At 46.7% G+C, this 55,000-nt stretch overlaps 4 protein-coding genes across 9 annotated transcripts in view; 2 read left to right on the top strand and 2 right to left on the bottom strand.

Annotated features, from left to right (window-relative positions):
- The window catches only part of LOC135530357 (Na(+)/H(+) exchange regulatory cofactor NHE-RF2-like), a 6,226-nt gene extending 1,512 nt beyond the window's left edge, over nucleotides 1-4,714 (top strand). The window contains exons 2-4 of the mRNA XM_064958685.1: nucleotides 752-905; nucleotides 1,082-1,290; nucleotides 1,933-4,714. Coding sequence (XP_064814757.1) covers nucleotides 752-905; nucleotides 1,082-1,290; nucleotides 1,933-2,094 — 525 coding nt within the window. The 3' untranslated portion in view covers nucleotides 2,095-4,714. The remainder of the gene's footprint in view (nucleotides 1-751; nucleotides 906-1,081; nucleotides 1,291-1,932) is intronic.
- Nucleotides 4,715-15,554: 10,840 nt separating this feature from the next.
- Nucleotides 15,555-39,810, bottom strand: LOC135530362 (transportin-2-like). Its single transcript, XM_064958694.1, is given in 25 exon segments — nucleotides 15,555-17,761; nucleotides 18,187-18,319; nucleotides 18,610-18,684; nucleotides 23,336-23,435; nucleotides 23,540-23,615; nucleotides 23,898-23,993; nucleotides 24,204-24,302; nucleotides 24,423-24,510; nucleotides 25,234-25,292; nucleotides 25,295-25,391; nucleotides 26,633-26,827; nucleotides 28,136-28,307; nucleotides 28,617-28,842; nucleotides 29,134-29,286; nucleotides 30,374-30,545; nucleotides 30,657-30,717; nucleotides 30,897-31,015; nucleotides 31,542-31,664; nucleotides 35,842-35,923; nucleotides 36,154-36,287; nucleotides 36,370-36,476; nucleotides 37,900-38,049; nucleotides 38,180-38,255; nucleotides 38,443-38,542; nucleotides 39,500-39,810. Coding segments are annotated over 23 exon segments (2,667 nt in total). The 5' UTR covers nucleotide 38,542; nucleotides 39,500-39,810; the 3' UTR covers nucleotides 15,555-17,761; nucleotides 18,187-18,211.
- A 573-nt stretch (nucleotides 39,811-40,383) lies between these two features.
- rln3b (relaxin 3b) lies at nucleotides 40,384-42,224 on the bottom strand. The gene is made up of 2 exons (XM_064958684.1): nucleotides 41,926-42,224; nucleotides 40,384-41,418 (listed from the first exon to the last, which is right to left on the bottom strand). Exons 1-2 carry the CDS (start codon nucleotides 42,110-42,112, stop codon nucleotides 41,123-41,125), a joined length of 483 nt encoding a protein of 160 aa, XP_064814756.1. The 5' UTR covers nucleotides 42,113-42,224; the 3' UTR covers nucleotides 40,384-41,122.
- A 4,797-nt stretch (nucleotides 42,225-47,021) lies between these two features.
- The window catches only part of LOC135530360 (MHC class II regulatory factor RFX1-like), a 35,802-nt gene continuing 27,823 nt past the window's right edge, over nucleotides 47,022-55,000 (top strand). For all 6 annotated transcript variants that reach the window (XM_064958691.1, XM_064958689.1, XM_064958690.1 and 3 more), the window contains exons 1-3: nucleotides 47,022-47,179; nucleotides 48,529-48,868; nucleotides 54,931-55,000. The exon at nucleotides 54,931-55,000 is cut by the window's right edge. In XM_064958691.1, the coding sequence (XP_064814763.1) occupies nucleotides 48,562-48,868; nucleotides 54,931-55,000 (377 nt within the window). In that variant the 5' untranslated portion in view covers nucleotides 47,022-47,179; nucleotides 48,529-48,561. The remainder of the gene's footprint in view (nucleotides 47,180-48,528; nucleotides 48,869-54,930) is intronic.

Here is a 55,000-nt window from a genome sequence, read left to right as displayed (position 1 = left end):
ACAGGTTGTGTAACTGCAGCTTTGTGTAACTTGTTAAAAACCAACTTGGTAGTGATCATATACATCCATTTTTTTGTCACAATTGACATGCACACAACATACACACAGACATACATACATTTAGCAATAAAGCTAGTTTAAAATCAGTCCTAGATGCATAAATCAGAGATTAGGGATACAGAGATTCATGCAGGTCAGTTAAGAACAAATAGTTATTGGCGATGTCTGCCTGTAAAACTCCTCCTCTCCTTCCCCCAGGTAAATGGAGGCAAATGGTTCAGGCTCTATAAACATTTGACATGTGGCTAATAACATCATCCATTCACTCATGAATTCATCCTCCTCTCCTCCCCCCAGGTGAATGGAGGCAAATGGTTCAGGCTCTATAAACATTTGACATGTGGCTAATAACATCATCCATTCACTCATGAATTCATCCTCCTCTCCTCCCCCCAGGTGAATGGAGGCAAATGGTTCAGGCTCTATAAACATTTGACATGTGGCTAATAACATCATCCATTCACTCATGAATTCATCCTCCTCTCATCCCCAGGTGAATGGAGGCAAATGGTTCAGGCTCTATAAACATTTGACATGTGGCTAATAACATCATCCATTCACTCATGAATTCATCCTCCTCTCCTCCCCCAGGTGAATGGAGGCAAATGGTTCAGGCTCTATAAACATTTGACATGTGGCTAATAACATCATCCATTCACTCATGAATTCATCCTCCTCTCCTCCCCCCCAGGTGAATGGAGTGAACATCGAGGCGTTGAGACACTCAGAGGTGGTGGCGTTTATACGTGGCGGGGGGGACGAGACACGCCTCCTGGTGGTCGACGCGGAAACAGACGAGCTGTTCAAGAGGCTCGGGGTCACGCCCACCAGCACACATGTCAGAGGTCAAAGGATGTCTTTCTCTCTCTCTCTCTCCTCTCTCTCTCTCTCGGACAGAAATCCACACACACGACTCATATTTTTATCTAAACCATTAATGACCACAAACATATTTCAGTTTGAAGGATTCATCTCTAAGGATTTTGTCAAGTTGCTCATGTGGTTTGTTCCTGCGTTCCAGAGGTCTATGTGGACGAGCCAATGACAGACAGCGCCCCACCCACCCCCTATTCAACCACTGACCTCCCTCCAATGGATCCACCAATCATCAACGTCACCCTGACGGGCTCACCAATCACAAGCGGCTCGCCCAATTCACAGACCAATTCCCAGTACTCACGTGGCTCGACTACCCAATCAGAATTCAGCAGCTCAGATATGAGCATTCAGGTGATTGAGTGTGTGTGTGTGTGTGTGTGTGTGTATGTGTGTGTGTGTGTGTGTGTGTCCTGTAGCAAGTTTATGGTTTGTTGTATGTAAATATGTAACATGTATGTAACACGTATGTAATATGTGTAATATGTCATATGTGCAGAACTGGGTTCAAATACTATTTCAAATATCTCAGTTACTTTCACATACATTCAAAGTAAGTATTCAAATATATTTTATTTGAAAAGACAAGTAGTTTAATATTTTTGGAAAATACTCAAATACACTGACTCAAATACACTCCCATACATTTAACTCAGGTATTTGAAATAAGTATTTGAAAATACTCTCAAATACAATTTGGTAGACTATTTGGTTTTTACAAATAACCATTAAAATACTCAAATAAAATTACTTGTTTTGGGCTGTGTATTTTTCTTTCACTAAAAAGTTTAAACATCAAATACTGTGTGTGTGTGTGTGTGTGTGTGTGTGTGTGTGTGTGTGTGTGTGTGTGTGTGTGTGTGTGTGTGTGTGTGTGTGTGCGTGTGTGCGCGTGTGTGTGTGTGTGTGTGTGTGTGTGTGTGTGTGTGTGTGTGTGTGTGGTTGTGCGTGTGCGTGTGTGTGTGTGTGTGTATGTATATATCTGTATCTCTCTAGGTCCCTGAGGATTATGAGCGCCGTGTTTCAGACCCGTTCCTGGACAGCGGACTGCATCTGAGCCCCACGGCAGCCGAGGCCAAGGAGAGGGCCCAACACGGCAAGAAGAGAGCGCCCCCTATGGACTGGAGCAAGAAACAGGAGATCTTCAGCAACTTCTGAGAACCACACAGAACCTTCACAACAATGTTCTTAAGTCCTTCAAGGTTGGTAAAGGTCTGGCACAGGGACACACCATAACCACTGTTGGCCGTGCGCAGTAGATCATCAGCCCGGAGACAATTTCATTGTGGGAAATTAATAGAAAAAGGCAGCCAATGTTCTGTGGTGAAGAGGCGATAGGAGGACCTCCCGCTGTGCACGACTGACGTTCGTTATGGTGTGTCATGTGACAGAGCTTCACCAGCCAATGTTCTGTGGTGAAGAGGCGATAGGAGGACCTCCCGCTGTGCACGACTGACGTTCGTTATGGTGTGTCATGTGACAGAGCTTCACCAGCCAATCAAGATAAAAGGCTGCAGTGGCCCCGAAACAACTCTGAGAAAAACACAGAAAGCCTCTGTCCCCGGCAGGATTTGAACCCTGGTCTCCCACGGGACAAACCAACATCTTAACCATGAGACAAAGAGGAAATTCCCTACAGTCTGAGGGCCAACACTTATTGTGAAGTCACAAGCGGGGCTCCCTCATCACGTGACCATGAGCAGCCATGACCGTCTCATGTCTGCTACACCTCCATATGCCACTACTATGGATTATTACAGAACCTTAGGATGAGGATAAATCATGTTGATGTATTTAGCCAGGATAATTGACTCAGTTCCACTTGTTTCCATGGCTCTTGTTTCCATGGCTCCTAAACGTTTCTCAGAGCTGTGACTTTACTGAAAGTTTTTTTTCCTTCTACAGCAACTAGTAAGAAACATTCACTGGCCCAACCGCCACACACCGAACCCCACCCCACCTCTTCACCCTCCACAGAAAAACAGGGTGGATTGTTTCCCAAAAGACTGAGATGTGGGCCTGTATCCACAAAATGTCTCAAAGTAGGAGTACTGATCTAAGATCAGTTTTGAGTTTTTCTGTCATAATGAATACAATAAATTGTATCGGGAAGGATCTGATCCTAGTTTTATTAGATCTCACTGACTGAGGTAAGAACGTCAGGACACCACAACATCCGGGCCGGCTTACAGATGTGACCCCTGTGGCCGAGTCTTGCTCTCACGGATTGGACTTCACGGTCACAGCAGATGCTGCGCTAAGATCTAACTCCAAGGCACAATACATCTACGGTTTCACGAGACTGAGATGCCGACCACTATTGTCCAGAGTTCCAGACTGAACTCTTTTCAGGTCATATTGAACCCTTTTTGGTTCCACATAGAACCTCTTGATCCAAATAGAACTCTTGAAAGGCTGCTGTTTGGAACCTAATGGGGTTATCGTCTGACCTGACCTGGTTCCACCTGGAACCTTTCCCAGAGGGTTCAACAGGGACAAATGGTTCTACAATGCCCTTTTAAGAGCATAGAAGCGAGCTTCTCAGATGTATAAATGAGGTACGTAGGAACCACATCACGTCATAGACACGGACGTCTGAATGATGGACAGACTGAGGGGATGAATCAAAGTCATCTGACCGTGAGATGAAGATGAAGTCTGACTCTGAGAAACAGAGACAAACGCTCAAATGAGTGTAATGGGCGTCACAGAGCTAGAGAAAGAAGGTCCAGGATCTCAATGGATTTTCAGATGAAGAGATACGAGTTACTAAAGTCCTTTGTAATGAGTGAAGAGGAGACACAAAGGGAATTGGGTGCATTGCATTGGGTTGACTGAACTCTACTGCATAAATGTTGCCTAAACTGCAGAGAGAGACTTGTGTCAATGTGTAGGCCAACAAATGCCTGAACGGTTAGCCATTAAGATAAAAACAATATTTATGTGATTATGACTGAGTTATATTATTCTATGATATTATTAGCAATTTGTTTACAAACTGTGTTCTTCTAGTATTTAAATATTTGGTTTTTATTCTGTTACAATTTTCGGTTCGACAGTAAGACACACCCAGCTAGATTTGTCTGTCTCTGCTGTCCAGAACAGAACTCAGAGTTGAAGGAAGAAATGTGAGGAGCCAAGTTAAGCTCTAGATTTGTTTATATTTGTTTAATCATATTAGTGTTTGTGGTTGTATCCCACTTTCATTGTCCTCAAACATTCATCTCTTTTTAGAGGAATTAATAAATGGATCCATTTTAGTTCGTTTGACGAGTTGGATACGAAGCTAAGCTAGTTTCAGTGCAGACCGATGTCTCAGTGCCGGGATTCAATCAGATCAGCACAAGATCTGCATTGTAGCACAGATGACATTTAAAGGTAATTAACAATTGAGCCAACATGTGCAGAATTTGCCGTGAATGCGGTCTTCTGCGATCGCGGGAACTTTCCCTTTAAAGGTGAATAGCTGACAAAGAGTGATCGGCTTGAATCCCGGCCTTACTTTTAATTTGATCATCTCTCCAGTTGTAGATTTGTATCTAATGTAACTAAGTTACTTTTAATTTGATCATCTCTCCAGTTGTAGATTTGTATATAATGTAACTAAGTTACTTTTAATTTGATCATCTCTCCAGTTGTAGATTTATATCTAATGTAACTAAGTTACTTTTCATTTGATCATCTCTCCAGTTGTAAATATGAATCTACTGTAACCAAGGCTATTATATGAACACAAAGTGGACTGGACATTAATATGAAATAAAATGACAAAATAAATGTATAACACTGTCGTTATGTATTGTTGTAGATGAGCAGTGGTATGGTTTCTCTTTTGTTGCACCATCTCTTCACAATCAATATGATCTAGAATAATTCTTAAATGTGTTTTTAGGGGACATTTTCTCACATATTTTAAAGTGATATATGGTAGATAGATCCCACTTGTCAAAGGCAGTGATGCCAAACATGTAGACATGTGAAAAGTGAAAGCAGGAACAAGTGTATGGTCTCACTCGCTCAGAGATGTGCAGTTACATGCTGTGGCCACCAGATGGAGACAACTCCCCAGCCAATGAATTACAGGTATCAGCCTTTATTATTATTATGTTAAGCACATTGAACCGCATGTGTTGTAAATAATGTGCTGTATAAATAACATTTGATTCATTGATTAAACAGAGACATGCTAAACAGTGGTCTTCTTAGGAGGATGTAACCGACAGAACATTCAGATAGAAATGTATCATGTAGAACAGAAATGATTGCCTGTCCAATAGAACAGAGAATGGTGTGAACTATTTTCAATCTATTTCTATCTGTAACGTTCATAGTGTTTCACGTCCCTGAATACACCCCAGAAGTAGGATGAAGTTGCCCATAGACACTGATGTAAGGCCAGTTGTGTATTAGACTCCCCTAATGATTAATGATTGAGTTGTGAGTGGTGTAACCTGATCTGAGACCTGTGTCTAAGGGGGGCCATGCTGCAGGAAGTGATAGAGGAGCCTTAACAACAGAGTTGTGAGCAATGTTCCCTCTAATTTTCTTTCCGGGGCTGAGTACAAATTTCAGGTCCAGCACACATTTACTGTGAACACTGAGGCTGTACCAGCTTTAAGTTACAGTTTTACTGTGAACACTGAGGCTGTACCAGCTTTAAGTTACAGATTTACTGTGAACACTGAGGCTGTACCAGCTTTAAGTTACAGTTTTACTGTGAACACTGAGGCTGTACCAGCTTTAAGTTACAGTTTTACTGTGAACACTGAGGCTGTACCAGCTTTAAGGTACAGTTTTACTGTGAACACTGAGGCTGTACCAGCTTTAAGCTTTACCAGCTTTAAGTACAGTTTTACTGTGAACACTGAGGCTGTACCAGCTTTAAGAGACTGTAACAGCTTTAAGTTACAGTTTTAACAGTGGTCAGTTTTACTGTAGGCTGTACCACTGTGGCTATTTGATCATAATGTAGGTCTACCAGAGGAGCCGACCATCAAAACAATGGAGAAAATGCATCCCATAATATTTTAACATGGAAATAGCTGTTCTATCATTCAGCCTACAGTAGCAGCCAATGTGTGGTGTTCAATGTAGGCTACATTCCATGAGACTTTTGGAAAAAACACATTCAGGACTTGACATGAACCTGTTTATCCACTTGTCCTTCAGACAAGGAGGCGACTGAAAATGTTGTTGAGTCGTTTGATGCAAGAAACCACTTTATGAAATAAAATGCATTATTATTCTCATGCCATTATTACAGAGAATCAGACAAATGCTACTCTCTGCCTATTGGCTACTTAGCTTATTCAAGCCTGTCTCAAAATACAACACTGCCCCTTTAAGACAAAAAAGCTCTTTACCGGAGTCACTTTTCAAATGATGTTTTGAAATGCACACGTGTTGTGTCTTGTAGGAAACAAACACTCCCCCATTGCTGACTCAAACGTATTAATAACTGGGCTAATAACTCACCAACGAGCAAAGGATATGAACAAATGTGCACACGTGGCTACATGCAGCTCTCACTTTGATCTCAAAACAGCTCATCTCACGACCGCTGATTCTGTAAAGACAGGCACGTTCAACGTGAATGGCACATGTTTGGCAGTGGTTTATTTGCATATAGGCCTACTGCAGCTCTGATTGGTTATGGCGCACCGGTCTGTTCAGACTAGAGTATGTGCATGTCAATGCAATATAATCCTACCCTGTTGAGTTCTGTCTACAACAAAGTCTCTTGAATCGTTGGTTTTGTTTCGGTATGGTGCAATGAAAGTAGCTAATAATGCGTTGATTCGATCCCAATTCCCACAGTAAAGGGAAACATTGACAGTGTTAACAGGGAAAACCAGAAAGGTGAGGAAGGTTCAATCTCGTGCTTCTCTGCACGGGCTGATTTTTCTTCTGCGCAGCAGCCCTCCCTGGGGATCTGCGCACATTGGTTGTGAGTGGTGGAACCTGATCCCAGACCTGTGTCTCAGAGGGCCGTGTTGCAGGAAGTGATAGAGCAGCCTGAACAACAGCAGCTTAATGACACACAGTATCTGCTAGAAGGGGCAACAACAGCTGCTTAAGGACACACACAGGCACAGACACACAGTATCTGCTAGAAGGGGCAACAACAGCATTGAACGAGGACAAACACTGTACAGACAAACAGGAAGTCTAACACATGTGCACACATGAAAAGGCACACACATAAAACAAGTTCACGTGTAAACACACAGACACTCTTTCTCTCTCCAACAACAGTTGAACGTGTGCACTGGTGTGTGACAAACAGGAAGTCTGTGTGTGAAAAGGCTGGTGTGTTTACTCACAGTTTTGTGTGTGTGTGTGCGCTGGTGTGTGTTTACGGGTGTGGTGTGTGTTTACGCGGGTGTGTGTGTGCTGGTGTGTTTACTCGGGTTTGTGTGTGTGTGTGTGCGACGGTGTGTTTACTGTGTGTGTGTGTGTGTGTGTGCGACGGTGTGTTTACTGTGTGTGTGTGTAGCGTTCAGCCTCATTTCCCCCATGACTTTCGTGACTTTTTATTTAGCTTGATTTTACAAAGCAGCTCTTCACACACACACCACACACACACACACACACACACACACACACACACACACACACACACACACACACACACACACACACACACACACACACACTCCCACTCCATTCTCAACACCATCACGTATTTACCATATATCTGTAGCCTCTAGACTAGAGGGATCATGTGAACACACGGCGATGTATATAGACTGGCAGACAGTCTTTCAACAGCATAGTGTGTGTTGTCTTTTATCAGTGAGTGTTTATGAGCAGTAATATAAACTGTACAAGTCAGACAGGAACACGTGGAGACCACCTGTCTCTCTTTACCTCTCCTTCATTGTCTCAGTCTCTCTCTCTTTACCTCTCCTTCATTGTCTCAGTCTCTCTCTCTTTACCTCTCCTTCATTGTCTCAGTCTCTCTTTACCTCTCCTTCATTGTCTCAGTCTCTCTCTCTTTTTACCTCTCCTTCATTGTCTCAGTCTCTCTCTCTTTACCTCTCCTTCATTGTCTCAGTCTCTCTCTCTCTTTACTTCTCCTTCATTGTCTCAGTCTCTCTCTCTCTTTCACCTCTCCTTCATTGTCTCAGTCTCTCTCTCTTTTACCTCTCCTTCATTGTCTCAGTCTCTCTCTCTTTACTTCTCCTTCATTGTCTCAGTCTCTCTCTCTCCTTCATTGTCTTTACCTCTCCTTCATTGTCTCAGTCTCTCTTTCTTTACCTCTCCTTCATTGTCTCAGTCTCTCTTTACCTCTCCTTCATTGTCTCAGTCTCTCTCTCTTTACCTCTCCTTCATTGTCTCAGTCTCTCTCTCTTTACCTCTCCTTCATTGTCTCAGTCTCTCTCTCTTTACCTCTCCTTCATTGTCTCAGTCTCTCTCTCTCTTTACCTCTCCTTCATTGTCTCAGTCTCTCTCTCTCTTTACTTCTCCTTCATTGTCTCAGTCTCTCTCTCTCTTTACCTCTCCTTCATTGTCTCAGTCTCTCTTTACCTCTCCTTCATTGTCTCTCTCTCTCTTTACCTCTCCTTCATTGTCTCAGTCTCTCTTTACCTCTCCTTCATTGTCTCAGTCTCTCTCTCTTTACCTCTCCTTCATTGTCTCAGTCTCTCTCTCTTTACCTCTCCTTCATTGTCTCAGTCTCTCTCTCTTTACCTCTCCTTCATTGTCTCAGTCTCTCTCTCTCTTTACCTCTCCTTCATTGTCTCAGTCTCTCTCTCTTTACTTCTCCTTCATCATCTGTCTCTCTTTACCTCTCCTTCATTGTCTCAGTCTCTCTCTCTTTACCTCTCCTTCATTGTCTCAGTCTCTCTCTCTCTTTACCTCTCCTTCATTGTCTCAGTCTGTCTCTCTCTTTACTTCCTTCCTTCATCTCCTTCATTGTCTCAGTCTCTCTTTACCTCTCCTTCATTGTCTCAGTCTCTCTTTTGTCTCTCTTCTCCTTCATTGTCTCAGTCTCTCTCTCTCTTTACTTCTCCTTCATTGTCTGTCTCTCTCTCTCTTTACCTCTCCTTCATTGTCTCAGTCTGTCTCTCTCTTTACCTCTCCTTCATTGTCTCAGTCTCTCTCTCTTTACCTCTCCTTCATTGTCTCAGTCTGTCTCTCTCTTTACCTCTCCTTCATTGTCTCAGTCTGTCTCTCTCTCTTTCATTGTCTCTCTCACCTTCATTGTCTCAGTCTCTCTTTACCTCTCACCTTCATTGTCTCAGTCTCTCTTTACCTCTCTCCTTCATTGTCTCAGTCTGTCTCTCTCTTTACCTCTTTACCTCTCACCTTCATTGTCTGTCTCTCTTTTACCTCTCCTTCATTGTCTCAGTCTCTCTCTCTCTTTACCTCTCCTTCATTGTCTGTCTGTCTCTCTCTCTCTTTACCTCTCCTTCATTGTCTGTCTGTCTCTCTCTCTTTTGTCCTCTCTTTTTACCTCTCCTTCATTGTCTGTCTGTCTCTCTCTCTCTTTACCTCTCCTTCATTGTCTCAGTCTCTCTTTTACCTCTCACCATTGTCATTGTCTCAGTCTCTCTTTACCTCTCACCTTCATTGTCTCAGTCTCTCTTTACCTCTCTCCTTCATTGTCTCAGTCTGTCTCTCTCTCTCTTTACCTCTCACCTTCATTGTCTCAGTCTCTCTTTATCTCTCCTTCATTGTCTCTGTCTCTCTCTCTCTTTACCTCTCCTTCATTGTCTGTCTGTCTCTCTCTCTCTTTACCTCTCCTTCATTATCTGTCTGTCTCTCTCTCTCTTTTTACCTCTCACCTTCATTGTCTCAGTCTCTCTTTTTATCTCTCCTTCATTGTCTCTGTCTGTCTCTCTCTTTACCTCTCCTTCATTGTCTGTCTGTCTCTCTCTCTCTTTTATCTCTCCTTCATTGTCTCAGTCTCTCTCTCTCTCTTTACCTCTCCTTCATTGTCTCTCTCTCTCTTTCTCCTTCACTTCTCCTTCATTGTTCTTGTCTGTCTGTCTCTCTCTCTTTTACTCTCCTTCATTGTCTGTCTGTCTCTCTCTCTCTTTACCTCTCCTTCATTGTCTGTCTGTCTCTCTCTCTCTTTACCTCTCCTTCATTGTCTGTCTGTCTCTCTCTCTTTTTACCTCTCTCCTTCATTGTGTCAGTCTGAGACTGACATTATCTATCTATTTTTTTTAACTTTTGTGAGTGTAATGTTTACTGTTCATTTTTATTGTTTATTTCTCTTCTGTTTATTATCTATTTCACTTGCTTTGGCAATGTTAACCTGTGTTTCCCCATACCAATAAAGACCCTTGAAGTGTAAAGTTGTACAGTGACTTCAGCCTCATTGTGGTGTGGCCTTGACTTGTCTCTTATAGTGTAAGGCCGTGCAAACACACACACACACTTACTCTTTCTCTCGCGCGCTCTCTCTCTCCGGAGAAAGGAGGACCTACGCCTCTGACGTCAATCAAAATGAATTCCCTTTCCTGTCAGAGCGCGCTGATCGTTGCCTTTGTTCGCACACACATTAGCAGCTTCGGGTTAACCGAGAACCTTTCTCAGAGCCACCGAAGTGTGCGAGAAGAACAGAGTGAAAACAAGGTCCCAAAAAAAAATGAAAATTGTAAATAAGTGTTCAGGATTTTTTTCCATTTACAAAACACTTGGATGTGAAGGATATTGTTCAAAGTAGTAGCAATTTACTCCCCAGTTACTTTATCCCCTTCTTCTCAGTGCTGGAATGCCAAGCGGGCCACGTGCCATTACCGGTGAATGGAACATGACGCATAGGGCACAGCGCCCTCAGAATTGCTTCGTATTGTGACGAATAGACCGAAACATTCTTCATATGCAGGAGTACATTCAGTTGAAGGAGGGAGGGAGAAAGGCCATATTTTGGCACGTCCAGGCTGCGCTTAGACGATAGGGTTACTGCGGGGCGCCTGGTGCTGCGCTGCAGCGACAGTCTGTGGTTAGGCGATTGACACATTGACACACACACACACACACACACACAAACACACACACACGTGGAGGCTGGTGGGAGGAGCTATAGGAACGTAAATGGAACGGAGTCAATCATGTGGTTTCTATATGTTTGACGTGTCGTATATCGCTCCATTTACTCCATTCCAGCCATAACAATGAGCCCGTCCTCCAATAGCTCCTCCTACCAGCCTCATCTGACACACACAGTGAGCCCGTCCTCCAATAGCTCCTCCTACCAGCCTCATCTGACACACACCCGTCCTCCAATAGCTCCTCCTACCAGCCTCATCTGACACACGTCCTCCAATAGCTCCTCCTACCAGCCTCATCTGACACACACAGTGAGCCCGTCCTCCAATAGCTCCTCCTACCAGCCTCATCTGACACACACAGTTAGCCAGTCCTCCAATAGCTCCTCCTACCAGCCTCATCTGACACACACAGTTAGCCAGTCCTCCAATAGCTCCTCCTACCAGCCTCTTCTGACACACACATTAGCCAGTCCTCCAATAGATCCTCCTACCAGCCTCATCTGACACACACCTGAGCCTGATCCAATAGCTCCTCCTACCAGCCTCATCTGACACACACAGTGAGCCCGTCCTCCAATAGCTCCTCCTACCAGCCTCATCTGACACACACAGTGAGCCCGTCCTCAATAGTCTCCTACCAGCCTCATCTGACACACACAGTGAGCCAGTCCTCCAATAGCTCCTCCTACCAGCCTCTTCTGACACACACAGTTAGCCTGTCCTCAATAGCTCCTCCTACCAGCCTCTTCTGACACACACAGTGAGACTGTTCCCAGTAGCCAGGGGGTTCCTGGTGAAGTGATTCTGGGACATTCTGAACTCAATCACATTGCCAGGGATTTACAATGGCTGGGGGGGGGACTCTTCACAGAACCTGGAAACCTGATACAGTAGGAATATCTGGCAACTCATTCATTCATACCCATTCAGCTACAGACCTGGAAACCTGATACAGTAGGAATATCTGGCAACTCATTCATTCATACCCATTCAGCTACCCAGACCTGGAAACCTGATACAGTATCACACAGTCTGTCAGGGATTTTAAGGGCTCTGGGGGAAGAATACCTACAATCATATTAGCCTGGGGACAGGCTACCTGAACCTGGCAACACCTGATACAGTATAGCATACAATCTGGGGGGACACTACCTGGACCTGGCAACCTCATATTAACCTATACCTGGCAACCTCATATTAACCTACACATGGACACCTCATATTAGCCTATACCTGGCAACCTCATATTAACCTATACCTGGTAACCTCACATTAACCTATACCTGGACCTGGTAACCTCACATTAACCTATACCTGGACCTGGTAACCTCACATTAACCTATACCTGGACCTGGTAACCTCACATTAACCTATACCTGGTAACCTCACATTAACCTATACCTGGACCTGGTAACCTCACATTAACCTATACCTGGACCTGGTAACCTCACATTAACCTATACCTGGAAACACCTGATGCTGTATCATAATCGACCACTACGTGTTCTCTCCCCTCTCTGTGCTGCTGGTGTAGTGTTGAGGTGTAACCCTGTCCTCTGGAGCAATGGGACTTAGCCCACATGTGAAGTGTGGGTGTGTCTCATGTTCACGGTGGCTGAATGACATTGCCCGGGGGGGGGGGGGGGGGGTTCTATGTGCTGGAGGTCCATTAGTGTCCCCCTATTATAATAGTTGCCATTCAGCAGATTCTTTTGTCCAAAGCCACTCACAGTCATGCAAACATTGTATGTATCGATACCACTATCCTTCCCTTGAAAGCGCCATGCTCTAACTGAGCGACAGAGTATCTCTCTCACACACACACGCACACACACACACACACACACACACACGCGGGTGTGTCGTAGATCTCTGTGTACAGGAAACTGCTGTCTGTGTTCCCAGACAGGATATGACATCATTACCAAATGAATGAGGTGTGGAACACGACCAAAGTGTCTTTCTCCGTCTCTGACACACTCATTTCCCCCTCTCTCCTTTCCTGTAAAACAGACACACAACAGACAGATCTGTCATGGCTCACGTTCACCTGGCGTGGAAACATACGCAGGGTGGCGTCCTAAATCACACCCGATTCCCTGTTTACTGCACTACTTTCAGAGCACTATGGACCCTGGTCAACAGTAGGGCACTGTATAGGGAATAGGGTGCAGACTGGGACACACTACAGGTTCTATGCAGCCGCAGTTCAAAGGTTAACATAACAAGGAGGCAACAGTTGGAAAGATTGGAAGAAGAAACTTTTATTTATTTCCACAAAGAAATGAGTTGAATGTTTGTAGAGATTGACATAGGCAGCAGTCCTGGAGCACATCAAAGTCATTCTGCAAAACTTGAACAAGTAAGAGCATGCTTGTTTCTACAGCCTTCCCTTCCTCTCTCAGTCTTCCCTCCCTTCACCATGTTCCTCCCCCTCCTTCCCACCCCTTCCCCATGTTCCTCCCCAGTCTTCCCTCCCTCCCCTCTGTTCCTCCCCCTCAGTCTTCCGTCTCCCTCCCTCCCCCTCCCCCCCCTCAGTCTCTGTTCCTCCCCCTCAGTCTTCCCTCCCTCCCCCTATCTCCCCCTCAGTTCCTCCCCCCCCTCAGTCTTCCCCATGTTCCTCCCCCTCAGTCTTCCCCATGTTCCTCCCCCTCAGTCTTCCCCATGTTCCTCCCCCTCAGTCTTCCCCATGTTCCTCCCCCTCAGTCTTCCCCATGTCCCTCCCCTCTGTTCCTCCCCCAGTCTTCCCTAGTCTCCCCCTCACTATGTTCCTCCCTCAGTCTTCCCCATGTTCCTCCCCCAGTCTTCCCTAGTCTTCCCCCTGTTCCTCCCCCTCAGTCTTTCCTCCCTCAGTCTTCCCACCCTCCCCTCTGTTCCTCCCCCTCAGTCTTCCCTATGTTCCTCCCCCTCTTCCCTCCCTCCCCTCTGTTCCTCCCCCTCCCCCTCCCTCCCCTCTGTTCCTCCCCCTCAGTCCCCTCTGTTCCTCCCCCTCAGTCTTCCCTCCCTCCCCTCTGTTCCTCCCTCTGTTCCTCAATAAGCATTAAGTTCTATAAGTTCCTCAATAAGTTAGTTCTATAAGCCTCATTTACTAAAGACACTTGATTGCATTTATTAATGAACCAATTAAGTCATCACAATATCATAACGAGTCCATAACGATCTACTACAGAACATTGAAACCTGACAAAAAAAAACAGCTTTAAATAAATTTAAATGGTTACAAAAAGCTAAAATCTAAACTGATAAAATGATAGAAATAGAGTTAGCAGAATGGGGGAGATGTAGATTGTCTTTGTTGAATGGTACATTGATTAGTTTATCGCTTCTATGATCACAGTCCTGGTCAGTCAGTCATCTATACATCTGTGCAAAATGTGTCCAAATTCACTGAAGCTGATATAATATGGATATTAAAGGGGAAGTTCAGGATTTTACAACTTAATATTAGATTGTTCCTCACCCTGAAAGTATTCAATGGTTCAGGAGAAACTGAAGTTCGCTGGTTCGATTTCTTTTAAAAACAGCCACTAAAAACTTCAGCTAACTTTAAAAGCCAAAGTCCAAAATACTGAACATCCCCTTTAATGACACTAAGGCTGGGATTCAAATCCTCATTAGATCTGCCTCATGACATTTAAAGGTAATTTCCAATTGAGCTGACATAAGCAGACCGTGAATGCGGTCTCCACGAACGTGGGAACATTGTCTTTAAAAAGGTGCTTAGCCGATCGGATTGAATCCTGGCATCAAACTGCTGACAACCTCACAGCTGTCTATACTGTACATAAAGTTGGCTAGAGGGCACATGTTCAATAACCGTTTCTGTTCATGTGCATTCTCTATCCAACTCTATGAGTGTCTGTGCCTTCGTACAAAACGGCAACATTCCCTTTAAAATATGCTACTTTTGACCAGAGCCATATGAGGAATACATATAGGGAATAGAGTGGCATTTGGGACGGAGGATGTTGCCGTCTGTCTGTAGGAGTCCTCGCTCCGCTGTCCTGTTGGAGGGACATTGTGCTCTTATCTTGGAACAAAGTGAAGACAAGTTAAAAGGATAACAACAGTATTCTCACACACACACAGTAGGCTAGTTCCAGCTACAACCTCTTCTCCCTAGAAAATACAGAACGGACAGTCAGTCGCTGTAGAAGTGCGGACTCGCAGTTTTCCGAACTTTTTATTTGCCATTTTCATTCCTCCTTCTGTTTTCCCAGTAAGAGACAATAGAGCTTTTGTTTTCCCAGTCAAAGAGACAATAGAGCTTTTTTTCCCAGTTTTTCCCAGTCAGTAAGAGACAATAGAGCTTCTGTTTTCCCAGTAAGAGACAATAGAGCTTCTGTTTTCCCAGTAAGTAAGAGACAATAGAGCTTTTGTTTTCCCAGTAAGTAAGAGACAATAGAACACGTTCAGATGTCCTTTATGAGGGAAGTTTAAAAAAATCCTTAATACAAAAATAAAAAAATTAAAAGTGCAAAACCACAAAACTAAAAGTAAACAAATGTTTTGTGTGTGTTCATTTAAGCTCACCATGGAAACTAAAAAAACAGTAGCAGCAAATTAAAAATAAAATAAACAAAAAGCAACAAAATATGGACCTCTTGTAACACGTTATCAGGATAAACAATTCTGGGTTTAATCTCTTTCCTCAAGATATCACTATGGCAACACAAACACACAGTTGGTCACAGTTGACAGGTGGAGGACAATAGGGTGGGAGGAGTCAAGTGTTACATCGTTACCTTATTAAAACAATCAACAGTGTCACGTACGGTAAACAATAGGCAAACAAACTCAGACACGACACACAAACAGGTACAACTGGAGACGAGATCTTGAGGCTGTGATCTGTAGTTTCCTAACTTTACGTAAAGAATAACAGGTATTATTTAAGCCCTATTTCTCTCCCTCTTATAACGATGACTCGTATGAACCAAGAGGTTAGTTATCCCCCGTCTATCTAGAGGAGAACATGAGAATGATCTCATGATAGTTATATGAAGAAAGCTTTCCTTAGGGAAAAGGACAGAAACCAGACATGCTTGGTGGAGGAGAGATCAGCAGTGAACCAGTGATGTAGTAATAACAGGTGGAATATTCATATAGCTCCCAGAAATAAACAGAGGCCAGACACCTGCCTGTCTGTCCCTCACTGACTGTTAATCCCTTACTGGTAGTGTCGGAGTCTGGCTAGTGTAACAGCGCCATCTACACAAAGCTCTAGGTATTGCAAGTGTGTGTGTGTCTTACTGTGGGAGTGCCTGTCAGTCTCTCTGTCTATAGCTCTCTGTGTGGTGGATTTTTTCTACAGTCTGATTTAAATCTGTTAAGTCTCTTTCCCTCTTCTGTAGTCTAGCTGGCCTCTACCTACCTCTCTTCTGTAGTCTAGCTGGCCCCTACCTCTACTGTAGTCTAGCTGGCCCCTACCTACCTCTACTGTAGTCTAGCTGCCCCCTACCTACCTCTACTGTAGTCTAGCTGCCCCCTACCTACCCCTCTTCTGTAGTCTAGCTGGCCCCTACCTACCCCTCTACTGCAGTCTAGCTGGCCTCTACCTACCCCTCTACTGCAGTCTAGCTGGCCCCTACCTACCCCTCTACTGCAGTCTAGCTGGCCCCTACCTTCCCCTCTCTACTGCAGTCTAGCTGGCCCCTACCTTCCTCTCTCTACTATAGTCTAGCTGGCCCCTACCTACCTCTCTCTACTGTAGTCTAGCTGGCCCCTACCTACCCCTCTCTACTGTAGTCTAGCTGGTCTCTCCACTGTAGTCTAGCTGGCCTCTCTACCTACCCCTCTCTACTGCAGTCTAGCTGGCCCCTACCTACCCCTCTCTACTGCAGTCTAGCTGGCCCCTACCTACCCCTCTCTACTGTAGTCTAGCTGGCCCCTACCTACCCCTCTACTGCAGTCTAGCTGGCCCCTACCTACCCTCTCTCTACTGTAGTCTAGCTGGCCCCTACCTACCCCTCTCTACTGTAGTCTAGCTGGCCCCTACCTACCCCTCTCTACTGTAGTCTAGCTGGCCCCTACCTACCCCTCTCTACTGTAGTCTAGCTGGCCCCTACCTACCCCTCTCTACTGTAGTCTAGCTGGCCCCTACCTACCCCTCTCTACTGCAGTCTAGCTGGCCCCTACCTACCTCTCTCTACTATAGTCTAGCTGGCCTCTACTGTAGTCTAGCTGGCCTCTCTACCTACCCCTCTCTACTGCAGTTGAGCTGGCCCCTACCTACCCCTCTCTACTGTAGTCTAGCTGGCCCCTAACTACCCATCTCTACTGTAGTCTAGCTGGCCCCTACCTACCCCTCTCTACTGTAGTCTAGCTGGCCCCTACCTACCCCTCTCTACTGTAGTCTAGCTGGCCCCTACCTACCCCTCTCTACTGTAGTCTAGCTGGCCCCTACCTACCCCTCTCTACTGTAGTCTAGCTGGCCCCTACCTACCCCTCTCTACTGTAGTCTAGCTGGCCCCTACCTATCTCTCTTTCCCTCACTCTTCATTCTCTATCTGTCCCTACCTGTTTCTGCGTTGGAACCTATTCCTTCTGAATGTAGGTACCCCCTCTCTGTCCCGACCTTAGTTGGTTTCTCTGTGTTGGTTGGATCCCCTTAATCTTTAATCTAGAGGTGTCCCCCTGTCCCTCCCCAAGTCCCGCCCACCCTCCCGCTATGGAGAAATACATAGGGCGTGGGGGCCGTCTGTCAGGGGGAGCGGCCAATGGCGTGATGGGTCCCTCTCCCCCTCCCCCCAGATCAGTTCAGGGCATTAACACAGATGGATGAGATTCCTTTTCACCTTCCTCCTCTACTACTGGCTCACCTGGAGAGGGAGGGAGAGAGAGGGAAGGAGGTAGAGAGAGATGGAAGGAAGGAGGTGGAGAGAGAGGGAAGGAGGGAAAGAGAGAGGGAAAGGAGGGGGAAAGGAAGGAGGAAGGAGGGAAGGAGAGGAAAGGAAGGAGGTAGGAGAGAGGAAGGAAGGAGGTGGAGAGAGAGGGAAGGAGGGAGAGGGAAGGAGGGAAAGAGAGAGGGAAGGAAGGAAAGAGAGAGGGGAAAGGAGGGGGAAAAGAGAGGGAAGGAGGGAGAGAGAGGGAAAGGAAGGAGGTAGAGAGAGGGAAGGAAGGAGGTGGAGAGAGGGAAGAAGGGGGATGGATGAAGATTTCTGGATGAGGACCACAACCAGGAAGTGCCATCTAAAAGTGTGACAGAATTAACATTGGAATGGTCATATTTAAAGCGAGTGTGTACCTGATGTTAGGTTAGGGGGGGGTTTCTACACGCCGTAGCAGGCAGACAGTCTCTCCTTCAGCTGGGGGGGAAACTGTTCTGAGAACTGCTGCCAGTTCTCCTCTCCTACCTGGTCCTTAAAACCATGGAGGATCTGAGGGGGGAAGAGAAGAAAATATTTCCTCAACAAAGACATGACAACAGAAACGATGGCTGAAATAATTCTCTGCTATTATGGTTAACATCCCACTATCATACAGTCTACACACACACACACACACACACACACACACACACACACACACACACACGGATCATGGCCAAGCAAAGCTTTTCCCAGGACATGTCCTAAAGGGCAGCCTCTCCCTTCCACTGTACACTACAGAAGTGCAGATCAAGGGAACCAGGTGCCATCTGGGACAGAGCGTTGGGTCCTCCACACACCTTGTAGAACATGTCTCTCAGGTCGTCTTTAGGGCTGACCCAGGACGCCACGGCATCACAGAAGAAGATGAAGTCCTGCAGAGAGACACATTCTGTCATTTCACCTTACAGAAGGACCGTGTCTTCATGTAGAGGTCTGCTCTCTTCACACCACAACGCCTGCTGCCGACTTCCTGTCCGACTCCCAACACCTGGTCCCAAACCCAACCGCAGTGCTACAACGTGATTTTAGGTGTGTGACGCAGTTCACTTGCCAGACATGGTTGCAACAACTCTGCACCTGACAGGCAATATCAACCAGACCAAAACAACTGCAACAGGTTAACTGACCAGAGACGGTCACCTCACCCACTCTATTAGCCGGTCTGTATTACTGGGCTACATCAACGTGTTAGATGTAGTTTGAAGAGAACGCAGGTGGATAGACCTTCTCTGGAGCTATTTTTACAGCCTTCCTTTAAGGAGAGGGATGATTGAAAGACAGACATATAGGTGATCAATATTTATTTCTAGGCTGTGTAGTAAACTATAGCCTAAATCATATGGGGCGGCAGTGTAGCCTAGTGGTTAGAGCACTGGACTAGTAACCGAAAGGTTGCAAGTTCAAATCCCCGAGCTGACAAGGTACAAAGCTGTCGTTCTGCCCCTGAACAGGCAGTTAACACACTGTTCCTCGGCCGTCATTGAAAATAAGAATTTGTTCTTAACTGACTTGCCTGGTTAAATAAAGGTAAAAAAAAATAATAATAATATGTAGGAAGTACATTTCCTTAGAGAGAGAAGTGCCCCGTTCTCCTCCTCCCCATGAACAGCCTATAACCTCCTCTGACTGACACCACACACATCTGGTCTCACCGGTGAGACACTGAACAGGAAGCAGCGAGAACGGGTGGGTCGGCGTCGGAAATAAGATGTTGGTCTTAACCGACTTGCCGAGTTCAATAAAAGGTTCAACAAAAACAGAATGATGAGGGAAGGAGGGAAAGTGAGAGGGGAAAGGAGGGGGAAAAGTTATTTTTAGTTCTTTAGGATACAGCCTAATTCTGAGTAGTTCTGTAGGATACAACCTAGTTCTATAGGATACAGCCTAGTTCTGTAGGATACAGCCTAGTTCTGTAGGATACAGCCTAGTTCTGTAGGATACAGCCTAGTTCTGTAGGATACAGCCTAGTTCTGTAGGATACAGCCTAGTTCTGTAGGATACAGCCTAGTTCTGTAGGATACAGTCTAGTTCTGTAGGATACAGTCTAGTTCTGTAGGATACAGCCTAATTCTGTAGGATACAGCCTAGTTCTGTAGGATACAGCCTAGTTCTGTAGGATACAGCCTAGTTCTGTAGGATACAGCCTAGCCTAGTTCTGTAGGATACAGCCTAGTTCTGTAGGATACAGCCTAGTAGTTCTGTAGGATACAGCCTAGTTCTGTAGGATACAGCCTAGTTCTATAGGATACAGCCTAATTCTGAGTAGTTCTGTAGGATACAGCCTAGTTCTGTAGGATACAGCCTAGTTCTATAGGATACAGCCTAATTCTGTAGGATACAGCCTAGTTCTATAGGATACAGCCTAGTTCTGTAGGATACAGCCTAGTTCTGTAGGATACAGCCTAGTTCTGAGTAGTTCTGTAGGATACAGCCTAGTTCTGTAGGATACAGCCTAGTTCTGTAGGATACAGCCTAGTTCTGTAGGATACAGCCTAGTTCTGAGTAGTTCTGTAGGATACAGCCTAGTTCTGTAGGATACAGCCTAGTTCTGTAGGATACAGCCTAGTTCTGTAGGATACAGCCTAGTTCTGTAGGATACAGCCTAGTTCTGTAGGATACAGCCTAGGATACTGAGTAGTTCTGTAGGATACAGCCTAGTTCTGTAGGATACAGCCTAATTCTGTAGGATACAGCCTAGTTCTGTAGGATACAGCCTAATTCTGTAGGATACAGCCTAGTTCTGTAGGATACAGCCTAGTTCTGTAGGATACAGCCTAGTTCTGAGTAGTTCTGTAGGATACAGCCTAGTTCTGTAGGATACAGCCTAGTTCTATAGGATACAGCCTAATTCTGAGTAGTTCTGTAGGATACAGCCTAGTTCTGTAGGATACAGCCTAGGATACAGCCTAGTTCTGTAGGATACAGCCTAGTTCTGTAGGATACAGCCTAGTTCTGAGTAGTTCTGTAGGATACAGCCTAGTTCTGTAGGATACAGCCTAGTTCTGTAGGATACAGCCTAGTTCTGTAGGATACAGCCTAGTTCTGTAGGATACAGCCTAGTTCTGTAGGATACAGCCTAGTTCTGTAGGATACAGCCTAGTTCTGAGTAGTTCTGTAGGATACAGCCTAGTTCTGTAGGATACAGCCTAGTTCTGTAGGATACAGCCTAATTCTGAGTAGTTCTGTAGGATACAGCCTAGTTCTATAGGATACAGCCTAGTTCTATAGGATACAGCCTAGTTCTATAGGATACAGCCTAGTTCTATAGGATACAGCCTAATTCTGAGTAGTTCTGTAGGATACAGCCTAGTTCTATAGGATACAGCCTAATTCTGAGTAGTTCTGTAGGATACAGCCTAGTTCTATAGGATACAGCCTAGTTCTATAGGATACAGCCTAATTCTGAGTAGTTCTGTAGGATACAGCCTAGTTCTATAGGATACAGCCTAGTTCTATAGGATACAGCCTAGTTCTATAGGATACAGCCTAGTTCTATAGGATACAGCCTAGTTCTGAGTAGTTCTGTAGGATACAGCCTAGTTCTGTAGGATACAGCCTAGTTCTATAGGATACAGCCTAATTCTGAGTAGTTCTGTAGGATACAGCCTAGTTCTGTAGGATACAGCCTAATTCTGAGTAGTTCTGTAGGATACAGCCTAGTTCTGTAGGATACAGCCTAGTTCTGTAGGATACAGCCTAGTTCTGTAGGATACAGCCTAGTTCTATACAGGATACAGCCTAGTTCTGAGTAGTTCTATAGGATACAGCCTAGTTCTGTAGGATACAGCCTAGTTCTATAGGATACAGCCTAGTTCTGTAGGATACAGGATACAGCCTAGTTCTGAGTAGTTCTATAGGATACAGCCTAGTTCTGTAGGATACAGCCTAGTTCTATAGGATACAGCCTAGTTCTGTAGGATACAGCCTAGTTCTATAGGATACAGCCTAGTTCTGAGTAGTTCTATAGGATACAGCCTAGTTCTGTAGGATACAGCCTAGTTCTGTAGGATACAGCCTAGTTCTGTAGGATACAGCCTAGTTCTATAGGATACAGCCTAGTTCTGAGTAGTTCTGTAGGATACAGCCTAGTTCTATAGGATACAGCCTAGTTCTGTAGGATACAGCCTAGTTCTATAGGATACAGCCTAGTTCTGAGTAGTTCTGTAGGATACAGCCTAGTTCTATAGGATACAGCCTAGTTCTATAGGATACAGCCTAATTCTGAGTAGTTCTGTAGGATACAGCCTAGTTCTGTAGGATACAGCCTAATTCTGAGTAGTTCTGTAGGATACAGCCTAGTTCTGTAGGATACAGCCTAATTCTGAGTAGTTCTGTAGGATACAGCCTAGTTCTGTAGGATACAGCCTAGTTCTGTAGGATACAGCCTAGTTCTGTAGGATACAGCCTAGTTCTATAGGATACAGCCTAGTTCTGAGTAGTTCTATAGGATACAGCCTAGTTCTGTAGGATACAGCCTAGTTCTATAGGATACAGCCTAGTTCTGTAGGATACAGCCTAGTTCTGAGTAGTTCTGTAGGATACAGCCTAGTTCTGTAGGATACAGCCTAGTTCTATAGGATACAGCCTAGTTCTGAGTAGTTCTATAGGATACAGCCTAGTTCTGTAGGATACAGCCTAGTTCTGAGTAGTTCTGTAGGATACAGCCTAGTTCTATAGGATACAGCCTAGTTCTGAGTAGTTCTGTAGGATACAGCCTAGTTCTGTAGGATACAGCCTAGTTCTGTAGGATACAGCCTAGTTCTGTAGGATACAGCCTAGTTCTGTAGGATACAGCCTAGTTCTGTAGGATACAGCCTAGTTCTGTAGGATACAGCCTAGTTCTGTAGGATACAGCCTAGTTCTGTAGGATACAGCCTAGTTCTGAGTAGTTCTGTAGGATACAGCCTAGTTATGAGTAGTTCTGTAGGATACAGCCTAGTTCTGTAGGATACAGCCTAGTTCTGAGTAGTTCTGTAGGATACAGCCTAGTTATGAGTAGTTCTGTAGGATACAGCCTAGTTCTGTAGGATACAGCCTAGTTCTGTAGGATACAGCCTAGTTCTATAGGATACAGTCTAGTTCTGAGTAGTTCTGTAGGATACAGCCTAGTTCTGTAGGATACAGCCTAGTTCTATAGGATACAGCCTAGTTCTGTAGGATACAGCCTAGTTCTGAGTAGTTCTGTAGGATACAGCCTAGTTCTGAGTAGTTCTGTAGGATACAGCCTAGTTCTGAGTAGTTCTGTAGGATACAGCCTAGCTTTTAGGGGGACGATTTGCAGGCAGAGACAAATAAAATGGGTCATCATTACTTTTTGGAAATATGAAGGAACAAAGCTCTCTCACCATGGTAACCTAACCTATAGTCACCATAGTAACCTAACGTCGGTTGAGCACCCACACTGGCCCAACTAGGAGAGGACAGGTACGGGCCCCTGTACCTGTCTACTCCATCTCCCTTCCTCTGACCTGGACCACTCCCCCAGGGTTTACACCAATCATCATCCATCTCCCTTCCTCTTACCTGGACCACTCCCCCAGGGTTTACACCAATCATCATGCAGATCCCTCTGAAGGCGGAGTCTTTCTCCTCGTTGTCACGGATGTTCCGTAGGGACGTACACCTGTCACACACACACACACACCGTGTCACATACCAGGCAATCTAAACACGTTGATAATGATCAGTGAGGTGAAGGACGTGTCCTCAGATGTGTGACAGACTCACCACGGTCTGATGAACTGCTGGAGCATCGGAGCCACCTCCTGAGGACACACGTAGCCCAGGCGACCAATCGTAATGGCTGGAAGAAGATGGGAGGAGCCTCACTCATGTGTACAACACACACAACAACAAAAATCAAGAGCTGTTTTGACGTCGCTGATGTTCGTATCATAAATAACTGCTCATTATTATTTGGAGACGAGTCAGTCAGTCACAGTTTACCCACAATGCATCGGCTGCAATGTCAAACAAACCCAATGATTGTGTGTGTTCAGCATCTGTGTGTCTGTGTGTGTGTTCAGCATCTGTGTGTCTGTATGTGTGTTCAGCATCTGTGTGTGTGTTCAGGATCTGTGTGTACCAGTGTTCTCCAGCAAGGTCTTGGGTGTGTTGGGTCTGTTGATGATCTCTACCAGCTGGTTCAGAACCAGAGACACATAGGGCTGCATCTCTACACCTACAGACAGATGGGGACGGACACAGAGATGGAGACAGAGACAGGGAAAGAAACAAAGCAGAGAAATATATCATTAAGATAACTCATGCTAGCAGCATCGAAACTGACAATTGCTTTGTTTGTTAAAGAACAAAATTCTAAAAAGAACATGATCATCTCTCACATGTACATATTATCTCCGTGTACAAACCTACATGCAGAAAGACTCACCCATCTGCATGCAGATCTCTCCAATGGCCCAGGTAGCGTTGTTACACACAGAGATGAACTCTGGGTTCAGGTTGGTCCCTAGGATAGGCATGAACTCAGCTGGACACACAGAGAGAGAGAGAGTCAAGGGGAAGAGACAGGGAGGCCGATAAGGAGTATGATAGACTGGTCGTTCCACAGATAGTAGGAACAGAAGACAGAGATGGTAGAGGTCGTTACCGATGCAGGGTTTGACGTGAGGGAAGCAGGCCTTGGTCAGATCACCCAGCAGGGCGAAAGAGCTCTGTCTCACCTCTGGCATGGTGTCCTGGACATATAGAATGTGTGTGTTCACGACATTGTCTATATAATATACATGACACAAAATGGTTATATACAATCAAATAGAGCCAGGGTCTGTTAACACACACACACACACACACACACACGGACCAGTGGATCCCAACCTCAGCGAAGATCAGGAGTTCAACCAGTCAGATTATTGTATCATTCTAAACATGACTTGAACATCAGCCTGCGCAACATGAACCCATTAAACCAGCTCTGTAGTAATGAGGGTTGTACAGTAGACTACAGGCCCAGTCCATTCTCACTGCATACTGGCTGTGGTTGAGTCACATTGTATTATTTCTGACACGCGCACAAATTCATGTTACTCCTATGAGACATGGTGATCTGATCAATCCGGTCGGCCAGCGGTAGGCTAGAGGTGCACTTGATTTGCTCTTCAGCCACGCTGAGAAGGCAGAGTTTGTGCCTTCAGACACATGAAATGGTTCAAAATGGGAACCCTTGGCCTCCCCGGTGCGCAGGGCAGCTGAAACAAGTGCACCTCCTGTCAACAGCGTGAGACAGAATAAAAGGCTTCATCTTTGGGTTTTTATAGAAATGTTTAGAGATGGACCAGGAATGCCTTGGAGATTGTCTCAGTCAGTGGTCACTAAATGGTCACTCACACATATGCAGAGTTAACACTGATCCTCCCTCCCACACACACACACACACACACACACACACACACTCTCCGTACCTGCATGCACTGAAACAGTAGTGTCATGATGTTGCTCCGGGACACCAGCTGATCAACGTGGCCCCCAGGCCCTCAGCCAGACCACTGAGGAGGTCCAGGGCCACGATCATAAAGTCCTTATCAGGAGCTTCGTACTGGTCCGGCTGTTGGCTGTACATCTGGGGGGAGGAGAGGGGGAGAGAGAGAGTTAAGGGGGAGGAGAGGGGGAGAGAGAGAGAGTTAAGGGGGAAGAGAGGGGGAGAGAGAGAGAGTTAAGGGGGAGGAGAGGGGGAGAGAGAGAGTTAAGGGGGAGAGGGGGAGAAGGGGGGACGAGAGAGAGTTAAGGGGGAGGAGAGAGGGGAGAGAGAGAGTTAAGGGGGAGGAGAGGGGGAGAGAGAGAGTTAAGGGGGAGAGGGGGAGAGAGGAGAGTTAAGGGGGAGGGGGGAGAGAGAGAGAGTTAAGGGGGAGAGAGAGAGAGAGAGTTAAGGGGGAGGAGAGGGGGAGAGAGAGAGTTAAGGGGGAGGAGAGGGGAGAGAGAGAGTTAAGGGGGAGGAGAGGGGGAGAGAGAGAGTTAAGGGGGAGGAGGAGGAGAGGGGAGAGAATGTTAAGGGGGAGGAGAGGGGGGAGAGAGGGGGAGAGTTAAGGGGGAGGAGAGGGGGAGAGAGAGAGTTAAGATCAAAAACCACTGAATCTTTGAATCAATGATAACTGTGTCTTTGACGCTATAGATAAAGGTATGTGGACACCCCTTCACATGAGTGGATCTGGACATTTCAGCCACACTGACAGGCCTTACTGAAGAGCTCAGAGACTTTCAAAATGGTGATAATGCTGTATAACTGTTTTGGTGGAGGAAGAATAACGGTCTGGGGCTGTTTTTAATGGATCGGGCCCCTTAGTTCCAGTGAAGAAATCTTAACTCTACAGAATACAATGACATTCTAGACGATTCTGTGCTTCTAATTATGTGACAACACGTTTGAGGAAGGCCCTTTCCTGTTTCAGTATGACAATGTCTCCGTGCGCAAAGCGAGGCCCATACAGAAATGGTTTGTCAAGATCAGAGTAGAATAACTTGACTGGTCTTTCACAGAGCCCTGACCTCAACCCCATCGAACACCTTTAAGATGAATTGGAACGCCGACTGCGAGTCAGGCCTAATCGCCCAACATCAGTGCCTGACCTCACTAATGCTCTCTTGGCTGCAAGTCCCTGCAGCAATGTTCCAACATCTAATGGAAAGCCTTCCCAGAAGAGTGGAGGCTGTAATAGCAGCAATGTTCCAACATCTAGTGGAAAGCCTTCCCAGAAGAGTGGAGGGGGACCAACTCCATATTAATGACCATGATTTTGGAATGAGATGTTCAATGAGCAGGTGTCCACATACTTTTGGTCGTGTGTGTGTGTGTGTGCGTCTCACCATAGCCTGAGCCAGTGTTTTCTGCACCAGTGTAACACAGCGCTGGTAGACTGGTTCACAGTAGGGCAGGAAGCCGCTCTGGAGGGCTGTAGCTACAGAGGACAGACACTCTAACAGAGGAAACAGGTCCTTATCTTCATCCTTCAGCTCATTCCACTTGGCGATGAGAGGTGGCATCAGCTTCTCTATGTACTCCTAGAGGAGAGAGAGATGGGAGGAGAGAGAGGAAGAGAGAGAGAGGGGGGAAGAGAGAGAGAGACGGGGGAAGAGGGAGAGACGGGGGGGAAGAGAGAGAGACGGGGGGAAGAGAGAGAGAGACGGGGGGAGAAGAGAGAGAGGGGGGGGGGAGGAAGAGAGAGAGAGACGGGGGGGAAGAGAGAGAGAGAGGGGGGGGAAGAGAGAGAGAGAGACGGGGGAAGAGAGAGAGAGAGGGGGAGGAGAGAGAGAGAGACGGGGGAAAGAGAGAGAGAGGGGGGGAGAGAGAGAGACGGGGGGGAAGGAAGAAAGACGGGGGGAGGAAAGAACGGGGGAGGAAGAGACAGAGTCAAGAGAGAAAGAGAGAGAGACGGGGGGAGAGAGAGAGAGAGGGGGGAGGAAGAGAGAGAGAGGGGGGAGGAGAGAGAGAGACGGGGGAAGAGAGAGAGAGACGGGGGGGGAGAGAGAGAGAGAGAGAGAGACGGGGGGAAGAGAGAGAGAGAGACGGGGGGAAGAGAGAGAGAGACGGGGGGAAGAGAGAGAGACGGGGGACGGGGGGGGAAGAGAGAGAGAGACGGGGGGGAAGAGAGAGAGAGGGGGAGAGAGAGAGAGACGGGGGAAGAGAGAGAGAGACGGGGAGAAGAGAGAGAGAGGAGGGGGAGAGAGATATGAGATTAAAACTTGGGAATAACAGGAACAGAGTCAAAGAAAAAAGAAACAAATAAGCCGAAGAGAACTACCGCCCTCCCGAAAGCTAACTACCGCCCTCCCGAAAGCTAACTACCGCCCACCCGAAAGCTAACTACCGCCCTCCCGAGAACTACCGCCCTCCCGAAAGCTAACTACCGCCCTCCCGAAAGAGAACTACCGCCCTCCCGAAAGGAGAACTATCCCGATTAAAACTTGCCTCCCGAAAGCTAAAACAGGAACAGAGCCCTCCCGAAAGAAAAAATCCCGAAAGCTAACTACCGCCCTCCCGAAAGCTAACTACCGCCCTCCCGAAAGCTAACTACCGCCCTCCCGAAAAGCTAACTACCGCCCTCCCGAAAAGCTAACTACCGCCCTCCCGAAAGCTAACTACCGCCCTCCCGAAAGCTAACTACCGCCCTCCCGAAAGCTAACTACCGCCCTCCCGAAAAGCTAACTACCGCCCTCCCGAAAAGCTAACTACCGCCCTCCCGAAAGCTAACTACCGCCCTCCCGAAAAGCTAACTACCGCCCTCCCGAAAGCTAACTACCGCCCTCCCGAAAGCTAACTACCGCCCTCCCGAAAGCTAACTACCGCCCTCCCGAACTAACCCTACTAACCGGTTGGTTGAGGTGGTGTCCTACTGAGTCGGCCAGTGTTCCTATAGCGTCGTACAGTATCAGCAGGTTCTTGTGTTGGTATTTTCCAAAGGCGAAGACCAGAGTATCCAGAATGAAGCTCAGATAGGGAACCAGCTCTGTACAAGCCTCCTCCTCTAGGGTAGCAAACGCACTGAGAGGGGGAGGAGGAGAGAAAGGGGAGGGGGAGCAGGAAACATTTATATTCATTGCCGTATCTCATCAAGACCTTGAATTCCAGTTCAACATCTTTATTCTCTCAAAAAACCCACCACACTCCCCCCCACCTCACACACTCTCCCCACACACACACACCCCCCACCACTCTCCTCCCCACCTCACACACCCTCCCCACCAGCCACCTCCCTCCCCACCAGCCACCTCCCCCCAGCCACCTCCCTCCCCAGCCACCTCCCTCCCCACCAGCCACCTCCCTCCCCACCAGCCACCTCCCTCCCCACACCTGCAGGCGGCCTCCTGAACCCTCTTGTTCCCATCCAGGATCCTCTTGAGGAGTTCAGTCATGAGGGGTTTGAGGTGGGAGTCGGGGGGCTGGCTGACCACCCAGTGGGCGTAGCGGGACAGGGTCCAGCAGGCGATGGAGCGCACCAGGGCCTTCTTATCACAGAGACACTGGATGAGGTGAGGCATCAACTCTGGTAGGTAGGGAACCATGCCCTGCATACAACCTGAGGAGGAAGGAGGGGGGTGTGACTCACATGCTTTTAGTTCCATTAAGAAAATAAGAAAGGATGGAGGTCAGGGGATGGAGGTCAGGGGATTGGAGGTGATGGAGGTCAGGGGATGGAGGTGATAGAGGTCAAGGGATAGAGGGCAGGGGATAGAGGTCAAGGGATAGAGGTCAAGGGATGGAGGTGATGGGATGGAGGTGATAGAGGTCAAGGGATAGAGGGCAGGGGATAGAGGTCAAGGGATAGAGGGCAGGGGATAGAGGTGAAGGGATAGAGGTCAGGGGTTACCCTCAGCGATAGCCCCCAGCACCAGTATTCCAGACTCCTTGACGACCCAGTCTGGGTGGAACAACAGGCCCTTCAGCAGGGGCAGCAGGTGGGGGAGGAGCTCATCACGAAACACGTTAGCCAACACATCTAACGCTGCCGCTGAACACTTCCCTGTTAGAGAGAGACAGAGGTTACAACACTTCCCTGTTAGAGAGAGAGAGAGACAGAGGTTACAACACTTCCCTGTTAGAGAGAGAATAACAGAGGTTAAAACACTTCCCTGTTAGAGAGAGAATAACAGAGGTTACAACACTTCCCTGTTAGAGAGAGAATAACAGAGGTTACAACACTTCCCTGTTAGAGCGAGAGAGAGACAGAGGTTACAACACTTCCCTGTTAGAGCGAGAGAGAGACAGAGGTTACAACACTTCCCTGTTAGAGCGAGAGACAGAGGTTACAACACTTCCCTGTTAGAGAGAGAGACAGAGGTTACAACACTTCCCTGTTAGAGAGAGAGACAGATGTTACAACACTTCCCTGTTAGAGAGAGAGACAGATGTTACAACACTTCCCTGTTAGAGAGAGAATAACAGAGGTTACAACACTTCCCTGTTAGAGAGACAGAGGTTACAACACTTCTCTGTTAGAGAGAGAGACAGAGGTTACAACACTTCCCTGTTAGAGAGAGAGAGACAGAGGTTACAACACTTCCCTGTTAGAGAGAGAATAACAGAGGTTACAACACTTCCCTGTTAGAGAGAGAGAGACAGGGATTACAACACTTCCCTGTTAGAGATAGAGAGAGAGACAACAGAGGTTACAACACTTCCCTGTTAGAGAGAGAGAATAACAGAGGTTACAACACTTCCCTGTTAGAGAGAGAGACAGAGGTTACAACACTTCCCTGTTAGAGAGACAGAGAGACAGATGTTACAACACTTCCCTGTTAGAGAGAGACAACAGAGGTTACACCACTTCCCTGTTAGAGAAGCACAGAGACAGAGGTTACAACACTTACTACACCGCTAGTTAAACACTGACTGATTTAGACCAGGTGTGTGTGTGTGTGTGTGTGTGTGTGTGTGTGTGTGTGTGTGTATATATCTTCATGGGTAATCAGTAACATCAACTGAGAACTGGAAAAACTGGCCCTAAATCTTCTCTCTTGGCGGGACAAACACGAAAGACTGGCTGCCAATCCCATTTCCCCGGCTCTGATTGGTCAGCTGAGCTGTCACGCAATCCCTCAACCACTCACGCAGGTTCCAGTCGGAGAGCGTGTCATCGTCGTCATCGTCATCGTCGTGGTCCTCCCCCTCCTCCCCCTCTCCTCCCTCGTGTTGCAGGGTGACGGTGCGTGACTTGTGGAAGCGAGGCTTGATGTCCTGCTCACTGTCTGGTACGGTGTCGTCCTCCTCCTCTACGTCTCCCTGGGAGACGGGGGGGAGGGGTTAAGTCATGGTTCTCTCTAGTTGTGTATTAGGAGTGGGACATCCAGACTGACTCACACAATCACTCACACAGACTGACGGTTAACTCACCTTTAGGAGGATGATGTCTATCTCAGAGTACTTCATCCCATTCACCAGGATAGGGATGAGTCTGGAGAGAGACAGGAGAGATGGTGATAACCACACGGGTCCTCTTTATCCAGCTACACCCCTACTAAAAACTCACCCAGCCATCACTTCATCTGTGTGTCTGATGTGTGTCCGTCCATGAGTGTGTGTATTTGAGTGTGGGCGTGTCACTGCCCCGCGTGCGGGCGGGTGTGTACTTACTGGACCAGGTGCCCAGACAGGGCCTCCTTGCAGACGGGCTGCTCAGCCAGGGTGAGCCAGAACTCACAGGCCTCCAGACTGACATTCTCATCTGGGTCCTGGGTACGCTGGAGCATGTACTGGGGAGGAGAGAGACCTCTTATAGAAACAGAAGGCAATATGGAGAAGAGGTATGGGGACATAACAATAGAGAGAAAGAGAAATAGCAGAACAGATTGAGTGTAGGAGGTTTACAAAAACACATGGAACATGAGTGATGAATGAGTGTCTGAGGAAGGTCAAAAGTGCACAGGGTCATGGGGTCAGGGGTTGTAGGTGGTACCTGTACGATGCTGTGCATGTGTGGTATGAGGTCATAGGGTTAGAGGTCTGAGTTCGTCGGTGGTACCTGTACGATGCTGTGCATATGAGGTCATAGGGTTAGAGGTCAGAGTTCATAGGTGGTACCTGTATGATGCTGTGCATGTGTGGTACGAGGTCATAGGGTCAGAGATCAGAGTTCGTAGGTGGTACCTGTATGATGCTGTGCATGTGTGGTATGAGGTCATAGGGTCAGAGGTCAGAGTTCGTCGGTGGTACCTGTATGATGCTGTGCATGTGTGGTATGAGGTCATAGGGTCAGAGGTCAGAGTTCGTAGGTGGTACCTGTATGATGCTGTGCATGTGTGGTATGAGTCGGTCTATCCGGACCTCCAGCAGCATGACCAGAGCTCTACACACGTTCTTCCTCACCTCACAGTCCTCATCCCCCGCTAGAGCAAACAGACTCTGGAGAGAGGGGGGGGGGGGGGGTGGCCGATTAATTAGGGCCGATTTCAAGTTTTCATTACAATCATCAATCAGTATTTTTGGACACCGATTGTGGACGATTTGTAAAAATAAAAATTACACCTTTATTTAACTAGGCAAGTCAGTTAAGAACACATTCTATTTTCAATGACGGCCTAGGAACTGTGGGTTAAGGTGCAGAAAGACAGATTTGACCTTGTCAGCTCGTGGATTCGTTTTTCCAACCTTCCGGTTACTAGTCCACGCTCTAACCACCTGCCTTACATTGCACTCCACGGGGAGCCTGCGTGGCAGGTGACTACCTGGCTACAAGGAGCCACGGTAAAGTGACTACAAGGAGCCAAGGTAGGGTGACTACAAGTGACTACAAGGAGCCAAGGTAAGGTGACTACAAGTGACTACAAGGAGACAAGGTAAGGTGACTACAAGGAGCCAAGGTAAGGTGACTACAAGTGACTACAAGGAGCCAAGGTAAGGTGACAACAAGGAGCCAAGGTAAGTTGCTAGCTAGCATTAAACTTATCTTATAAAAAACAATCTTAACATAATCACTAGTTAACTACACATGGTTGATGATATTACTAGTTTATCTAGCTTGTCCTGCGTTGCATATAATTGATGCGGTGCCTGTTAATTTATCATCGAATCACAGCCTTCGGTTTAACAACCGCATTCGCAAAAAAAAAGCACAGTCGTTGCACCAATGTGTACCTAACCCCCAATGTGTACCTAACCCTAACCCCCAATGTGAACCTAACCCCCAATGTGTACCTAACCCTAACCCCCAATGTGTACCTAACCCACAATGTGTACCTAACCCTAACCCCCAATGTGTACCTAACCCCCAATGTGTACCTAACCCCCAATGTGAACCTAACCCTAACCCCCAATGTGTACCTAACCCACAATGTGTACCTAACCCCCAATGTGTACCTAACCCCCAATGTGTACCTAACCCCCAATGTGAACCTAACCCTAACCCCCAATGTGAACCTAACCCTAACCCCCAATGTGTACCTAACCCTGACCCCCAATGTGTACCTAACCCTGACCCCCAATGTGTACCTAACCCTGACCCCCAATGTGTACCTAACCCTGACCCCCAATGTGTACCTAAACCCTGACCCCCAATGTGTACCTAAACCCTGACCCCCAATGTGTACCTAAACCCTAACCCCCAATGTGTACCTAAACCCCAATGTGTACCTAAACCCTGACCCCCAATGTGTACCTAAACCCTGACCCCCAATGTGTACCTAAACCCTAACCCCCAATGTGTACCTAAACCCCAATGTGTACCTAACCCCCAATGTGTACCTAACCCTAACCCCCAATGTGTACCTAACCCTGACCCCCAATGTGTACCTAACCCTGACCCCCAATGTGTACCTAACCCTGACCCCCAATGTGTACCTAAACCCTAACCCCCAATGTGTACCTAACCCTAACCCCAATGTGTACCTAACCCTAACCCCCAATGTGTACCTAAACCCCAATGTGTACCTAACCCTAACCCCCAATGTGAACCTAACCCTGACCCCCAATGTGTACCTAACCCTGACCCCCAATGTGTACCTAACCCTGACCCCCAATGTGTACCTAACCCTGACCCCCAATGTGTACCTAACCCTGACCCCCAATGTGTACCTAAACCCTAACCCCCAATGTGTACCTAAACCCCAATGTGTACCTAACCCTAACCCCCAATGTGTACCTAAACCCCGATGTGTACCTAACCCTAACCCCCAATGTGTACCTAACCCTAACCCCCAATGTGAACCTAACCCTAACCCCCAATGTGAACCTAACCCTAACCCCCAATGTGAACCTAACCCTAACCCCCAATGTGTACCTAAACCCCAATGTGTACCTAACCCTAACCCCCAATGTGTACCTAACCCTAACCCTCAATGTGTACCTAACCCCCAATGTGAACCTAACCCTAACCCCCAATGTGTACCTAACCCTGACCCCCAATGTGTACCTAACCCTGACCCCCAATGTGTACCTAACCCTAACCCTCAATGTGTACCTAACCCCCAATGTGAACCTAACCCTAACCCCCAATGTGTACCTAACCCTGACCCCCAATGTGTACCTAACCCTGACCCCCAATGTGTACCTAACCCTGACCCCCAATGTGTACCTAACCCTAACCCTCAATGTGTACCTAACCCCCAATGTGAACCTAACCCTAACCCCCAATGTGTACCTAACCCTAACCCTCAATGTGTACCTAACCCCCAATGTGAACCTAACCCTAACCCCCAATGTGTACCTAACCCTGACCCCCAATGTGTACCTAACCCTGACCCCCAATGTGTACCTAACCCTGACCCCCAATGTGTACCTAACCCTAACCCCCAATGTGTACCTAACCCTAACCCTCAATGTGTACCTAACCCCCAATGTGAACCTAACCCTAACCCCCAATGTGTACCTAACCCTAACCCCCAATGTGTACCTAACCCTAACCCCCAATGTGTACCTAACCCTAACCCCCAATGTGTACCTAACCCTAACCCCCAATGTGTACCTAACCCTAACCCCCAATGTGTACCTAACCCTAACCCCCAATGTGTACCTAACCCTAACCCTCAATGTGTACCTAACCCCCAATGTGAACCTAACCCTAACCCCCAATGTGTACCTAACCCTAACCCCCAATGTGTACCTAACCCTAACCCCCAATGTGTACCTAACCCTAACCCCCAATGTGTACCTAACCCCCCCCAATGTGAACCTAACCCTAACCCCCAATGTGTACCTAACCCTAACCCCCAATGTGAACCTAACCCTAACCCCCAATGTGTACCTAACCCCAATGTGAACCTAACCCTAACCCCCAATGTGAACCTAACCCTAACCCCCAATGTGAACCTAACCCTAACCCCCAATGTGTACCTAACCCTAACCCCCAATGTGTACCTAACCCTAAACACCAGTGCTAACATTAATTTCTTTTAACTAGGGAAATTGTGTCACTTCTCTTGCGTTCTGTGCAAACAGAGTCAGGGTATATGCAGCAGTTCGGGCCGCCTGGCTCGTTGTGATCTGTGTGAAGTCCATTTATTCCAAACAAAGACCGTAATTAATTTGCCAGAATTTTACATAATTATGACATAACATTGAAGGTTGTGCAATGTAACAGCAATATTTAGTCTTAGGGATGCCACCCGTTAGATAAAATACAGAACGGTTCTGTATTTCACTGAAATAAACATTTTGTTTTCGAAATTATAGTTTCTGGATTCGACCATATTAAATGACCAAAGGCTCATATTTCTGTGTGTTATTATGTTATAATAAAAAATCTATGATTTGATATTTGATAGAGCAGTCTGAGCGGTGGTAGGCAGCAGAGGCTCGTAAACATTCATTCTAACAGCACATTCGTGCGTTTTGCCAGCAGCTCTTCGCTGTGCTTCAAGCATTGAGCTGTTTATGACTTCAAGCCTATCAACTCCTGAGATTAGGCTGGTGTAACGATGTGATATGGCTAGCTAGTTAGCGGGGTGCCCGCTAATAGCGTTTCAAACATCACTCGCTCTGAGACTTGGAGTAGTTGTTCCCCTTGCTCTGCAAGGGCCGCGGCTTTGTGGAGTGATGGGTAATGCTGTTTCGAGGGTGGCTGTTGTCGATGTGTTCCTGTTTCGAGCCCAGGTAGGGGCGATGAGAAGGACGGAAGCTATACTGTTACACTGGCAATACTAAAGTGCCTATAAGAACATCCAATAGTCAAAGGAATGTGAAATACAAATGGTATAGAGAGAAATAGTCCTATAATTCCTACAACCTAAAACTTCTTACCTGGGAATATTGAAGACTCATGTTAAAAGGAACCACCAGCTTTCATATGTTCTCATGTTCTGAGCAAGGAACTTAAACGTTAGCTTTCTTACATGGCACATATTGCACTTTTACTTTCTTCTCCACTTTGTTTTTGCATTATTTAAACCAAATTGAACAGGTTTCATTATTTATTTGAGGCTAAATTGATTTTATTGATGTATTATATTAAGTTAAAATAAGTGTTAATTCAGTATTGTTGTAATTGTCATTATAACAAATAAAATAAATAACAAAAATCATTTGGTCGAAAGTAGTGCACTATATAGGGACTAGGGTGCCATTTTAGTTACAACCCCTGTCTCACCTCGATGAAGGTGTCGATGTGATCCATCAGAGCCTGGGCTCTACTGCTGATGAACTGATTCACACACGCTATGGCATGAGACCTGGAGGAGGGAGGGAGAGAGGGAGAGAGGGAGAGAGGGAGAGAGGGAGGGAGGGAGGGAGGGAGGGAGAGAGGGAGAGAGGGAGAGAGGGAGAGAGGGAGAGAGGGAGAGAGGGAGAGAGGGAGGGAAACAAAGTTGGTTGCATTCAATAGCTGCCTTAAGAAGAAATCAACTACTTGTCAGGGAGGGAGCGAGGACAGCGAGAGACAGACAGACCAGACCAGACAGACCTGATCTTTGGGCTGCAGTGTTTAAAGAACTGTAGGAACTTGGGGATCATGGTGTTCAGGGGTCTGTTGAGGGCATCACTGTCCAACAGCTCTGAAGAATCCTCACAGATCTTCTGCAGTGCTCCGAAAGAACCCTGCACGCAAACGCACAGAGGAAGTTAAACATAAGCCCTACATGAACAATCAAAAGATTAGATGGGAGCGTGTGCATGTGACCTCGCAGGTATTGTAGTCTTCAGAGTTGAGCAGGTTACAGAGTTGAGGGAGGAGTTCAGGCCATGTCTGCAGCTCTCCTTTAGATGCTATGGTTGTTATCAAGATGCCTGAGAGACAGGAGGCAGAGGGTTACACACACACACACACACACACTAACTAATAGGCACACACACACACACACACAAACACACACACACACTAACTAATAGGCACACACACAAACACTAACTAATAGGCACACACACACACACTAACTAATAGGCACACACACACACACTAACTAATAGGCACACACACACACACAACACACTAACTAATAGGCACACACACACACACACACTAACTAATAGGCACACACACACACACACTAACTAATAGGCACACACACACACACACTAACTAACTAATAGGCACACACACACACACATAACTAATAGGCACACACACACACACAATAGGCACACACACAACTACACACACACACACACTAATAGGCACACTAACTAATAGGCACACACACACACACTAACTAATAGGCACACACACACACACTTTAACTAATAGGCACACACACACACACTAACTAATAGGCACACACACACACACACACACACACACACACTAACTAATAGGCACACACACACACACACACTAACTAATAGGCACACACACACACTAACTAATAGGCACACACTAACTAATAATAGGCACACACACACACACACATTAACTAATAGGCACACACACACACACTAACTAATAGGCACACACACACACACACACACTAACTAATAGGCACACACACACACACACACTAACTAATAGGCACACACACATTAACTAATAGGCACACACACACACACACTTTAACTAATAGGCACACACACACACACACTTTAACTAATAGGCACACACACACACACACACATTAACTAATAGGCACACACACACACTAACTAACTAATAGGCACACACACACACACTAACTAATAGGCACACACACACTAACTAATAGGCACACACACACTAACTAATAGGCACACACACACTAACTAATAGGCACACACACACTAACTAATAGGCACACACACTAACTAATAGGCACACACACACACACTAACTAATAGGCACACACACACACACACTAACTAATAGGGACACACTAACTAATAGGCACACACACACACTAACTAATAGGCACACACACACACACACACTAACTAATAAGCACACACACACATTTATACACAACATTATTTATTGTGGGTGTCTGTTCTTCCTTGTTATTCTTAGTACTACATTGATAACTGCATTGATGGTTTAGAGCTGCAAGACGGAATTTCACTGTATGTGACATTAAAACATGAAACTGAAAGTTGAACACACACACACACACACACACACACACACACTTCAGCTTGCTGATTAACGCATACTCCCACACAGACTGACACCAATACCTGCAAAGGCTCAACCACCCACACATCCTGACTCACTTTGCAGCACACACACACACACACACTCTCTCACCGATGGTTGCTCTGATGAGGGGCGAGGGGTCTCCGATGTTGTTGAGACATTCCCTCTTGATGAAGTCAGCGACCAGAGGAGGAAAGTTCTGATAGTGGGCCTTCACATTGTTCTTCAATATGAGACCACTGAGAGAACGGGTTGGCTCATCTACAGAGAAGGGGGGTGGTTTGAAAGGAAAGAGGGAACCATTAGTAACCACTGACTAATGCTCGCAACCATTTGATATAGATCTTACACACACACACACACACACACACACACACACACACACACTTACCCTCTGATTTGAGGCTTGTAAGGACAAAGATGAGATAGTTGTTGAAGTCTGGGAACTGGTTGAGCTGTTCCAGTTTCTACACACTGTTAAGGAACACCCCTTCACTGACAAAACAATCAACATGGCAAATCACCAACAATCCCGCACACATTCATGACTCATCTTTCACTCACACCCCGATGAGACACATTATGGAGTATGGAAAACAATCACACAGCCTCTCTCCCTCGTACGCAGGCACACTGCTGTGTGTGAGAGGATACTTCCTGCACAGCTCTCTGTGTGGCTGTGTCTGGAGACTGGGAGTCCTTCAGCAGCTGAAGCACCTGCTGCAAACCCTGTTCATCCGGCTGCCACTCCATCCTACACACACACACACACACACACACACACACACACACACACACACACAGAGAGAAAGAGTGACTTGAATGTTTCTCTACATTTTCCTTACAGCCTCCATACATAATTTTCTGTTGCTTCTAGTGTCGCTGTCACAAGCAGAGTTGTCTCTCTAGCCCAACATCACATCAGAGTTGTCTCTCTAGCCCAACATCACATCAGAGTTGTCTCTCTAGCCCAACATCACATCAGAGTTGTCTCTCTAGCCCAACATCACATCAGAGTTGTCTCTCTAGCCCAACATCACATCAGAGTTGTCTCTCTAGCCCAACATCACATCAGAGTTGTCTCTCTAGCCCAACATCACATCAGAGCTGTCTCTCTAGCCCAACATCACATCAGAGTTGTCTCTCTAGCCCAACATCACATCAGAACGCAGAGTAAAGAATAGAACGCGTCAGTCCAGGGTCGGAATGCAAAGAACGCATCATCAGGACCACCTTCACAACCCACCTGGGATCAAAACAAATAGCACATCAACGGACGTTGACAAAGTCATTTAGATACCTAGCTAACGTTAACTAGTTTGTTAGTAGTAATCAGTCCCCATTATAAACCCAATACGTAACTAGCCAACGTTACCTAATCTAGCTTTGCCTCCGCAAGCATTCCGCATTGTATGCTAGCTACGCTAGTTAGCAATTTTGCTAGCTAATAAAGTAGGGAGTCCCTGGCCGGCTTGGGCAAGTAGGCCGATACGGCCTCGCATTTCGCCGCAAGTGACATTAGCTCGTTAGCTAGCTAACTACATAAACATCTAACAAATTAACGTGTAGACATTGTTAGCTAGCCAAGTGCAAACGATAAAGACAACACAATGACATATTATATGGCTAACGTTGGTTAATTGGCTAGTTAGTTAGGCATCTAGCTCGCTAATAGCTTCATGTTGAAAGTGCCGCCAAAGAAAGCCTTTACCTGGTCGCACCGATTTGTCAGATCCGTAATTGCTTTGTTAGCAGTAGCTACCGGTACCGTGGCAATGAGCATTTACAGAATGGCAGATGCAATCCAGATGTATTTAGTAGCAAAGGGTTTGGATCTCTCACTTTGTTTTTAGAGCAAAGAGATAATCCCGAACCCCCTTTCTGTTGCGATAAGTAGCTCTGGCTATGTGTGAGAAATAGCTGTCATGTCAGATTCAAAAATCCACCAGCAGGTCCTTGTTCGGCTTCCGTACATGGCTCAAAGTTCCATACGCTTGATTAGTTTTGCCCAATCGCCGATCTGTTCACATCACACGTGATTACACTGCAAAATGAATTTGGTCAATATAATAGACAATCTTTCATCAAAGTCACATTTCTATTTACATTTACCAGTGAGTGAATAGACAGTGTAAAAGGCAATTTTATGGCATGGAATAAACGTCTACTTTTTAATGCCATATGGGCCTAGCGGGATAGAATCGTCTGTTGGGGTCGTCATATTTTAAACAGGTGTGCGTGACAGGCAGTCACCACCAAAGACCGGGAGGAGGAAGTGACAACAGCAAGTGGATACAACAAAAACCGTCCTTTCGTCCAGGGTTTCCCAAACTCGGTCGTGGGGCCCTTCCTGGGTACTCATTTATTTTTTTTACCTAAGGACTACACAGCTGATTTAAATAGCCAACTCATCATCAAGCTTTGGTTATTTGAGTTGGCTGTGTACTGCTCGGGCAGAAAACAAAACGTCCACCCAGGGGGGGCCAGGACCGAGTTTGGGAAATCCTGATCTAGTCTAATGTTGTTGAGAAATAAAGTCTTTGTGGTCAAATATTTTCAGATACTGTAATACATCAACCACTTTCAAAACACAACTTTATTGGACGGTCATATCAGTAACTAAACACACATAAACTACTCATAATACTGACATAGGTTGGAGAATACATGCAGGGTCAAAGAATGTCTTTGCTCATGTTGCCTTGTAACCTTTTCTTTTTACACCCTCACACTCAGGAGACCCTACATTATCAACACAATGATCCAGGAGAAGGAGAAGAAGCAGGAGGAATGGAAGGATAGAAAAGTGGAGGGATGGAGGGCTAGAGGGAAGGAGGGATGGAGGGCTAGAGGCAAGGAGGGATGGAGGGAAGGAGGGATGGAGGGCGAGAGGGAAGGAGGGATGGAGGGCTAGAGGGAAGGAGGGATGGAGGGCTAGAGGAAAGGAGGGATGGAGGGAAGGAGGGATGGAGGGCGAGAGGGAAGGAGGGATGGAGGGCTAGAGGAAAGGAGGGATGGAGGAGGGCTAGAGGGCTAGGGAAGGAAAGACATTTTGGGGACAGAGGAAGACAGGCAGGAATGAAGGGATTGTTAGTGAGAGATGGAGATGGCCAGAATAATGAGGAGAGGCACGAGAGATGGGGTGATGCAGGAGGAGAGGCACGAGAGATGGGGTGATGCAGGAGGAGAGGCACGAGAGATGGGGTGATGCAGGAGGAGAGGCACGAGGGATGGGGTGATGCAGGAGGAGAGGCACGAGGGATGGGGTGAGGTAGAAGAGCTGAGCAGAGGGACGAGGCAATGGAGGGATGAAAATGAGAGGTGTTGGTAGTGCTCAACAGAGGGAGCTGATCTCGCTCTTGCTGCAGCCCCACTTGCAGCAAGCGTTGGAGAGGCCCACCACGACATCCCGCCCCTTCCTGTCCGCACTGCGCAGCGCCTCTAGCACTTCCTCTGAGATGGGCGAGCGGGCCAAACGACTGAATGCAGCAGCGGCAGAGCCCCCCTCCCTGACCTCGCCTGCCCAGCCCTGAGCCTCCAATCCTGGACGCTGCTTGCTGGCGAGGCCGGGGATGGCGTTGGAGCTCCATGGGCTGTAGGCCTCAGTCTCCTCGTCAATGGAGATGTCACCTGGAAGGACGAGGAAAATAAAATGATTTGAATGCTCAATAGAAAAGAAATTGCTACAGGAACAACTGGTTCTCTTGCAAGGATTGATATTAGATATTAGTCTATGGTGTTGAACGAGAGAAAACACCTCAGTATGGTTGATCCCACAGTAGCAGACAGATGAGTAGTCAGTCAGTCAAACAGACACGTAGGCAGACAGACATTTAGACATGCACAACAAGAGAGACTGACACATACACACACACACACGCACACAGGCACACACACACACAGGCACACACACAGGCACGCACACACACACACACACACACACACACACAGGCACGCACACACACACACACAGGCACACAGGCACATATAGACAATCAATCCCACACGTACACAACCACAGCCACAGGCACACACACACACAGGCACACACACACACACACACACACACGCACACATAGACACATAGACAATCAATCCCACAGGTACACATACACATCGTCTCTCACAGACACACACCAATCTCACCGGCGTCGCCCACTCCTCTCCTCCAACGCGATCCTCCGCAGGTGAAGATGACGGCCCGTATAAACTCTCTCCCGCACAGCTTCACACCGTAGATAGAGTTCGCGTGGCCCTCTGCAGCCTGCACCATACCCACCAGCGCCACCAACAGGCCAAACGTCAACACCGCAGCCTTCCACATGATCAGGAGCGACAGATGGGGAGAGAGAGGAAAGAGGAGTCCAAGAGAAAGAGCCTTGAAAGTGACAGCCCGGCTGCAGGTGTGGATCAGTGGTCTGGTGAAGGTTGGGTGAGTCTTGGTTTGGTGAGTCTCTGTCGGTGTCTCCTTCGCTCTCACCCGATGGTGCTGTGTGTCTCTGTCGGTGTCTCCTTCGCTCTCACCCGGTGGTGCTGTGTGGTTCTCTTGGCGGACCCAGAACCCCTTATATAGTGAGCCCAGCCCAGCACCGCTGACTGAAGCTTTATGCGTCCTACGGAACCCTCGTTTTCTACGTAGTGTACAACTTCTGAACACAGCCAATTGGATTTCCTATGGGCTCTGGTCTAAAGTAGTGCACTATACAGGGAATAGGGTTCCACTTGGCGAGACCCATGACTATGACCAAGTCTCCCCCCTCTCTCTCTCTCATCCCCTTGGCCTCAGAGTACAGCCAGATAAGAAATGACTAAGACCTGAGACCTTTAGGAGAACAATGGTCCCAATAAAAGAGGTTGCGATTAAAATGGTGTCCCTGGTTAAAAGGTCATATCAGAGGTGTAGTCTTTAATCTAATCGCCAGCGACCTTTCAGTGTTTCCTGGCTGCTTCCAGTGTCACAACTTCGGGAACCTGCTATCTATCATGTCTGGCGAGGGATAGGATCGCTATTGCTTCCGGTTTTAAATTAACAAGGAGTTAGACCGACACACACATGCACTAATACTGACACATAAACAGATACTCAGGAGCACAGGCTCAACTCAACATGTCTATCCTGTATAGAGTAGTAGTTGTGAGTCTTGTGACATGGATGGATAAGGAGACAGTAGCCATGTTTCCATGAACTTTCCTGGTGAATTTTTGTCAACATTTTAAAGTTCGAAGGTGGACAGGACAATTGCCTGCAAAAAACCTATGTCGAATAAAAATGATGTGGTTTTAAATGTTTCCATAATCCTATTAGACAAACTGCGCGACAGCCTTGATACCCTGCCTATCTATATGTTATGTCTCAGGAAGCCCGCAAAAGCCAGCAGGGATAGAATGCAAGAATTTGCCATATTCTAATAATTCTCATGTGCCTCCTTATCACCTACTTATCGCCTACTTATCGCCACCATGGTTCCGTGGTGTAACTTGCACTCAAGCAGGCCGAGATGATCTGAAACTATTTAATGGTGACATTTATAATTGGAATGTGAAGCAATCCAGGTATTCTTTCAAGCCAAGAAAATCTTTGTTCTGTAAACAAAAACAACAACAACAACATTCTTATTGTTGAATAATGAATTTTTCAAGCGGTAGGCCGAAGGCATTATAATGACATGTGGAGTAGAGCTTTAAACTTAATAACATCACGTGCACCACTTACCTTCAAAATGTGTTCGGAAATCATCATTTATTCGAAAAAACACTGTTTCTATCATCGTTTGTCGCGATAAAAAAAGTTTTAAATAAATAAAATGCTCCTCTGTCAAATAGATACAAGTGTGTTCGATCTTTAAAAAATGTCTCCAACAGTACATCTGCCATTTTCCATTACACAGGTCACAACGTTTGCTCCCGTCTAGTAAACTTGGGTCAATACAAAACCTGCCAATTGTCACAACAACATTTTCTTTGGCCATATATATATGTTAGGGTTAGGGCTTAGGGTTATTGTTAGGGTTAGGGGTTAGGGTTATTGTTAGGGGTTAGGGTTAGGGGTTAGGGGTTAGGGGAAAATAGATTGTGAATGGTAATCAATTTTAGGTTCCCACAGGGATAGTACAACATACGTTGTGTGTGTGTGTGTGTGTGTGTGTGTGTGTGTGTGTGTGTGTGTGTGTGTGTGTGTGTGTGTGTGTGTGTGTGTGTGTGTGTGTGTGTGTGTGTGTGTGTGTGTGTGTGTGTGTGTGTGTGTGTGTGTGTGTGTAAGGGAGAAAAGATGAAGAGATCTATCATCATTTATTGTTGTCAACATGCATTATTGACCTAATTGCAAGGCTGCAAGGCTCTCCAGAGGGTAGTGAGGTCTGCACAACGCATCACCGAGGGCAAACTACCTGCCCTCCAGGACACCTACACCAACCGATGTCACAGGAAGGCCCAAATTATCATCAAGGACAACAACCACCCGAGCCGCTGCCTGTTCACCCCGCTATCATCCAGAAGGCGAGGTCAGTACAGGTGCATCAAAGCTGGGACCGAGAGACTGAAAAACAGCTTCTATCTCAAGGACATCAGACTGTTAAACACCCATCATTAGCACATTAGAGGCTGCTGCCTATAGGCATAGACTAGAAATCACTGGCCACTTTAAGGAATGGAACATTAGTCACTTAAACAATGTCTACATATCTGGCATTACTCATCTTATATGTATATACTGTATTCTATACTATTCTACGGTATCTCATTCACTTAATGTTTACATCTGGCATTACTCATCTCATATGTATATACTGTATTCTATACTATTCTACGGTATCTCATTCACTTAATGTTTACATCTGGCATTACTCATCTCATATGTATATACTGTATTCTATACTATTCTACTGTATCTTAGTCCGTTCCTCTCTGACATCACTCGTCCATATGTATATAGTCTTAATTCATTCCTACTTAGATGTGTGTGTATTTGGGTAAATGTTGTGTAATTTGTTCGATATTACTTGTTAGATTTTACTGCACTGTCGGAGCAAGAAGCACAAGAATTTCGCTACACCCGCAATAGCAATAGCTAATCACATGTATGTGACCAATAGCATCTGCTAATTACGTGTATGTGACCAATAGCATCTGCTAATCGCGTGTATGTGACCAATAGCATCTGCTAATCGTGTGTATGTGACCAATAGCATCTGCTAATCACGTGTATGTGACCAATAGCATCTGCTAATCACGTGTATGTGACCAATAGCATCTGCTAATCACGTGTATGTGACCAATAGCATCTGCTAATCACGTGTATGTGACCAATAGCATCTGCTAATCACGTGTATGTGACCAATAGCATCTGCTAATCACGTGTATGTGACCAATAGCATCTGCTAATCACGTGTATGTGACCAATAGCTCTGCTAATCACGTGTATGTGACCAATAGCTCTGCTAATCACGTGTATGTGACCAACAGCATCTGCTAATCACGTGTATGTGACCAACAGCATCTGCTAATCATGTGTATGTGACCAACAGCATCTGCTAATCACGTGTATGTGACCAATAGCATCTGCTAATCACGTGTATGTGACCAATAGCTCTGCTAATCACGTGTATGTGACCAATAGCATCTGCTAATCACGTGTATGTGACCAATAGCATCTGCTAATCACGTGTATGTGACCAATAGCATCTGCTAATCACGTGTATGTGACCAATAGCATCTGCTAATCACGTGTATGTGACCAACAGCATCTGCTAATCACGTGTATGTGACCAATAGCATCTGCTAATCACGTGTATGTGACCAATAGCTCTGCTAATCACGTGTATGTGACCAATAGCATCTGCTAATCACGTGTATGTGACCAATAGCATCTGCTAATCACGTGTATGTGACCAATAGCATCTGCTAATCACGTGTATGTGACCAATAGCATCTGCTAATCACGTGTATGTGACCAACAGCATCTGCTAATCACGTGTATGTGACCAACAGCATCTGCTAATCATGTGTATGTGACCAACAGCATCTGCTAATCACGTGTATGTGACCAATAGCATCTGCTAATCACGTGTATGTGACCAATAGCTCTGCTAATCACGTGTATGTGACCAATAGCATCTGCTAATCACGTGTATGTGACCAATAGCATCTGCTAATCACGTGTATGTGACCAATAGCATCTGCTAATCACGTGTATGTGACCAATAGCATCTGCTAATCACGTGTATGTGACCAATAATATTTGATTTACTGCAGGGGTTCTCCATGTTTTGGGGCCAGGGATCCCTTTTGGAATAGCAAATTCTTCAGGGACCCCTCTTTGGCCGGGGTCGGCTGTCATTGTAAATAATAATTTGTTCTTATTAACTGACTTGCCTAGTTAAATAAAGGTTAAATAAAATAAAAATAAACAAATAATTAAAACACAACTCGAGTGTGATTAAAATAGCCTACAAGGAGTTGTACTCTGATGTTTGCCTCCTGCAGTGGGCTACATGGCTGGACCAATCAAGTCTTGGGCCCGAGGAAAAAAACATTTAAAAGGTCTCCTCTTGGCATGGGATAATGTCCTGCTATTCTACACATTTTACCACGAGGCAGATTTTTTTTTTCATTTTTAAAGTATAAATTACAGTGCATTTTATTTATTATTTTTATATATTTTTTAAATATATTTTGAGATCTTTCTGAGATCTTTCCTAACCCGAACCCTAACCCTAACCCTGCAGTACATCCGCGGATCCCTAATGCATATGATACATTGTAAATGTAAAGCGATTGGAATAATTTGACTGACAGCGATCCAAGCACTATGAGAACCATGGCTAGAAAGGTACCAACTTTTGTCAAATTAACGTTCAAAGTAGTTTTTTGTTGTTGTTGCATTCTAGCTAACCCTAATCCCTTTCCTAACCTTAACCTGATTATCCTAACCTGCTACGTTAATTTTCCTAACCTGCTGCGTAAATTCTCCTAACCTTCTACGAAAAGTCAAATCTGACGTTAATTTGACAAAAGCTGGATCCATTCTAGCCATTACCCCGAGGAAATGGGAGAACCAGGGTGTTTTCCTATTACTTTTAGTGGGTAGTGAAAGTGATTGATAGACAGAGATTGACAGCCAATCGGTTGATAGAAAAATGATTGACATATACATGCTCCAATGACATGACAACAAATGAGTGACATCACACCAAAATTATCCAATCAAAGTTAAGAAGAGGGCGGGATAAAGACGGGTGGGTAGCAACAGTTGCCCGGGTGAGGACGAGGCGCCATAGTCACGGTAGTCGTGGCGACAAGAACCAAGCAACGAGAATCAACAACAACAACAACCAGAATCATTAAGAAACAAACTTTAACACCAAAGCCAGGAATATTCCAGTGGGAATTTGAGGTGAATAAGCAACACCTTTATTAAACCGTCGTCTGATGTTTATGTCTGAATAATTTTGTTAAGTTGTTTAACGTTGTATTGCTTTAATCTAGCGTTAAAAGGCACTAGCGTGGCAGAGATGGAATAGCACTGGTCCCAGCTAGTTGCTCACGGCTTTCCAAACGCAGACGGTTGTTATGACGATGTCAAATCTGTTATAGGAATACAAAATGGCGGGTGTTGTAATATGAGAATCTTGTACTTTTAGTTGTTCGAAATGTTTTGTTCGCAAAGCTTTTAACATGAAAAATAATTGTTAAACTTAGTGAACGAGGCATACTTGTCACATGTTCACGGATACTTTTGATTAGAAAATCACTTTAGATTTTCGAACTTTTTTTCAAATCTTATTGCAAAACAGACATATGTGCCAGTGTGTGTAAACTGAAGCATAGAAACGAATGTGTCATGATGTTGACTGTTATTTTATAGTTGTGAAAAAGTTTTCTCTAGTAAAAGTGATCGTCATGCCCGTACTGTGCAATGTGTGCCAGATCTCATGCTCTGCCGTCCTCGCCGTGGCTGTCACGCAGGGAGGGGAAGGTGGGTTGAGCCTAAGGGTGGGATTGACATTACCTGACGCCAATGGAGAAGCAATATTTAGAAGCATACACCAATGGCAACTGGAGAAAATATATGATATGCTTGTAGAGAAGGAGCAAGGTGCGTTTCCTGTGTGCTGTCGCTATCAGAACGTGTGTGTGTGTGTGTGTGTGTGTGTGTGTGTGTGTGTGTGTGTGTGTGTGTGTGTGTGTGTGTGTGTGTGTGTGTGTGTGTGTGTGTGTGTGTGTGTGTGTGTGTGTGTGTGTGTGTGTGTGAGAGACACAGTTCAGGAATCCTCACGTGGTATATTCTACTTGTGGAAACTTCTCATTATCGAATGTAGTTAAAGGGTCTATATGCAATAATTTCATGGTATATACCTATGATAATAGTTTGCCAGAGTTCACACCTCAGTGCTTTAGATCAGGGGTTCCCAAACTCAGTCCTGGGCCCTAGAACAACACAACTGATTCAAGTACCCAACTCATCATCAAGCTTTGATCATTTGAATCTGCTGTTTAGTGCTATGGACAAAAAAACCTACACTTGGGTAGGTTTTTGCATCCAACAGTAAGAACCTTAGTGTGCCTCAGCCTCAGACAAAATACTCACTTCCACCCTGGTTTCTGTCCACCTTTGTCAGTGTGCTTTCACAAGAGGTGGCCTGAAGTGTGTTGAAAAAGGTTTGAAAGTGTGTTGGCACAATTCTACACATTGTGTGTGTGTGTGTGTGTCATAACCAACTCCTTCCCTTGTCCTTCCCCCAGAGTGGTGGTCTTGGTCCAGCCGTGGCGGTAGTCATGGCGACCCCAGGCTACACAGAAGAGCTCCAGCCGGCCCCCCAGCCCAACGCTGTCACCATAGCAACGCAATCAGCCACGCCCTCCCGCTCCACGCCAACCCAGTTCAACCAGTCAGTGTCCATCTTCTCCACAGCCGGACAGGACAAACTTCCTGCTCAAGCCACGCCCACCAAGGCCCAGAAGACAGTGGTTCTTGCCACTCCTTCTCAGACTCCGTTTGTTACCGCGGAGATCCAGAGTTCTGCCGTTCAGCAGAGTAACGGACAGAGTTCCACACCGCAGTACATCGTAGTGACCGTTACAGGTGAGGCATTCTCACTCTCTCACTCTCTCAGGTGAGAGTAGCTGACATGATGAAACATGTCTATTCCACCATAGCCACACCTTCCTCTCCTGACGACTGTTACCATGGTTATCTACCAGACCTGTACGACAAGCTCTCTGAGGTCCAGGTTGGTTAATGGTTGGTCTGCTCTCTGAGGTCCAGGTTGGTTAATGGTTGGTCTGTTCTTTGAGGTCCAGGTTGGTTAATGGTTGGTCTGTTCTTTGAGGTCCAGGTTGGTTAATGGTTGGTCTGTTCTTTGAGGTCCAGGTTGGTTAATGGTTGGTCTGTTCTTTGAGGTCCAGGTTGGTTAATGGTTGGTCTACTAACCCAGTGGAAACCTTAAAGCACCATTGTAATTTAACCTGCATTAGGCCATTTAGCAGCCACTTTTATTCAAAATAACTGACAACAGAGGCCTTTTAAGTGTCCGCAGCGGGATTTGAACCCGCAACCCTTGCCAAGTGGTCCATGCAGGACTACTGTTAGCTGCAGGACTACTGTTAGCTGGATTGTAGGAGGGACATACTGGCACGCAGGACTACTGTTAGCTGCAGGACTACCGTTAGCTGCAGGACTACTGTTAGCTGGATTGTAGGAGGGACATACTGGCACGCAGGACTACCGTTAGCTGCAGGACTACCGTTAGCTGCAGGACTACTGTTAGCTGGATTGTAGGAGGGACATACTGGCACGCAGGACTACCGTTAGCTGCAGGACTACTGTTAGCTGCAGGATTACTGTTAGCTGCAGGACTACCGTTAGCTGCAGGACTACCGTTAGCTGGGCTGTAGGAGGGACATACTGGCAGGCAGGACTACCGTTAGCTGCAGGACTACCGTTAGCTGCAGGACTTTTATTTATTTTTTATTTTACCTTTATTTTACGAGGCAAGTCAGTTAAGAACAAATTCTTATTTTCAATGACGGCCTAGGAACAGTGGGTTAACTGCCTGTTCAGGGGCAGAACGACAGATTTGTACCTTGTCAGCTCGGGGATTCGAACTTGCAACCTTTCAGTTACTAGTCCAACGCTCTAACCACTAGGCTACCCTGCCGCCCCAGGACTACCGTTAGCTGAACTGTAGGAGGGACATACTGGCACGCAGGACTACCGTTAGCTGCAGGACTACCGTTAGCTGCAGGACTACCGTTAGCTGCAGGACTACCGTTTGCTGCAGGACTACCGTTAGCTGGGCTGTAGGAGGGACATACTGGCACGCAGGACTACCGTTAGCTGCAGGACTACCGTTAGCTGCAGGACTACCGTTAGCTGCAGGACTACCGTTAGCTGCAGGACTACCGTTAGCTGCAGGACTACCGTTAGCTGCAGGACTACCGTTTGCTGCAGGACTACCGTTAGCTGGGCTGTAGGAGGGACATACTGGCACGCAGGACTACCGTTAGCAGGACTACCGTTAGCTGCAGGACTACCGTTAATGGTTGGTCTGCTCTCTGAGGTCCAGGTTGGTTAATGGTTGGTCTGTTCTTTGAGGTCCAGGTTGGTTAATGGTTGGTTTACTAACCCAGTGGAAACCTTAAAGCACCATTGTAATTTAACCTGCGACCGGGAGGTCCGTGGGGCGACGCACGATTGGCCTAGCGTCATCCGGGTTAGGGAGGGTTCGGCCCAGGCTCTGTCGTAACCGGCCGCGACCGGGAGGTCCGTGGGGCGACGCACAGTTGGCCTAGCGTCGTCCGGGTTAGGGAGGGTTCGGCCCAGGCTCTGTCGTAACCGGCCGCGACCGGGAGGTCCGTGGGGCGACGCACGATTGGCCTAGCGTCATCCGGGTTAGGGAGGGTTCGGCCCAGGCTCTGTCGTAACCGGCCGCGACCGGGAGGTCCGTGGGGCGACGCACGATTGGCCTAGCGTCATCCGTGTTAGGGAGGGTTCGGCCCAGGCTCTGTCGTAACCGGCCGCGACCGGGAGGTCCGTGGGGCGACGCACAGTTGGCCTAGCGTCGTCCGGGTTAGGGAGGGTTCGGCCCAGGCTCTGTCGTAACCGGCCGCGACCGGGAGGTCCGTGGGGCGACGCACGATTGGCCTAGCGTCATCCGTGTTAGGGAGGGTTCGGCCCAGGCTCTGTCGTAACCGGCCGCGACCGGGAGGTCCGTGGGGCGATGCACAGTTGGCCTAGCGTCGTCCGGGTTAGGGAGGGTTCGGCCCAGGCTCTGTCGTAATCGGCCGCGACCGGGAGGTCCGTGGGGCGACGCACAGTTGGCCTAGCGTCGTCCGGTTTAGGGAGGGTTTGGCCGGTAGGGATATCCTTGTCTTATCGCGCACCAGCGACTCCCGTGGCGGGCTGGGCGCAGTGCGCGCTAACCAAGGTAGCCAGGTGCACGGTGTTTCCTCCGACACATTGGTGCGGCTGGCTTCCGGGTTGGATGGCGCTGTGTTAAGAAGCAGTGCGGCTTGGTTGGGTTGTGTATCGGAGGACGCATGACTTCCAACCTTCGTTTCTCCCGTGCCGTACGGGAGTTGTAGCGATGAGACAAGATAGTAGCTACTAAAACAATTGGATACCACGAAATTGGGGAGAAAAAGGGGTCAAATACACAAAAAAATAAATAATAATAGTAATAATTTAAAAACACAATTCCACCACATGTGGATATACACTGCATTTAAAATCATTGAGGACAGCTCTGTAACATGTGGATATACACTGCATTTAAAATCATTGAGGACAGCTCCGTAACATGTGGATATACACTGCATTTAAAATCATTGAGGACAGCTCCGTAACATGTGGATATACACTGCATTTAAAATCACTGAGGACAGCTCTGTAACATGTGGATATACACTACATTTAAAATCATTGAGGACAGCTCTGTAACATGTGGATATACACTGCATTTAAAATCATTGAGGACAGCTCTGTAACATGTGGATATACACTGCATTTAAAATCATTGAGGACAGCTCTGTAACATGTGGATATACACTACATTTAAAATCATTGAGGACAGCTCTGTAACATGTGGATATACACTGCATTTAAAATCATTGAGGACAGCTCTGTAACATGTGGATATACACTACATTTAAAATCATCGAGGACAGCTCTGTAACATGTGGATATACACTGCATTTAAAATCACTGAGGACAGCTCTGTAACATGTGGATATACACTGCATTTAAAATCACTGAGGACAGTTCTGTAACATGTGGATATACACTGCATTTAAAATCACTGAGGACAGCTCTGTAACATTTAAACAATGTATTTCCATTGTAGTCCCACTGTAAAGCTGCCAGACTAGTTGACCAGCCATACTGTGTGTTGTGTGTAGTTTATTTGCATGGTGTCTATTAGTAGATTACCAGCAGCAGCTAACCTGCTAGCCTGGCAGGTTGTTAGTATCAGGTAACACTAGTGAGGCCTGGCCTGCTCCACTCACACCACAGACACACACACTGGAGCGAGAGACAGATCTGTCTGCCTGTCTGTCTCTGTGTCTGTGTCTCTGTCTGTGTCTCTGTCTGTGTCTCTGTCTGTCTGTCTCTGTCTGTGTCTGTCTGTCTCTGTCTCTGTCTCAATTTAATTCAAGGGTCTTTATTGTCATGGGAAACATATGTTAACATTGCTAAAGCAAGTGAAGTAGATAATAAACAATAACATTGAATGGATCATCATACTATATGAGCAGTAATAAATCACAAAAGTCAACATCTATCTCTGTCCACCCTCCCTCTCTTCCCTCCACCCCTCCCTCTCTTCCCTCCACCCCTCCCTCTCTTCCCTCCACCCCTCCCTCTCTTCCCTCCACCCCTCCCTCTTTCCCTCCACCCCTCCCTCTTTCCCTCCACCCCTCCCTCTCTTTCCCTCCACCCTCCCTCTCTTCCCTCCACCCCTCCCTCTCTTCCCTCCACCCCTCCCTCTCTTCCCTCCACCCCTCCCTCTCTTCCCTCCACCCCTCCCTCTTTCCCTCCACCCCTCCCTCTTTCCCTCCACCCCTCCCTCTCTTCCCTCCACCCCTCCCTCTCTTCCCTCCACCCCTCCCTCTCTTCCCTCCACCCCTCCCTCTTTCCCTCCACTCTTCCCTCCACCCTCCCTCTCTTCCCTCCACCCTCCCTCTCTTCCCTCCACCCCTCCCTCTCTTCCCTCCACCCCTCCACCCCTCCCTCTCTTCCCTCCACCCCTCCCTCTCTTCCCTCCCCCCCTCCCTCTTTCCCTCCACCCCTCCCTCTCTTCCCTCCACCCCTCCCTCTCTTCCCTCCACCCCTCCCTCTCTCTCCTCACCTGATACCTGTGTTTATATGATGGGGGGATTGTTCCTTCCATCTAGGGAGATTAGCTGTCCAAGGCCTCCCTCTGCCTGCCTCATATATAAGGCTGGAGAGATGGCCAGCCCTCTGTCCCCTCTCCATCTCTCTCGTCTGTCCTAAGAGCTATGTTCTACAGTAACTGCTGTTACAGTGTGGAGACAGTATCGTCCTCTCTCCATCTCTCTCTCCATCTCTCTCGTCTGTCCTAAGAGCTATGTTCTACAGTAACTGCTGTTACAGTGTGGAGACAGTATCGTCCTCTCTCCATCTCTCTCGTCTGTCCTAAGAGCTATGTTCTACAGTAACTGCTGTTATGCTGTTACAGTGTGGAGACAGAGTATCGTCCTCTCTCCATCTCTCTCTCGTCTGTCCTAAGAGCTATGTTCTACAGTAACTGCTGTTACAGTGTGGAGACGGTATCGTCCTCTCTCCATCTCTCTCGTCTGTCCTAAGAGCTATGTTCTACAGTAACTGCTGTTATGCTGTTACAGTGTGGAGACAGAGTATCGTCCTCTCTCCATCTCTCTCGTCTGTCCTAAGAGCTGTGTTCTACAGTAACTGCTGTTACAGTGTGGAGACAGTATCGTCCTCTCTCCATCTCTCTCGTCTGTCCTAAGAGCTGTGTTCTACAGTAACTGCTGTTACAGTGTGGAGACAGTATCGTCCTCTCTCCATCTCGTCTGTCCTAAGAGCTATGTTCTACAGTAACTGCTGTTACAGTGTGGAGACAGTATCGTCCTCTCTCCATCTCTCTCTCGTCTGTCCTAAGAGCTATGTTCTACAGTAACTGCTGTTATAGTGTGGAGACAGAGTATCGTGAGTACTGGTTTATTATGTGGATGTTGTTGATGATTTGATATTTGATGAAGTTGTAAACATAATCTCATGTTGTTTATCTTCCTCCCATCCGTCCTCTCTTCCTGCTACTCTCTTTCTCTCTCTTCCTCATCCTCTCTTCCTCCTGCTACTCTCTTTCTCTCTCTTCCTCCGTCCTCTCTTCCTGCTACTCTCTTTCTCTCTCTTCCTCTGTCCTCTCTTCCTGCTACTCTTTCTCTCTCTTCCTCTTCCTCCTGCTACTCTCTTTCTCTCTTCCTCCGTCCTCTCTTCCTGCTACTCTCTTTCTCTCTCTTCCTCTGTCCTCTCTTCCTGCTACTCTCTTTCTCTCTCTTCCTCTTCCTCCTGCTACTCTCTTTCTCTCTCTTCCTCCGTCCTCTCTTCCTGCTACTCTCTTTCTCTCTCCTCCGTCCTCTCTTCCTGCTACTCTCTTTCTCTCTCCTCCGTCCTCTCTTCCTGCTACTCTCTTTCTCTCTCTTCCTCTGTCCTCTCTTCCTGCTACTCTCTTTCTCTCTCTTCCTCTGTCCTCTCTTCCTCCTGCTACTCTCTTTCTCTCTTCCTCTGTCCTCTCTTCCTCCTGCTACTCTCTTTCTCTCTCTTCCTCCGTCCTCTCTTCCTGCTATTCTCTTTCTCTCTCTTCATCCGTCCTCTCTTCCTCCTGCTACTCTCTCTCTCTTCCTCTGTCCTCTCTTCCTCCTGCTACTCTCTTTCTCTCTCTTCCTCTGTCCTCTCTTCCTCCTGCTACTCTCTTTCTCTCTCTTCCTCTGTCTTCTCTTCCTGCTACTCTATCTTTCTCTCTCGCTCATCTCGTCTCTCTCGTCTCCCCCTCTCTCTGTCTGTCTCTGTCTCTGTTTCTCTCTTTTCTTTCTCCATCTGTCTGTCTCTCTCTCCTCCCTCCCTCTCTCCATCTCTTCCTCTCTCCTTCTCTCTCTCCATAGATGGCTCTCTCCATTCTAGTGACAGTATATCAGACTCCAGTCCTCCAGTAGTAGTGGTTCAGACAGGAGT

Source organism: Oncorhynchus masou, unplaced genomic scaffold, assembly GCF_036934945.1.
Source record: "Oncorhynchus masou masou isolate Uvic2021 unplaced genomic scaffold, UVic_Omas_1.1 unplaced_scaffold_1324, whole genome shotgun sequence".
Taxonomy (NCBI): domain Eukaryota; kingdom Metazoa; phylum Chordata; class Actinopteri; order Salmoniformes; family Salmonidae; genus Oncorhynchus; species Oncorhynchus masou.
The sequence above is the reverse complement of the archived record's forward strand: the minus strand, read 5'-3'. Positions and strand labels throughout refer to the sequence as shown.

What these genes read in the sequence shown, in the direction of transcription:
- rln3b (XM_064958684.1), bottom strand. Translation starts at nt 42,112, where the DNA reads ATGTGGAAGGCTGCGGTGTTGACGTTTGGCCTGTTGGTGGCGCTGGTG. An exon ending in GGGCGACGCCGGTGAGATTG is followed by an intron (nt 41,419 to 41,925) that starts GTGTGTGTCTGT and finishes TCGTCCTTCCAG; the next exon opens with GTGACATCTCCATTGACGAG.